Source organism: Fringilla coelebs, assembly GCF_963513975.1.
Source record: "Fringilla coelebs genome assembly, chromosome: 1".
NCBI lineage: Eukaryota > Metazoa > Chordata > Aves > Passeriformes > Fringillidae > Fringilla > Fringilla coelebs.
This window is the reverse complement of record NC_140028.1, coordinates 76,214,504-76,286,592: the sequence shown is the minus strand read 5'-3', so window position 1 is coordinate 76,286,592 and position 72,089 is coordinate 76,214,504. Positions and strand designations below refer to the sequence as shown.

Sequence of the window (72,089 nt, the reverse complement as noted above, 5' to 3'; positions counted from 1 at the left end):
TCACACTGCAGGACTGTCATTCCAGAAAATGACAATGGATCTGATGGAAGCATCCCCCAAGGGTGGCTAGTGATTCATCTTGAGCGCTGTGATAAAATTGCATAAATATTTTTGTTACTGGAAGAGCAGGATGCTAATGTGGTGACTACACTTACAGAGCCCTCTAATGTGGTATCAAGAAAACCTAGCATATATTTGTGATCATGTTTTCACTATGTATTCAACATGTCTGCATCAGAACGGTAAAACAGGTCCACAGAACCAAATCACTGTAAAACGGTTAAACTAAAACCACAAAAACAATATACTGACTTTAGAGTCCCAATTTATTGAGGGACATGAAAACTAACAAAAAATATCCCTTCAGAATATCAGTTTTACCACTGAATTCAAATCCTATCTTACTCAAGTGCTGTGTCATCTGACTTCAGACTTTGGCCAATATCATGAGGTTTGAATTCTGAAGCCTGCCTAGATCCAGATCTGGGAATTCAATTCTAATCCATCTCGACTTATCACCAACTTCATACCTACTTTTCTCCCCACAGAGCCCAAGACTATATTTTCTCTAATGTCAGAAAGGAAATGTTCTCTTTGAAAAATTCAATCTTATTTCAATAGCTTCTAGCTGCTGAAATCCACAAGGCTGCATTTTTAGCCTAATTTTAATTTCTATAGGCATTTAAGCAGTTCTCCTACTCCTATTTTTAAAATAAAAACTATAATCCATTTCTCACTTGCAAATAGGTCTACTATGGGTGAAGGAGACTTTGGCATGGAAGTGACTGAAATCCAGAGGCCAAAATTTTTATTAAATGCTGTTTCTCATTTTTCCCCCTTCTGGAGCAGATACACTATGAATCAAACCTTTAATCTGAGTGATTGATATGCCAATTTATACCTTCTTTGCTTTGATCTTTCAGTCCTACCACAGAGCAAATTTGGCCTCATATTTAAAAACTTGGAAAATCCCATGGTTATAACATCTGCTTTTTCTCACTTCCCATTCTGAAATAGTTGACTTTTTTGTGGTTCCTTTGAGAAGTGTAGCCCAGCATCTCCCTTGAACTTTGTTTTCTCTGTGTATTTAGACAACTAAAGAACACCGCTTCAAGATTTCTCTTACTATTATTTTGCAGCAAATCACATTGTAGAGATTTTAATAAATTCAAAAAATTTAGCCTGCATTCAAAAAAATTGCAAGTGTGCATGACTTTTAAGTACCTGCTAAAGTCTCATTAAGCTCATGCCTGAAGTAAAATCCACCTAAGTATTTTGCTGAACAGAGCCTTTTTGGATCAGATCCAAAGCACATTGCAGCCAGTCAAAAATTCCCATTGACTTCAGTGGGCTCCCAGCCGATTCCTGGGAGGTATTGTGTGTGTGAAGTTCAGCACTTCTGCCAAACTGCAGTGCTTGCTCTGACATGTGTTCTTTAGCTTTTTTACACTGACTCCTCTCAGCAGAAAAATGTAAAAATGTTAAGGCCCCCCTGAAAGGTCAGAGGAGTTTTTTCACCACTTCTTTAAATGCACTCTGGTCAAAACTGAGGCATTTAAACCATTCCTTTCATCCTATGGGAAAAATAAAAGTAAATTATTTCAGGTCTAATATATAATTTTAGGCCTGATAAATGTCATTGCAGCTTTATAATTTTGAGGTTATATAAGTATCTTTATACAAATATTCAGGATATTCATTACAAATACCATATACATATGTACTCATAGAATGCAAACTCACATTATTGTACATAATCACAGTCTTCTAATGGTTTAAATAGTTAACAAAATATTTTTGTTTTTCCAAGTTACAACTTTCATAAGTTTATATTCTGCTGGAAATTTTAAAATAAAAACATTTTCAGTTCAGATAAAAACCAAATTTCTAACTGTCCAGTTTTCCATAGAAGAAAATTTTGTTCTTTTCTGTTGACACCCTTCTAAGGCTATTTCACATGATATAGCCTTCTACACTTATTTCTCCCTGCAACCTTTTGCTAGTAAAATGGAAATTCACTTTTCAACACAATCCTTTATTGAAAATACTTCTTTGTTATGTATACAGTACCAGAATACAAAACTCAGCTTTCAGAAATGAAAGTACAAATATATCAGGCATTAATCTTAAATGGGGGCTCACCGTTAATCATGGTGTAGCTCAGACTTGGAGATTTGCACCATGACTGTTCTGTTAATTAGTGAGTGTGAGTACATATGGCACTTTCACTTGGCTTGCCTGTATGAAGCAACTTAGAAACACTAATAAATTCCTTCTAAAATAGCCTTGCAGTTAAACAAATGTACTTTGTATACAATGTGACAAGCTAAGCTAAATTCAGCAGAGGAGAGCTCTGGTTTCTGGGAACTGTGCTAATTTGTTGCAGCTTCATTAAGTATAAAAATTGAGGCTCAAATCTTAAGGCCAATGAATTTCTGAAGTCTAATAAGCTGTACTGGTCCAATGCAGCTGGAGAATCAGTCAGCTGAATATGAAATTGAATATTAAGAATCAAAGAGAGAAAGGAAGAAAGAAAGGAAGAAAGAAAGGAAGAAAGAAAGGAAGAAAGAAAGGAAGAAAGAAAGGAAGAAAGAAAGGAAGAAAGGAAGAAAGAAAGGAAGAAAGAAAGGAAGAAAGGAAGAAAGGAAGAAAGGAAGAAAGGAAGAAAGGAAGAAAGAAAGGAAGAAAGGAAGAAAGAAAGGAAGAAAGGAAGGAAGAAAGGAAGAAAGAAAGGAAGAAAGGAAGAAAGAAAGGAAGAAAGAAAGGAAGGAAGAAAGGAAGGAAGAAAGAAAGGAAGGAAGGAAGGAAGGAAGGAAGGAAGGAAGGAAGGAAGGAAGGAAGGAAGGAAGGAAGAAAGAAAGAAAGAAAGAAAGAAAGAAAGAAAGAAAGAAAGAAAGAAAGAAAGAAAGAAAGAAAGAAAGAAAGAAAGAAAGAAAGAAAGAAAGAAAGAAAGAAAGAAAGAAAGAAAGAAAGAAAGAAAGAAAGAAAGAAAGAAAGAAAGAAAGAAAGAAAGAAAGAAAGAAAGAAAGAAAGGAAGGAAGGAAGAAAGGAAGGAAGAAAGAAAGAAAGAAAGGAAGGAAGAAAAAGAAAAAGAAAAAGAAAAAGAAAAAGAAAAAGAAAAAGAAAAAGAAAAAGAAAAAGAAAAAGAAAAAGAAAGAAAGTCTGTATTTACACTATTTACACAATAAACTGTATGTGAAGGATGAAAGGACTGAACTTTCTCCAAGGGAATTTAAGACTCTCTTTCTGTGCCTGAGTAGTCACTGTACTGGCTTTGGATTGGCCTTTCACTACAGCAAGGATTCAAAGTGTGTTTGTCCTGTAAAGAGAAAAATTTAAATCATTGTCAGTCATCTCCTTCAAGCATTTTTCCTCCTCCACTTTCTCTGCTTGCCTGTTATTTATAGCAGTGACTCTTCCAAGTTGAAGAGAAAATCAGAGAAAATGGTAACTCGAAAAATCAGCTGTTCATGCAACTTTGAACTTGTCCTCTGCCACACTAAAATCAGAGGTGGTGTAATTAATTCTTGCAGTGTTTTACACAAGCCAGTGCCTTGTTCTGGAAGGACCTTGTTCTTCAGTCATTACTAGTCAAAGCATTCAGAACAAGATTAGGAAATAAATTCTCTTTTCTTTCTACGTTTTTTTAATATGTGAAGCAGTACTTAGTAGAATAAACACAGATAAAGTAGAGAGGTTATTGGAACAAGCAAGTGCAGTGACTGCTTTTACTCAATAACAAAAACAACGGATTAATTGGGAACCTTGTTCCCCAAAGAGAAGGCAGTTAAATTCTTCCTGTCAAGATTTCAAAGTACTTAAAAAACAACCAATCAAACAAACAAAAAACCAAAACCATAGAGAAATAAGAAAGCCTTTAAAGGAAATAAATCAGATCACCACTGTAGACCCTGCAGCAGGGGGAAAGTGGAATGCTGGCATGCAAGAGGAAAAGCATAGATAATTTTTGAGATCATACTTGGTGGGTTCTTTAAAAGAAACAATGGTCAGGAGAGCTACAGAATAAAGCAAAAGTCCACAACAGAGACTCTATACTTACAATATGTCAGCACTGTCCACCTGCAGAAGATCATAGAACTATTGCAGGGAGAGAAATGCCAAAAACTGCTGAATCTATAAATAAAGAGAGAAAATGAATAGGAGAAAGCAGAGGAAGCCTCCACCCTTCATGCTTTCCTGACCTCTTAAGTTTAGGTGGTGCTTTTAAAGCCTCTCACTGACTGTTTCCCTTGTGCTTCCCTGGTGACTTACTCCTCTCACAGACTAGTTAAACCAACAGACAGTAATTTATACTTCTGTAATTCACATAATGACTCTTCATTGTCCCAGGATAATCTGAAACATTTTCTGTCTTAGTGGACCATTAGTTTATGTTGTACAGACATCTACATAAAGGCAGCCTACCAAAATATCCAGTTGAAATAGCATTGTACACAGAGGTTTAATAAATCTCTATACTTTCAGATAATTTAATAGAGTTGGTATTATTACAAATACATGAAAACATAAGCCCTTAAGCTTTGCATCTCACCAGTATTATTTCTCCCTGTTTTATCAGCAGCTATAGCAGTGGTACAGCAGAGCAGCCCCATCACCTTTTTTCCCCCTCAGATGGCACTGCCTAGTCAGAGTAGAATACTGGGCTGCAGGTCACCTGGACTCTGAGAGGCAAGGGAGGAGAGAGGAAAAGTGGGCTACATGAATAACTAGAGCATGCCTGATTCCAGAACAGCAGTTAATAATGAGAAGCATAGATACCTTCTCCAGGACGAGGCTGTGTTTGTTTCAGCTTGATTTTGCAAAATAGAAGTGAATAAGACTGTCATTCTGTAATGCACACTACTTCTTTACCTGCTGGATTACTGCTAGGCAGCTGAAGCACAAACTAGATGGGACTGCTTTAGACTGACTTCAAGGTTTGTTTTAGATTGAGACCATTTTTTTAACCTTCTGTGTTATTTTTCTCTTCATTAAGAGTAAAGAATAGATTTGGGAACATCTACAGAATGCTTCACGCTCTAAAATCTCAAAAATAGAGCTGATCACCTAAAAATGATATGTATTAGTAAAGCAGCTGCTAAGTGCTGCACCATAAGAAATCAATATTAGTGAAAATATTTTCTCTCTCTAACTTTCCACTTCCTGATTCAAGCCTCCAGCACCTCTTGGGAGCTGTTCTGATTATACTCTTAGGCAGTTGTTTTAAAACTAAGCAAATCAAGGGGAGAAAGTTTTGAAAAATTGTTTTGTCTTTGTCCCAAGGTAGAAAAATATCTCATTAAACATAAACTCATGATAGAGTGGGGATATCTGTGATTGCCTGGGTTACCAGCCATAGCACATGGCTATACTTCACTTTACAAAATGACTGGGCCCACTGCAACAGCTATAAGTAATGGGTACACACACATTGCCATTTTTCTTCCACAGAGAAATGAACACATGAAACATGCCCCTTAGTCCATGAGTGGAAAATGCCAAAGTACGTGTTCTATAATTCCCTTCATTTAATGAATAGAAATAGCATCACTTCTGAACAGTTAGTGCAGATAATGAGCATTATGAGCCATTGCAATCATTGTGATACCAAATCCTTTACACGTAGGAGAAGTTTGGAATACTTCCCTAAAAGAAAATTATGAGAACTAGAAATATTGAAATTTTCCAGAGGGGGGGAAAAATAATTAAACCACAGTGTTATTTCATCTCTCTTAGATCTTTGTTAACCACATCAGGAAGAGAAAAGGGAGCTGTCTTCTCTTCATTAACCATGTTTAGCTTTGATACAATGGCTCAAGGAACACGGTTCTCCCCTTAGTTATTCAGTAACTTCTCACAACTATTCCAATTGTACACTCTGTAAAAAACTCATGTTTCTTATTTGTAAAAGATAAAGCTGTTCAATAAAGATTAGGGACTTCGTGGGAGCATTATAAATAGGAACACACAAGTATGAAAGCACTTCACACCCACTTGTGTCTGCACAGTGATAAAACAGTGGAGAAAACCTACACGGTAACAGCGTAAGCCATCCACTGGTTCAGATACCAGGTGAGAGGAATCTTTGGGAACCACCCATGAATAAACAGTCCAAACTCTGGGGAAGGGCATGGCTGATTGTTCAACAATTCCAGTGTTTCTTATGGAAAGGATGCATCGTGTCTACATGCAGGTGCGCCTGTTGAATAAATTTTTCCTTTTTTTAAAATTCCCTTCTAATAACTTTAATGATTATTTTAACAGCATAATTTTCCTGACAGCATAACTTTCCTGACTAATGTAATGAGAAGTTGGATGCGTAGTCTGGTCAGTAAGTTCACTGAAATTTGAAAGAATTTTGACAAACTAAGATGGGAAGCATGAGAGACACTTGAAATCTGTGGTGGTTATCAAAAATCTTGGTATAAAATCCAGAATTTTCTGCAGATATTTTACTCTGAAGCTTTGGTGTTGATAGATGCCAGAAGTCAAGGCAAAGTTCAGACGGAGAAGAACCCATAAAGTTTTCAACTAGAAAGAGTTTGAGAGAATCCTCAAAATCGTTAGTTCCTGGGTTTTTAATGTCCCAATTACTCTGACGCGTATGGCTGAGTCACTTATGAGCAGCTTCTTGTGCCCAGAGGTGGCTGTGTGGAGATGCACGAGGACTCAAGAGAGTCTGACGTAGCTTCAGTTTCTAATCTTGCTGCTGCCTCCCCACAACAAAAATGAAAGGCTTAGAAAATAATTTTCTCTTCAGGATAAAAGAGGGAATTTAAAATTTTGTGGTTTCCACTATGCCTATCCCAGCTCTGAATTAACTTAGTACTAGTTTATCTATGCACAGGCCAGCACAAAGGAAAAAGCACAGAACAGCAATGATTGCTCAGCAGTCAGCACTGTACATGAGGCAGGGATTTTCCAGGTCATTTTTATCCAGTTCATCACTGCAATTTGCTGGTCCTATTCTGCCAAATCAACAGAAGTACTTCTTAAAAGAAAGCCTCACCCAGTTCTGCACAGGCAGCAGTCTAAGAGTTTGCAGGGTTACTGGCACTTTTCATCAGAGATCCATTGTGAATTGTACTTTTAAATAAAGCACACAGAGATTAGAAAATTCTCACTTCTGCTGGACATATTCACATCCCCATGGGGATTTATAACAACTGATGATTTTGCCCAGTTGAAATAGCAACACTGTCCTTGCCTATAGCAGGCTGAGACATGAAGGGAAGAATGTGTGAGGAGGCTTGTGACCAAAACACATGCTGCTGTTTCTCATTTGAGGAGTGATTGATGTACACAGAAAAAAAGTAAACAGTTTTGCCTATTGATGGCCTGGTGAAGAAAAGAATGGCTGGAATGAAACCATGTAATAAGAGGGGGGGAGGGGGGCGGGGAAGTGAAGTAAAATTGAGAAATATTTCATTGCAGGCACTCAAACAACACTTCAAAACTGCATGTAAGAATACCTTGTACCGCCCTTAGTCCTGCTGAAGGCAATGTAGAATGAATTATTATTCCATGAAAGCTGATACAGTCCAACTCTTATTCAGATGAAGGAAAACAGTACTTACTGGGACAAGATTTGGTAATCACAGAACCATAGAAAACTTGAAAGACTTTGACTTTCAAAGCCTTTTAGGGCTTTCCATTCCCCTGCCCTAAGGGAGAAGCGACCATATCCATGTAAATCCTGTCAAAGAGTTCTTCTTGCCATCCTTAAGCTCCCTCAAGGTGGTTCCACAGCCTTCCCAGATAATTTACTGTCCTCCAAGCCAAGTCTCTTCAGCAGAAGACTGGTGCAGCTACATCCCAGGAGGAAGGAAGAGCAGCAGAAGGCAGACAGTCAGGAAGCCCTGGTGAGCTAAAGGTGGGCAGGTCTTCTCAGCCTCATGGTCAGTCCAGGCCAGGCAGCACACAGCACTGCCAGAGAAGCTGCTCATAAAATGTCCTCACTGTGTTAATAGGACCACTGCTTTTTAAGAAAAATCCTAAAACGCTACACATCTGCCTCTTTCTTCATAGTGATAAAACAGGGGAGAAAATCTGTGTGCTACCAGGGTAAAGCATGTGATGGTTTCAGGTACCAGCTGAGCTGGGACATTTTTGTTTTGGACATGGTTTGAAGGGCAAGGTTGTATATGAAACCTTTCCAGAAGCACAGGAGCTCTCTGGAAGGCATGTGATATGTATCATGTTCCTTTTAAATGAGTGCTTTGGCCACTTTAGGAAAATCTGGCCTATTATCTAAAGTGTGTACTGGGGAAAAGAAAGAGATCTTTGATGGAAAGGTTAGCCTGAAAGAGGAAGTAAATATCAATGTGAGAACTGTAGTGAAAGGAAAATTAAGAGTAGTGTGTGACTTTCTCTGTGCCTTCTCCTGCAAGAAAACCCCTCTGCTTTCTTCTTGCATGGTGTGGCTAACCTGCAACCCATGCTATCCAGAGCAGACTGCCAGCTCGTGTATTGCCTCCACATTCATTTAAAGAGTTGATCTGAAAAATCATTATCCTTGCCTTTCACACTGATTCAAAACTTCTGCTGACGTCGCCTGGTGACTGACTCCTTCCCAAATGATTATCTGACCTTGTAATGTCTTTTCAGTCAGCTTCTCTAGCTACTCATACCCTGTCCCTGACCAGCCACAGATAGATTGATTCTTGCTTTCAATGTCATCAAACTAATTCTGGGATTTTGAGACTGGACAGCAAGGTATAAAATCAATGAAAACAGCCATTCACATAAAAGTTGCTCCCTTCAAAAATCCATATCTATGGTGAAGCATTATGACTAGAATTGACTGCAATTGGATCTGATTAATAGTACCATTGGATCTGACAGTATCTCACGGCACCATCAATAAACAGGAAATTCACTGAATATTGGCTCAGGTCACTGTGCAGAATTGCTGCCACAGCTTCCATCCCATCTTCTCATCTTTACTGGAAACACCTCACATATTCAGGCTGCTAGAGATGAACCCGAACTTCACTGTCATCACAGTCCATTTCTTTTTACACTCCTATATTCCTCTGTAGAAAGGTTTTGCTGATGATGCTGAAAAATTTTATGGACAACACCAAAACATATTTTATTGCAGTTGCCATCTAAAATCAGTTCAGGAATCAATTCAGGAATATAAACATCACCAAAAAAAATCTCCTTAAACAAATTTCAAATGTGATCTCTTCTCTAAAAATGATAGTAACAGTGGAAATGCTTTTCTGCCAAACTAGATGCTCCTCCCATCATTACCAGTTTTGTTTTTGCCTAAAAGTGATATTTGTTCTTGCGGTAGGTTCATTTTTGTACTCAGCTTCCTCCTCTACAATACTGTATGAGACCCCATTCCTAAGGTGCTGCTCTGCTCAGGACACAGCTTGTGTCTTTGTCAACTTAGTTTTACCATGAAGTGAAATATCACCATAATGTTTATACCAGCTCTCAGGCTTTCAAACTCTTCCATTTTCTGCTCATCTTGACCAAGGAACTGAATAACTTTTTTCCGAGTTTTCAAACTTCCAGCTAAGAGAAACACCCTTGAGCTCAGGATGCTAGAATATATCAGCCACCTTTACTTTTGGAGCTCTTGGAAGAGAGGGAAACACACATTAAAACCCTCTGAAATCTTTCCCCAGTGCATGCCATTGGTACAGGCACATCAAAGCCAGAGGTGACAAGCACAGATGGAATCCAGTACCACTGAGGTGGTCTGAATGTTAAAGGTTCATCTGATAGTTTGGGTTACCACCTGTTTACATCTCCATGAATGCAGGCATCTTGGTCCTGGCAGATTAAACAAGAAAAATGGATATAAAATTGGGTCAGGTATAGCTAGAAAATGTGGCAGTGCAGTGAAAAGTCTGGTCCAACATGTGTGTGATACAGCTAAGCTAGGACTCCAAGATACAGTGAAAGGCAAAATTCAAGCCCAGGATAAGTGCAGCATGACACACCAGTTTAAATTTAACACTTACCAGGAAGTATAAACCTCTTCTCCCTGTAAGCAATAATTTTTATCTTCATTTAATTTTCACGTGCATATGCAGAAATATGCTAATCCTTATGTTGTCCCCCATGACTACCGGAAACACTCTGAATCATTCATAAAAACTGACTACATAAAGTCTTAAATAAATCCTTTAAATGTGTCATTTCAGAACTTGTTTTATTTTCCTAATTATTATTCATATACTTCTTCAATTCAAATCCAAATCTGTCAGTTATAAGCTTACCACTAAGGTTAAGTTTAATTCATTCATATCTGACCAATCAGTTCTACATAATATAATGTGACATTCTATTGCTAATGCTTTGTTTTTTAGTCTATATGGAATAACTGAAATAAAAGTATTTTTATACAGTTTAATGGATCTTAATCACTCATTTTGTCAGCTGATGATCTGCCCTCCCATGTTTCAGGTTTTCTTTACTTACACATTGCAGGCAATGTGTGGCCAGACACCTTTAGACTGTCCATTTACCATCCAGCTGTCAACAGTTATATTATAAAAGTATGATTTTATTAATACATCCTCGAAAACCTGGCTATCAGAAAACTAATCAAAATTTATTCTAGATAAAATGGTGGGAAATATTTCTATGTAGTTTTAGAGCTTCTTTTACTGGGAAATGTTACTCAAGTTTTAATGGGATTGAAATTTTCTTTAGCAATGCAGTCACTATGAGATACTGTTGTTTGCCTTTTGAAAAAAAATGCTAGCTTAGGAATGCTGTCTTTTATTTAAAAATAAAATAAAATGAAGTGCAGCTGACAATGTTCAGATAATTGGACAGAGCAGCAGAGCTTAAACCAACAATGTATTCAGCATACTGACATGTGATATCTTTTGAAATCTCCATAGGGTCTTTTAGCTTACAGTGAGCCATTGCAGAGTCCTGGACTGTTGTAGAATAAAAGCTTTGCTCTTTCAGGCATGCACCAATTTCCAATAACATAATTATTTTTTCAGCTTCTCCTTTCCACCAGATCAATTAATATTCTATTTGGTAAACAAAGAAGTTTTTGCCACTTCAGTCCAGAATCCTGCAAGTAATGCCAGACCCCATGCAAAAATTCAAATCCAGAATAACGTGATCTGTGGAGCATCAGTAGGGTCTGTCATTACTGCACATTACTGTTCTCATTAAGATATAATAAACCAATCACTGGTAGAAAGCCAATACAACAAGAATGGGGAAAATGGGTGCTAGATGAGAGCCACTGGAATAGATAGATAGATGGATAGATAGATAGATAGATAGATAGATAGATAGATAGATAGATAGATATAGAACAAAAGACCAGCAGCTGTCCTCCTGCCACCTGTAGTAGCCCTGCTTCTCAGGGATGTGTGTAGCCTGTGATTAAAACATCTGCTATTCAGGTTTAAGACTTAAAGTACTAACTGTAAAGTTCTAGAGACAATTTTGTGGCTAGGAAACTTACAGTCTTGATGCTGTGAGATTTGCCTCATTCACGAAGTGAAAAGACCAGCTAGGGGCAGACCTTGTTTCTGAACAGTATGGAGCTGAATAAAGCTTAAAAAATATATGCTCTATTACTTTTTTTATCTCCTAATGCAAACAGCTCTGTTTCTTGAATTGTTCTTGAATTGAGCTCAGTATATTTGATTCTCAAGAGAGACTGAATGCCAAACTTTACCAAGTGTTGATCTTAAATTACTGTCCAGCTAAACTAGCAGTGATGTTTAGCAAGTTATGCATTTTGCAGCAACCTGATGACATTACAAAAAACAGACTGGTAGGACTTCTAGGAAGATTTCACTCTAACTTCAGCAGGAATATCCTGTAAAGCCTTTGATTTTTTGCTTAGTAACTGAAACAAGCTTGTAACTACACCAAATCTGTATCTCACCTGACTGAACAGTCTCAAAAAAATCATCTTGATCAAGCCAAAACGCCAAGAAATTCAGTTAGCCTCCTAATGCAATAGGGGGCTCAAAGAGATGGCAGACCTAAATTGTGTAAGGAAGACAAGCTAAAGATAGAGACAATACATTTAAACAGCCATGAGAGTAAGTGCTGTAATTAATATTTATTGTGTAGACAAGGAAATATGCTAAAAGAGACACAAAAGTCCTGCCAAGTTGAAAAGACTTGGTAGCCCTGTGGTGGCCAGCTAGCACACAAAGTCTCCAGGAAACAAAAGGATTGTGTCATGTGTTCTGTGTCCCAACTCCTGTGGCCATGTTTCAAAACATCCACTCCTTTCCTCTCTTTGCCAACAAACAACAACAAAAAAGCAAAAACCTCCTTCTGCTTACCAAACTCTATAGCCAGATCTTGACCCCACTGTGATAAATGCAGCAAGCAAAGCTCTGCCAGTCCTAGAGAGAAGACATTTTTTCACAGCAGTGAAGGAAACCACCAGTACAGGGCTGTTCCTTTTGCTGGCTATGTTTTTCTGGTGGCTGCAGTGTCATGGTTTCTAAATCTGACCACTTAATAGCTGATATGCATTCGTGTTGCATGAAATATGGTGGGGAGGTTAAATATAAAACAGGATGTAAAAATTTAATATATATAAATAATGAAATGAAAGGCAGAAAGCCAACAAAATCACAGTCAAGATAAATGTCCAGAGTTTAATGCAGAAAGAAAACGTGTATTGTTGAATAAAAAGAGCAAACCACAGGGTTATCATCTCAAAAATCTTTAAAAAGAACTTTAAATACTATGAATTATGTGCAATGGGCTAACAATGAAAGCATAGCAGAAGATGTACTAAAGAAATGTATTTTAAGAAAATGCTTTCTTGCAGCAGTGGCAAAAAATCTGACATTTCTTTGAGACATTCCCCTATTTGGTTAAATAAGGATAAATTCACAGAAATGTGATGTAGTGATAAGAAGCTCCTGAAGGAAGACTAAGGACTTGATGCACCCGTCAAGTCCTGATACTAATTCAGTACACTTACATGGAGCTGGAGTTTGTGGTGATCTGGAAAAGGCAATGGTCAGGTGAGACAGAGCCCAGACAGACCTCTCAGTTCAGAGCTGGGACAAAGGAAGTGCCAGCAGAAATTCAGAAGTCACTGTCAGTTCAGATACTGGCAGCCACACTGACACGTGCCTGGAAATGCTGTCACATAGGACACTAACACATCCTGCAAGGTTCTGTTGTACTGCTTCTTCTTATCCTGTACAGGCACAGAAGTGCACAGAACCAACTGCAGGGCAAGTGGCAGGCATTGCTTCTAGGAAGCCATTTCACTATGAATAATTTAACATTACTTGAGGGTTTTTTCCATTCCCAAAATTCACCATTAAAATAGTAGCAGGAAAAAAAGAGAAGAGAAGAGAAGAGAAGAGAAGAGAAGAGAAGAGAAGAGAAGAGAAGAGAAGAGAAGAGAAGAGAAGAGAAGAGAAGAGAAGAGAAGAGAAGAGAAGAGAAGAGAAGAGAAGAGAAGAGAAGAGAAGAGAAGAGAAGAGAAGAGAAGAGGAAAAAAGAAGAGAAAAAGAAAAGAAGAAAAGAAAAGAAAAAAGAAAAGAAGAGAAAAGAAGAGAAGAGAAGAGAAAGAAAAGAAAAGAAAAGAAAAGAAAAGAAAAGAAAAGAAAAGAAAAGAAAAGAAAAGAAAAGAAAAGAAAAGAAAAGAAAAGAAAAGAAAAGAAAAGAAAAGAAAAGAAAAGAAAAGAAAAGAAAAGAAAAGAAAAAAGAAAAGAAAAGGAGGCAAAGTTGCTGTACATTTAAAGGCCTCTGAGCTTCTCTTTGCAGTGCAAGTGCAAGCAAAGCATGAGCAAAGTCAATGGTACTGACCTTCCTATTGTTGAAAGGAAAGCAAGAGATTCTTGACAGTTTCCAGGGCAAAACAAGGGAGATCTTGCAAACATGTCTCTGTGGGGGCTCTAAACAATAGCAAAGGTTCTTTCCCAGGGTTGGATTTCTCTATTCCTTTGGCACACTTTCACAAAAGGGTTGGGTCCTTTGAGGTTATCTGCAATGTGCTTACGCTCAGAGCATTAACATGCCTGTTAGCTCTGTACCTTCAGCATACTTTCACTGTCATTAAAGAGTTATTATATTGCAGAAAAAAATATATCTTGGAGATGAGACACTGGACTGAGGAAAAGCAAGCCTCCAGGCTCTCACCTCTTCTCATGGCTCTTCAGGCAAGCAATATGCAACACATTTCTATATATGTTTAGTTCATAAGCTGTTTGAACAGAGATTCTTTCTTTCCTTGCGTATGTAGGTATAGAATAACAGCATTTTGGAGCAGTGGCCTGGGCCAGAATGCCTTTTAACCATCAGCTGTACACTAAGAAATTTAGCAACTATGAAAAAAAACCAATTTTGCTGGCCTCTCTATTAATAAAACTATTTAAAACATCCTACAGCAATTTTCCTTTTTTATTTTTTGAGAGTACTGAAGAGTTTGAAGTGCACTGATGTTTGGCTGTGCTGACTCTCAGTTTCCCAAACACAGTTGCATATTTCTTTGACCATATGTTATTGATTTCCAGCCATGTGAGGCACAACATTTCTTAGCAGTATTGACCCTGTTGGGACAAAACTGCCATCAGCAAGCAGGTTGTGAGAACAAGAGCACGTGTGGTGAGACTTTGCTGTCCACAGCTGCAGGGGCTGCTGGGTTTGGATACAGCTGTGGAGCACAGGGGTATTATAATTACCTCGAAGAATTAAAGCAGAGACTGCATTCAGCATCACATTAAGGATGCAAAAGCTTCATGGTGCTGCAAGAATTCATGGAGGTGAATGACCTGATCTAAACCAAACTGAACTATTCCTGCCTGTTCCAGTAAGCTTCTCCCAGGTGCACAGCTGCATAGCAATATTGCCAGCGTGGTATGGGAAGTTTGCATTTCTGAAAAAAAAATAAGATTAGCATAATGCAAGTCTGTAGAGTGAATCATCCTCGCTGCATGGAGAGAAAGTATTTGAAATAATTTATACCATTTTAAACACCATTTTCCTTATTTACTAAATACAAGCCTGCTCATCCCTATGGTATGTGTACCAGCTGTGTTTCTGTTTACCACTGCCCACTTCTTTCAGAACTTCTGCCCTACCTAAAACTTTACTAATAGGCAGGCCAAATATGCTGCTTTGACTGGTTTTGTGAATCCCGGGCTCTGCCCTGAAATTGTTGTCCGTATCCACCAATTACACCAGTCAGCAGAAAGTGCAATTACTCAGCTGTTCTGTTGAATAATAATGAAGCAAGTAGGCAAAAGTAATCAAAAATGTTTATGCTGGGCTAAACTCTACTCAGCTACACAAGCTCACCCATATTTGAAATACACAGGACTGGCCTTTTGTGGCAGCAGTGGTTTATCTCCTAAGCAATAGTAATGGGGAAAAGAACTAAGTGTATCAGCACTAGAAATACTTTAATAGGACTAGGATTAAAATTAATTGCCTCATTTTAAAAGATCAGTTTATCAAATCCACTGTCTTAGTCCCAGTTAAAACTCAGTCAGGTGCCTGTGGCTCTTCAAAATAGCAAGAGAGCATTTTTCACATGTTAAGGCAGGCAAAAGCCATTTCTGCTTTGCCTGGGATAAGACATATATGAGATGAGTTGCTCATTGGCCACTTCTTCCAGCCTCACCTAAGAACACTTGTGGCTGTGGGAGAGTGACTATTTACAGGAAAGTAAACTGCCCCAGACACAATACTTCTTCTCTAAGGGTAAGAACCTCCTTTGCCTAGTTCTCAAGGGGTGAAAGTGAAGATTTAATCAGTCTTTACACTTTTATATTTTTTAAATTATTTAACTTTTATTACTGTTGCACCATTTATACAATTACATATAATTTCAATGCATCCATTGTACATTTTGTTTTTTTCATTTGTTTTCCAATGAGTGTGTGTTGGTGTCTGTGACACAGAATGGAAGAGAAACTGGAACTGCAATGAACGCAGACTTTTTCATTTCCACTGACCAATAAACAGAACTACAGGTGCACCCAACCACGGACATGCATTAACTCGTCATGAGAAATCTAGGTAGGCTAAGTAGGATGAGAATGCTTTTTACTCCCAAAAAATATTTGGAGAGGAAGAATTGGAGGATTGGCATTGAGAAATATGTGGACAGCTAAGTGGGTTTTGTCTGAAAGTTGGCATTCATCCACTGCATAAAAAAAATATCAAAATAAGAAAGGCTGTAAATAAAAAAAAAAAAACCACAGAAAATACTGCTTTCATAAAGATCTGATTGCCTTGGCACAAACCTAGTGGGCAGAATCAAACGCATCACTCCCAAACCCCATTACAGAACAAAAAGAAGATTTCGATACACTGGTGGAGTGCATTTACAGCAGTTCAGATACAAAAGATGTGCTGTACTTTCAGACATCCATTTATTTATTTATTTATTTTAATCCAGGACTTGTGTCAAGTTGGCAGAAAGTATATTAGATATTTCCCCACAAAAATACTATTTGGATTCTCCCCCCTCCCTCCCTCCCAACTTGATGGGACATCCTTTTCACTTTTTCTCTTTTTTTTTTTTTCTCCTTCTTTTCTGGGCAATACATATTTGCTATTTCAGATCTGAAACGAGTTAGTATAGCTGAAAAAATAAAAAAAAGACACAGGTTGTTTTAAGTGGTTGTTTCAACAGGCTGTCCAATTTAATCTTGCACTGCTATGGTTTGATCCGAATTAGTGGCTGGAACTTCAGAAGGTTTCGCTTCCTCTGGAGGGGCTGCAGGGTCCGAGGCCTTAGCAGTGGAACTAGGTGCTGCTGCTGTTGCCGCGGGCTCCTTGGAAGAGGGCGCAGCCTCGTTGCTGCTAGGTTTTGAGTCTGAAGCTGGGGCCACTTCACTTTTAGTTTCTTGGGCTGCAGGCATTGCGGGAGCCTCAGTCTTTTTGGCTTCCCCTTCCTCTTTGCTCTTGTCATCTGCTTTACTGGGAGCTGTGGCTTCTGAAGGCTGGGAAGCTTTTGCATCGGTGCTAGGCTCAGAGGGTTTGGGTGCTTCGCTACTGGCAGCAGGAGCAGAGGCAGCAGTCGGCTCCTCTTGCTTGGGTGCCTGTTCGGTGTTCTTCTGTGGCTCTACTTTCGCATCGACAACAGCCTCTGACTTCTCAGGTTCTGTTTTCTGGGCTTCTTCCTGGGTCACTGTTTTCTCCTTCTCCCCTTCTTTTTCTTCCGTCTTATTGGCAGTGACCTGAGTATCCTTTTCTCCCTTCTCCTCCTTGTTGTTCTCCTTCACTTCTGTGGTCTCTGTGGTTTTCTGGGCATCCTCAGCCTCCTTTGGAGTCTCCTCTTCCTCAGTTGCTGCTCCTTCAGCCTTCTTGTCTTTGTCTTTAGCTTTTTCATCATTGACACTGTATCCCTTCTTCTTCTTGCTCAGTTTTCCTCCCATGTTGGAGCTCTGTAACAGAAAAGAGAAAGGGGTTGATTACACAAAGCCCAGTATTCACCACTGAGAGAATCAACAGAGTGCAAAGGAAAAACTGATTCTGGTTCCTGAAGAGGAGACCACATGAGGTCTGGGAAGATGCTGCCAGCTGAATGTACCGATGCTGCAGAGCACCACTGCCACTGAGCTTATGTCCTGCTAGCCCTGCAGAATTTCAGTAGCAAACACCCCTCTGCCACACCCCCTTACAAACAGTCCTGCAAACACCTCCAACCCTGGCTACACTTCAGCGGGGAGGAAAGGGACGGAGTAGCAAGAAGTAGCAGGACAATGGAGGACTAACATACAACCACAATCTTCTGTGGCCTGAGAAAGAGTGGAAGTAGACAAAAGACATATTTATATTCAGGCTGGGAATGAACAGTGACATTTGGTTGTCAGTCATGGCATCCACCCCTGGTTAACACAAAGTCCACCATCACTTTAGCAAAGGCTCTGAACCACCTTTTCATAAAAGCTGAAGAAATCAAAGGAAGCCTAGAGTCAGTGAGAAGGCTAACGCAGGAGACTGCATCTCCTCCCTATGCCTCTCAGCCTGTTACCCTCACGGCCAGCTTCCCTTGGATATTGGCCTTTGCAGGGAGCTGATGGTACCAGGGGCCAGGAGCGTGTGCTTCCCTCACCCACAGGGATGTGGGCGCTCACATCTGGCTGCCCCAGAAGCAGGAACAGCTCCCACACACAGAGTCCCACCCAGCTTTGCAGCTGCCACAGGGATTGCCTGCCCAAAGCCCTGCATCCCCACACTCAGCAGGATGGGAGACACAGAGCCTGAAGTACATCAAGACCACTCCATAAGACAAAAGAAACAAATACAGGGACTTCTGACCACAAGCTTACACGTGGCACGTGACATAATGCAATAAAAAATGGGAAAAGAGAGGGGCGTATTTGTAGCCTCTGGTGCCAGTTTTCAAGCATGACAAGAATAACTGCTCAGTTATTTAAAAGAAGTTGACCACGTGTATAACCATATCAGTATTTATATAGCCTTTATGTGGGAGTCTTAACTAAGAATACACAAAATCTTTCACTGTACTTCAAAGCAAACTTTGTCTGTGAAAACAGGAGACACAGATATTATTATTAGGTCATTATTGAAAACAAAAACCTCCATGAATGGAGAAAAAATTACACTTTTAGTATTAAAGGAAATATTTAATTCATGATTAATGAAAGGTTAAGAAAATATTTCTGTGTTTTCTACTATTTGAAAATAGGAGACGGTGACTTTTTTCAAAGAACTGTCAAACAAATGTTTAATGTAAGAACTTCTCCAAGGGAGATGAATCATTCTAATTTTCCATTTTGCACAGGTAGATATAATTATAGGCTGTATTTTTTTCCACACACTTGCTCAAACTGTGAATACAAATCAGTAAAAATCCATATGATTGCTCATAGCAGGCTGAATATAAAGTAATATTACATACAACTCAGAAGTAGCTGGCTTTCAATAGATTATCTGCTACCACAGATGCAAGGCCCAGGCAGAGCCCAACAGCCAAATATCCACACATCTTGGGCAAAACTGAGATATTATGGTCAGCAGAGATCTTTCTGGCTTCAGCTTTCAAAAAGAGTAGCAATTTGCAAATACTGCTGAAAGGTTATCACACAACCCTGCAAAACGGCAATGTGATGTTACTGAAAGACTGCTTTATTGTCTGAAATTTTACGGGAACAGCAATAAAAGGATTAACTTCCACAGAGTCACAGCTGAGCAATCTAATCTCTGCCTTCATGACAGGTTTTTAGGCATTTACTTATCAGGTTTTTAGGTATTTAGGGCAGGCTGTGGACATTAGTTCATTATCTGACTAACATATAGCCTTCTAGATTACTCCATAGATATTGCCCTGATTATCGTTTAAGTGCAGTTACAACCATATACTTGGAAAGGGCTTTTGCAAGTCAGTCAGACTGGAGATTTATATTGAAAACGTGTGTATCCCAATTTGTAATCCCTAATTAAGCCTTTCTTTGTTTTCCAGCAAAGCCCAGGTACAATGACTCTAATTTCATTTGTTGTGTCTTCTGTTTTTTCAAGATTTTGCTATTTCATGGATAGTAGTAACACACCACAATTTCTATTTCTTTCCACAACAATCTTTTGACCTCAGATATAGCTGGATACAGAATGTCTATGCCAAAGGACCTTTAAAAAGTAGAGAAGCATGCATATGAGAAATGTGCTCCCAAACTAAGAAAATAAACATGCACTGTCATTGCTTGGAGGTACACTGTGAAATCTCTGTGTCCCAATTGGCATCAGAGCCAGCTATCCCAAGGGAGAGGAGCAGGAGATGGGGAAGAGGCTCAGAGACTACCATTAGGGTGTATTAGTAAATATTTACACTCACAAATGGACTGTCATCTTCCAGCAGAGCTTCAACTACTTTAACAGAATAAATTCACTCTTTGGGATGCTGACTTTCATAGTTCCCTGTTAAAAGCTGCCTAGATCATTGTGATAACAGCCGTGCCAGGCTATGATGCAAAAGCAGAGCAATCATTGGGGTCATCACCCAGGAAGCAATGCTACAAAGTCCCTTTTTCCCCAGATCTGATTTACAAACATTCCTCCTGTCCCCAGACTTCTGATAACACATCTGGGCTTCCCTGTAACCTTTTTTTAGAAACAGCCCCACATGCTCCACTTCTTCAAGCAGATGCTGGTCTTGTCCCTGTCCCAGCCTGAAGCACGGCTCTGAACCATCCAGTCTAGACTCTAAAGGTGTGGCAGACACAAAGTAGGCCTTAAAAAGTATTTTAAAATTACAACCATCTGTACCTGCAAGAAGACCAGCACGTGAACCACAACACCTAAGTGTCTCCGTGATTGTGCGGATATTGTTGCAGGGATAATCCCGCCTGGTGCTAAATCAAAGTGCATGTCAGTGAAATGTCTCCCAAGTGAAGCAAAGTGCAAAAAGTCATCGAGATGCAAATTCATACAGTGTTAAATCCACTCTGTGCTACTACCTACATGGTAACACTTAAAAAGAGTACAGACATCTTTCCCACCCCCCACCAGGGACTAAATTATGAAAAAAAAAATAAAGGGGATGCACCCTCTGTCCCAGTGAGACTGGGGTCCTGGCTTCACTGCTCAGTCTCTTCCTTTACCCCTGCCCCTCCCTAACCCCATAATCACTTCATTCCCCTCGTGAATGAGGGACCCAGGACCAAAGTTTGCCTACAACTATTGACCACTATTTAGAGGCTGAACCCCATTAGGTCTTCAGTTATTTGCCCTTCCACTGACACGTACAGGTTTTGAGCTAACTTGAGCAGCTGCCAGCTGAACATAATGCTCTTTGTAGCAAGCATGTCCCAAATGAAGATCCTTGAAAATTTTGGTGCTGAGCACCATTGCACAGCATTTGATGGCTGTGCCTTCTTACTGCTGCAAAGAAAAGGGTCTAGAGAGAGAGAGTCCAGAAGCTGATTTTATATAAGAAGTTGCAATTTAGCACTAATTTTCAGGGAACTTTGGTGAACAACTCTGCAAAGCAGTACTTCAGAATAGTGAGGGAAAATACAGCACTTGGAAGCTATAATAGACTTTGTCTGCTTCCCAGGCTGGTCAACATACTTTGTATTGCTCTTCTTATGGACAGAGAAACCAATCCAGAGATCACTGTGTATGACCGCAGAAGAGCTACTCCTTGCAACGGGAGCAAGGATTTCTTCAGTTTCTAGAAGCTGTTATACATTTTGCACACACTGAAGTTTCCATTCTCCTGCAGGAAGCAGGAACAGAATCAGAGAACTTGCATAGTTACCTTTCTTATTGTACAGTAGAAATAATCTCTGGGGTGGATTTTTTAGATAAAAACATTTCGGGTGTCACACGTCACCTGGAGAATGTTCAGCACTTTGAAATTTCCATTTTGGGATAATCAGGACTCAAAGATTCAATGTCCATAAGAACATAATGCAAGAGGAGGAAGAACATTTCAAATTCTCCATCTGAAGACTCATAGACATGAGTCCCTGGAACATGGGCAGCACACATTTGTACAGTTTGTAAAAAGAAATATTATTATTATTTGGAAGTTTTATACTTCAAATTGTTCATCTATATTGAAAAAGCCCCTAGAGTCAGATTCTTACTATCTCTTTAGTCAGTCAAGGCTTGTCTGCCCAATTAGTTTTATGTGTTTATCAACTTCTAAACATTTCTTTTAGCACAGCCTTTCACACAGCATTAAAGAGTCTGACTATTACAAGAGCGGGTTTGCTGTCACCCTCCCTAACAGTACTGCGAGCAGGGCAACAGGAAAGGACAAACTCACAGATTGCACCTGATGTTACCTCAGCCTGATTGCCAAAGCTAAACTTCCAAAGCTCCTGTTGGACTGCGTGCAAAGCGTGGGGAGCTCAGCCCATTGCCAGAAAAACCAGTTCAGGAAGACAATGGGTGCCTGCTGAAATTCCACTGCCTCCAGCACAGGGCAGGCACGTGCGGTGGCTCAGGCCAAAGTAGCCCTTGCACAAGCCTGTTCCCAGGCATGAGTTATCTCACACTGCCTGCAGACAAAAATGCACATCCCTCACAAGGCAGAGTTTCAACACTCCAAACCAAATGAAATACCGATCCCAGAAACTGCCCCATCCCCCAGGTGCTGAAAAGAAATGGAAAGATCTTGAAGAAACCATTACATCTCTGTAGCCCATTGATTCACCCTACACCTCCATTTACAAAAAAAGATAGGGCAAAAAGTTTTAATTAAGGGGTACATATGGGAACTGAAAGAAACAAGGGGCATGCAAATGCTGTTTTTGAAAGATTTTCTGAAATTACTATGAAAGAAAAACACCCAAAACTTACTGCTTCTCAAAATACACAATAGAATTTTATGCTCCCCATTATACTTATACACACTCAAGAGAAGTTCCTATCTTTGCCAGGTCAATCAGTTTTCCAGGTTAATGTTAGAAAATGTCTGCTAGCATAACCTTAGACAGAACTAGACTTGCTAGCTTTGCCTTTTAGCAACAAAGCCATGTTCTTCTGTTCTTTCTCCATTATCTTCACTCATCTTTCATTTTGTCTGTTTTTACTTGGAATTAACAGAACAGTAATGCTGGGTCTCATTCAGGTTCAAGCCTCTTCAAACCTCAGAACCAGAGACCTTTTCTTTTCTTTTCTTTTCTTTTCTTTTCTTTTCTTTTCTTTTCTTTTCTTTTCTTTTCTTTTCTTTTCTTTTCTTTTCTTTTCTTTTCTTTTCTTTTCTTTTCTTTTCTTTTCTTTTCTTTTCTTTTCTTTTCTTTTCTTTTCTTTTCTTTTCTTTTCTTTTCTTTTCTTTTTTTCTTTTCTTTTCTTTTCTTTTCTTTTCTTTTCTTTTCTTTTCTTTTCTTTTCTTTTCTTTTCTTTTCTTTTCTTTCCTTTTCTTTCCTTTTCTTTCCTTTTCTTTTTTCTTCAGGCTGCTGTGAGGGAAGCAGAAGGAAGCACACCCTTGCCTATCTCTCTCTTGTGAGGAGATGCTGGGCTGGCCCAAAGCTGTGCCAGGGGAGGCAGAGCACATTGTGGAAACCTGCACCTATGGGGCTGTGAGCATCACCTGCACACCTGCATGGACCCCAGGGCAGGAAGGTGCTGGAACACGAGGTGCTCACAAAAAAGTATGACCTGGTTGCTCCTTATCACCATGCAATTTTGTGTGGTTTGTACTGGGAGACACAATAACAAACTGGGAACATCTCAGCCTGCCACTTGTGCTGTTTTCTTCACGGACCACGGATAATTTTTAATCCCTCCCTCAACATGTGCACAGACCTGTAACTACTGCATCTCCTTTTCTTCATCCAAAGCCTTGTGAATCTCAAGACTTAGAAAAGGGGTATAGAGTAAAAGAACAGTGAATGCTTAAAACACAGAAATTATGTTCACCTCATATCTTAACTGTAATCTTAAAAGAAGCAAATTCCAATTTTGGGACCTATCTGTTTTCATTTAAAACTCAGACAATAAAGGAATCCTAGGAAGTAATACTGCCAAGTTTAAGGGCTCAATTCTCAGCCAGATTTCAGTTTTAGTTTTCTCTGGTGAACAGCAGAATAGATTTAATGAAATTTTTTGTTTTAAAGGAGGAACTACAATTTTTATATTACTTTAAGTTTCTCAGAGACATGTACACCACACCAAAATGGGAAGCATGATTTTTAATATGAGCCATTTATTATTAATATATCTAAATTATTATTGTTGATATTAGACTTCAATTATGAGAGTTACCATAATTTAAGCACACTCAGGCTGATATAAAATTATCTCTGTCTATTTAAGAACTTGTACATGAACAACTGCTTCATTTGAGAAGCATATCTGCTACTAATACAGCAAGTTATCAGAAAAGTTAAAAATCACATGACAATTTTTTTTGAGAGCAAATTAAAAAACTGTACCTGAGGTACCGCTAAGATTTATGTGATTGTGGTCAGAAGTGTGTATTAATGAATCAATTAGGAACCAAATTTTCCAAGAACAGATGAAGGGTGATGGTCAGCAGTATCATAAAAGGTAAAGGTATTGCTGGAATTATCAATTCATAGAGCATCAACCTGTAACGACAAGCACTTCGCACGTGTAATCCATCATTGCACCCTGTGTGTAAAAAAGGTAGCTAGCTAGGCAGAATTCCTGAATAAAAGCAAAATTTGTCCATTATTTGATCAGACAGTGATGAAGATTTTATGGGCTACTTTAAAAGCCACAGTTAGAGACTCTGGACTTGCATCCTCCTGACTTGGAGGGCCCTACAGATGGAGAACCTGGGTGCACAGCGGTGACTGAAGATCCACCACTCAGCCTGGCTGTGGTCAGACAGCAGCACCCCCTTTGCTGTAGGTGGGAACAAGTACGTGGCAGCCCTGCCTTATGCAGTCTGTGTGTGTCACTCCCTGAGAGCCTCTTGAGTGAAGAACTGACCTGTGTGCTGCAGTCACTCTGCGGGAGCAGGTTCCCAAATATAATGCACCTCATTTCCACAAAGCACAAGCAGCCTCTCCAGCTACAGAGCCATCTTGCAGAACACATAAGCTGAAAACACAGGCCATTTTTGCCTTCCTGAGTCAATGAGCAGCATGGAAGAAATGCTCTGCTGTGCACAAATTCCCTCCTCACTCCAGGCAAGGCTGTGCTTTGAAGGCAGAGATAACGCCTTTTGTTAGACCACCTAACAGGGAGAGAGATAACAGCACCCCTATTCTCCTTAGACAATTGTCTACAACTGAAACATTTTTGTGTTAGCTTCCTTCGTTATTTTCTCATTGCTGCTTTCAAAGCAGAATTGCAGATTTGCCACGTGTGGGCATTTCTCACTGATCCAACACAGTACTACTTTGCCCAGCAGTGCAGATACAACTTCCAGCACGTTCAGTTTCATCCCTGGCAGCAGATCCAAGGCTGTTTTGCATTGTGTATAACAAAAACAAGTCATATTAAAAACGGAGCAAAAAAGAAGCAGCATAAAATATATCATTTTTACACTGCAGTGGATGTATTGCTCAGCTTTGCATTCAGTTCATCTGATGCTCTGATTGCTTAAATTAAAAATGCTGCCATCAATTTCTATTTATTTGCCTCATCTGCTCCATTCTGCCTACCAGTCTTCTTACAGATTCAAGACCCATTCAAAGCATTTCTCCTATATTCAGATTAACTGCATATGTTCTCTTTGTTGAATAATAAAAGCAGCTTGCAGACATGCTTGTGCAGGCACACACATGCAGCCAAAAGTCAGCTTGCCCCAGAGTGAGATCTTAATCACACTATTGTTAGGCACATGGTTGGAAGAGGAAACTCTGCTGTAAACACCTGCTTTGCAAAGATTGAAATTAACCTTACAAGAACACCTCTTGTAGAGACAGCTTGCAGGATTCGAATAACCTGAAAGACTAAGCCAAGACGTCTTATAAGCACATGTCGTCTCCTTCTTTCTCAATTGCCACATCATGTCTCCTCAACAGCCAGTTTAATAAATATTTTGTACTAGCCAGTTTTCTAACCTGCATCCTAGAATCAAGTTTCTAAGTAGGCAATGAGACAAATTTCAGAGGTGGTTATTACCCACATCTTTGAAGCTGTTTAGGTCCCGCGACATGCAACGCTGAGGGAGAGGTGAGATTCCACACATATTATTCCAATTATGGCCAGCCACTTTTTGCCTCCCTCAAATGCCTAAGACACCACCATCATGTATAATTACAAAAACACACAAGGTGATAAAAGCCTAGATAATGGGATGATTTCCTTTTAAATCGTGTTTTGCTTGAATTCTGTCCCTCCAGTGCAATCCCTACCACGGATCTCAACACCACAAATATGCTTGGCTTGAACACCCAGGAACAGTTCCTCCTTTGGGTGCCTCCAAAGACTGCATTAAATATGCAACAGTCAAATACTAGCAAGCAATGAAAACATTATCCTCCTCCACACTACAGTCCTACTGAGGAGCAGTGGTGGGAAGACCTCATTCCTGGAGAGACTTCACACTGGAAAAGGGAAGCAAGCTTAGCACCTATAGCTTATATTTTTCTAGCCTCTTCCTCAACAAAGAACAAACAGTCCGGGGAACACAAAGAGAGTTGAAACTCATGCTTTCTATACCCTAAAGAAAAATTATCATGTGATCCTAATTTACATGTTTTCTTCAATAGCAAAAGTTCTTGGTTACTGTTTGTATGAATAGTAAACTTACCTGTCCTTCCTTAAAATAGTCATGGAGAGCCACAGCCGCATTCTGAATAAGGCATTTGCGTGTTTAACTAGGGAACTCTCACTAGAGAAAGTTATTTATGGGGATCTATAATTACATTTTATTTGTCTAACATGCCACACTCAAAAACACCTCTATTACTTTAATGCCTATTTAAATGGTCAAACTAGTTTTAATCAAACTTGAAAGAGTCCTTAGAATATTAATTATGGTATGCTATAAGAAATAGCTTTGAAATCTAGGATCTACCAGTTTTGCTTTGAAAATGGATTCTCCAAGTCATTGCTAAATTCTTCCTCATTTTTGTCTTCCATCTCATGGTGCTGCTTGATGGAAAAAGCAATGACTGTAAAAAAACATTCTTAAACCCTGGCTGTAAGAAAGCATCATATACCTGGGAACAGAACTTTTAACAGGCCTAGGATAGGTCATGGCAATCCTTAGACTGTGTCATTTCCTTCTTCTGTTCGCATGGCACCCTCACCACAAGGAATGGAACCCCATTAACAAATAAACCAAATCCAGTTCTCAGCTTTGTTTTTCATCTTTAAATCTGAGGCACATGGAGTGCAAGACACCATTTCTGACTGCAGCACAAGGCTCCACAATTGTGCCACTGAAAGGAGGAAAACAGGGAGCCAAGACCAGCCGCCACTGAATTAATGCAGCACCTGCTGCTGCTGTGCATATCGTGGTGTTCATGAGAGCACTGCAAGCTCTTCCATCCAAAATACACAGCATTTAGTTCATCCAGCAAAACAAAACAAAAAAAATAGCAATTTGAATGAAGTATTTATTGTTGACACCTTTATTCCATAAGATAACTCTTTAAGTATTTTAAGATTTAGTATCTAGTTAACATATTCTCTGTCTGATTCTCTCTGTTTTAGCTCTATATTGAGCTGCAGGAATAGCTTTTCTCTCTTTTTCCTCAAAAGGAAATAAGGAAATGATTGCACATCCTCTTGATGCTCCTGGTTGTATCACATTTTTGGGTTTAGACATCAGAAGAGGTTGGCTGATTTTAAAAGAACACTGACAGCTCTTTTCTCCCAAAGAACATCCATCTACTTCAGTCACTGATGATGTGCCCACCTTCCCAATAACCTCAGTCCTGAAAACAGCAACAGCATTCCTCAAAAATTAAGACATATGCAAGAATCAGAGGATAAAACCAATTTCATCCTTCAGTTAAAACAAAATTGCCAATGACAGTTAAATTAGTAACTGAAACATTATTCCAAAAATACCTGTACATCTAACATGGCATTAGAAAGCTGAGCATGCTTACGTCTTTAGGATAGTGTTACACATCATGCTTCTGCTGGAATTTAACCTCCTGCAAGCAGCCAGCACAAAGCCTACTCACCACCTCAGCAGCACTTACAGGCTATTTTACACCAACTCCCTGAAGAGCTGCTGCATTTCTTCTTGGAATAAAAACTTCTGACTTTCAGTCCTGCGTACAAAGTTTCATTTTAAACAAAAAATTTTGTACAGAAGTCAAAGTATTCAAGTCAAGTCATGCCTTGTGTAACATCAAAACTACCTATAATTAAACCTGTGAGACTTTGGGCTGAATTACAAGTATTTCTCATGTTGCTAAGAAAAATTCTTTCTCGTGATCACAGTATCAGTGTCAGCAGCTTATCAGCTCTCAGCTTCTCACAGCTCTGTTGTAATAACAGCTTCTAGTAAAGACGTGCTCAAAAGAAATCAGGAAAATGGAAGATGGAACGCTCAACACCTTGGAAAGCTTTCTATATTTCTGTTCCTGAGCAGTCATTTGTGTCATATACATTTTCTACCAGACTGCAGCTTTGTCTATTATATTAAGTTTTTCACTTCAGTCTCTTTCACTTCCTGGTTCTCACACTAGCACAGTATGCAGGGTTTTTTTAAACCAGCATACATTAAGAAAAAAGAAATCTCATATTCCAGACTTTCTTTTTGATCTTATTTAGAATGCATGTTTAATACTGCATTTTGACTTTTTTCATACCCCAGCCCCTCTCTTTTTTTAAACAAAATATTACATTCAAGCTGATTTACCAGTTTCACTTTAGTCACTGGGGGAAGTTTATCAAAATGACATGTAAAGGGGACTCAAAAGCCACTGAAAGAAAAGAGCATTAACCAGCTAATTTTTACTTGTGTCTCATCTCTCTCCATCTTTTCCACCACTACTCATTTGCACTCCTTTAATGACTGTTAAAAATACCAAGATATCTTAGGCAATCTTTAATTAAGACTTGCAATATTCTCCAAAACCTGAGAGATGAGAGCTGTATTTCCTGACACAGATGGAGAACCATAGGTCTGCATCCATGAGCACCATCAGTGGAGCCTTTCACACTCCTTCAGTGCCACATGATGCTAATAAATAAGGCAAAGCAGATTCTGTGTGCCAGAGGCTTGAGAGGAAACAACCACTGTTTGCTTTGTGATTTCAGTGGTGCAAGACGACAGTGGGAACTGCAGAACAAAGCCAACATCTGTTAGAGAGCTTCATCTCCTGATCCAACAGGATAAAGGTCAGCTTTGAAAAAATCACTTTAAGAACATAAAGTGTTTCTAATCGTCCCAAAGTAAGAGCCGTGGTAGGCAGTAAGCTGTACCATGGCACGTTTTAAGCTATTAGACATCAGCTTGGATTCAAGACTCCCAGGTTGGACTGATTGCCTAAATTTCTTTCTGAAATCTTCTCCGACTGTTCTTTCTCTTTTCTTTTTGCTTGTTTTGTTTCGGGTTATATTGGGATGTCTGAACAGCTCTGCTAGAGGGAAGGTTACGTAAGAGCAGAGGCAAACAAGTCCATTTGGCAAGATATGAAGTGAGCAGCTAGTGCAATCCATGAATTGCACTAAGAGATTTATGTTCAAACCAGGAAAGGCAGAAATCCAACCTAATAATTACTCAGCCAGAACCATTCCAAGCTAGCAACTACCCAAAAAGAAGAACATCACTGCAGTAGCAACAAAAACTAAAAATCAGGAAAGATGATCAGATGCATATCTCCTCTGGTTAAAACAGCTTAGTTTACATTTCCATTTAAGTATCAGTAGAAAATCTGTCCATAAGAACTGTCAAATTTAAACTCACTAAATGAAAGAAAAAAATAACTTTTCAAGGAGGGCTGTGGAGTTGGATGCCCTTTTCCACCCCCCCCCACCTGAGCATTAACTTGCATTTTATGTAAATGAATTTAGTTATACCTAATATGGCCACAATTCACTTTTAGCAGTTCAGAATCCATGCCAATTGTCTTTGATGACATAGCTCTTAGATGCACCTCCATCAAGGCTGTACGTAACCCACTTTGCAGTTTGGGTCACCTCATACCATATACCAGAAAAAAACTCACTTTTCAATGCCCATATGCTATTTATAGAGAATTCTAACAGTCATTCCTTCAGTTTAAGATTTCAGCCCATGGCTATGGGAAAAATTATTTATTCTAACCAAAGAAGGTAAGCAGACATCAGGATAAAGTATAACCGAGCTATTTCAGGATTTAAATGAGAGAAGTCTATCAAAGCAATGGAGACTGCAGAAATATGGAAAATTGGTTTTCATTTTTCGAGACAGAGCAAAAAGCAAAATACCACTAGAAAGGTTCTGCTAGCTGTTTCAGCACTATTATGTTTTAGGAATAGCCCATGTCTCAAACCAGCACTGCAGCTCCATTTCTGTGTCCCCCATACTAGCAGATGCACGGAACCCATCTGTGCCCCAGGAAGCCCATGGTGTAGGAGTAAGAGGATATAAATTCATTTTAATTCCATTAACAGAACACAGCTGCTACAACTCCCAACAGTAACTGGCTTTTCCAGAGGCTTTTTATAATCAGTTCTGGCTGGTGAGGTAGCAGTGGTCAGACTGGCCAACACTTCAGTTTGGGGATTTTTCCCTTTCTGCTCTAGCAGGTCAGCTGGTGGGACAGGGCCTCTGCATTCCCTGGTGAGATGTCATCAAGAAATGTGAACTGAGTTAATGCCTCTGCCCTGCTGCCTCAGCTCTGGCTCCCAGAGTTTGGCAATTCATTTTCTTGGGCACTGGGGAGAGGGAGCTGCACTTCATAAACTTCAAGATGTTGGCTGTTAGGAGCCAGGAGGCATAGAGCTCTGCAGAAATCATGTTCACAGTTCTGCTCACTGCAGTTTGCTGGGTAATCCCCCCCATATGCACAAGCTGAGCACTAAATTCACACATCCCAAACAAGGGGGCTGGCTTGAAATATGATTCAAGCACATTAAAGTCTCTTATCCATATTTGGAAATTTTACTTTCAAAGGTCTCATGCTATCCCAAAAAATGCCAAGTGAGCCAGTTTTAAGAAATACATCACAAGAAACACCTAGCTATTTTAAGAATATTTACAACCCCAAATGTATTCCTTTCAGTATCTCACCTACCTCTATCTCTTACTTCCGGTATTTCTTTTAATTTTATTCACAGGTAACTGGTAAGCAATACCACAAGTAAAGTTATTCTGTGATTTACAAATAAACCAAAAAAAAAATCCTTTTTTTTACAGAAATGCCCAATTTCCCTGTCCACTTTCAGCTCAGCAATTCTTCACTATAAGTGGAAAAATCTATTTAAGTATTTACTAGCTTTTGCAATGTGGTGATTAAAAAGAAGTTTCCTTTTTAAATTCTACTCTATGTGAATATATGAGTCTAAAATGTTTAGATGCTTTTATGTTGCTTGCCAATGACTTCAAACTCTGCCCATCACAAACTTCTCCTCACAGAATCTGACATGAGCCACTTCATTCCAAAACAGAAATCAGATACAGGAGGAATTATTCTCCTTACTCAGGACAAGTCAGATAAATAATGCAAAACTACACCCACCCCATCACATTTTCCCTGAAATCACAATATGCTCATTTACAGTAGGAGGCACCTGACTCTCAGAAGGTGAATTAGCCATCGTAGAGCATGGGACAATATTCTTTGGTTTAAGCCTCTGGGACCTGTCATAGTACACAAGTGTACCATGGTAAAAATGACAGATGAGATCTTCCCTTTAAAGCAGACATACATCACTGCACTAAAACTGTAACACATCACAAAGCTATAAGATTACCTCTTTCCCTCTTTCTATTTGCAGGGATCCAGAGCAGCCTGGGGTCGGAGGAGGCAAGAACCCAAAATCTCCTCAGTCCTTCCCAGTTGCTCTTGCATGGAAGGCCATCTAATTTGCAGCCCAACTTTCCCATTTGCAAAATGGTATATTATCAGTTTTCATCCTCAGAAAAGCACTGCCTGATGCCAATAGGTGCTGTAAGGGCTTGGAAATACTCCTCCTTGCTGTAAAAAGCAAGGCCATCCCATATGACTCCTTCACCCCAATTCTCTGTTAGAGCACGCTGTTTTTCTGCATATTGGCACTGTACTGAATTGCTCTCTTTGAAGCTTCCCACTGTACATCACATATGAGAACAGCATAACAAGCAAGTCACTCACGGTGATTTTACAGTTCTATGTCAATTCTGCAGCTGTAAAGCATCTCTGACCAATTGCAGGTATTGCTGAAAAATCCTTCTGGAACCAAGCCCCTTCACATTTATGCCTCTAGGCTGAGAACATCTGTACATGGACATTTTGATTTATAGTTCCAAATATGCACATTTCGCTCAGTTACGGTTGACTTGCTGAGAAGGATTTCTTCTCCAGCTAAGAAAGCTCAGGTGTATCCAGCTGGATGAAGATGTAGCTGCTGCTTGGCAGCCATCTTAGTGCTTTATTGAAGACAGATGTAAGAAAGCAAAGCCATTTTTTCTTAAACAGAAAATTTTGAATCTTTGAAAAACAACCATAAGCCCTTTTTAATCTGCTTTCATTATGTTTCTGGGCATTGGACACGTTCTGGTCACTGCTATATTTATTTTATGTTTTATCAAGTACATGCATGTCTCTGTTAAAATGACATCCCTTTTCTGAGTGATTATTCAAATTTGAGCAGATACAAGAGGAAGTTCTAAATTGGTTCACTAACTTTCCAAGACCTTTTTTAAGATTACACAAGTTTGAAAATTCTGAGTTATATTTGTCACATTCTGCAGAAGCTTCCTTTCCTACCCACAGATCTGAGCTGCAGCAATTACATTATTGTAGTCATAGAAAGTAATGAAAATCGGAAGTGTCTTCCTTTTAAGTGTGATTAAGCATCAAGTAGACACAGCAACATGGCACTGCTGGAGATGATATGAAAGGATATGAAAGGATCATCTGAAAGAAATGGCAAAAATTAGGGATTTGAAGGGAGGCAAATATAGGTACATTCCCCTCTATCACAGCACTCATATTAGTTTCTATTCTGGAATTTCAGAAGTCTTGGTAAGTAAATCAAGATCAGCAGTACAAATTTGACCAGGTCAGTATCGAGGGAATGAAGAACAGCCCCACAGCTCTCAGTTCTTAGCACCTGCTAAGAGAAAGGACAGAGAGATACAAAGGACTGCAGGCAGGGCTCAGAGTCACAGACTGAATTCGTGAACCGCTAACTTTGTACATTTTGATTTGTTTTTTTTCATTATGAGTAGATCATGTGGCACTGAGGGACATAGTTTAGTGCTGAACATTGCAGTGCTGGGTTAAGGGTTGGACTCAATGACCTTAGAGGTCTTTTCCAGCCTAAATGTTTCTATGTTTCTACAGGTTATGTCAGAACATTTACATTACATAACCACAAGTCTTTTGAAAACACACTTTCCATGTAAAAAGTTCAAAAGTTACAAAGGAAGAAAGAAAAAATTAGGAGGTTTTTTTCCTTTAAAACTAAAACTACTTTCATTATATATTTGTCAGAGACCAGTCAGGAAAATATTCACGTATGCCAAAAAACATTAGAGATTCTAGCCTGAGAAAGAAGAGAGCTTAAAGTAAATAAATAATATGAGATCCTAACCAAATGACACTCAGCTTCAAATTTACTCAGTTTCTATGAACTCTTGTATTTTAAGTTGACAGCTTGTAATTTTATCATAAACTCAAAGCATTTGGATTTTTTTGAAAGCATCAAACTCTAGTATTGATTACAAAAATAATCTAGATTTCACTTGTAATCTTGGATTAAGCAAGAAAAGTCTTGAAAGAGTCCTAAACCATAAGACAATTTTTTTCTCATTATTTCCTACAACATCATTCATTTTAAATGTTTATGCCTGGGAATACTGCATGCTTGCAAGAAAGGTATGTGAAACATTCATTTTAAGTATGGATGTTAATTTATTTCAATCATTCATACTTGTTAAGCTGGTATTCAGATAAGTTCAAGAAACATAAGAGTCCTTAAAATTTATTTTTAAATTTGTGTGAGTGTTCTTAGCATGCTTTGTTCTGGCAAGTTTACTGTACATACTCAGAAGCCAAGATATGCAGCACCATTTGAAATAAACCTAGTAACCAGTATAACAAGACTACTGGGAAGACAGAAGAATTGTAAATGGAAAGTAGAGAACTGAGTCCCTGGTAACTAGACTACAGAGATGGGAGTCCGTCAAAGTCAGCACAGGTAGAAAATAAAAAATATCTCTGGCATTTTTCCATTTCAAACCTACACACAAAATACAAAAATTGCCCTAAAAATACTAAATTTATCTTATAAAATTGAGAACAATTTTGTCATCTACAAGCTAGACATAGTGAATCACTGTAAGACAATCTATGCCATTAACTCTCCAGCTACTGGACATTCTGAGATAAATTTCTTTGCGCACTTGCACATTACTGATATTTTTATTTTTGGTGCTCTTGAGAGGTTTCCCAGCTGGAATGCTATAACAATAACTGGATTTTATTTATTTTATTTATAGACTTCTACAAGCGAGAACATGGGAATTTTACCTGGCTGCCTATCAGGCCATTTCAACTGTTTTTCCTGGATATTTTTGAACATCTCTTTTTGTATCTCATTCTTATTTTCAGAAACTGGCAAATAATTATTTGCTATTAGAAAAGATTAAAAAAGCAGTTCTAAACTTGTTCAGAGTAATGTGGTAATTCAGATATAAATCAGTGTGCAATTTCACTGGTGCTGAAGAGTTGGGGGCTTCCTCACATTTTTTTAAGATACAGATTTTATTTGTATGAGTTACGTTTTCAAAATTCAGTTGAGGGGTCTTGAGAGTTTCTCCTTATGATCTTTTCCTCAAAGATAGCTATAGACAGTGCAAAGCAAGAACTCAGTCTTTACAGAATGCCATCACAATTAAGAATAATTTTACAGTTTGACTCAACCACAAAAATAATGCTTAGAAATGCTAAACAAAAGTAATCTGCAATGAATGTCTGTAATTCAATACTCAAATAAGTTTTATAGTTAGGGAGGTGGAATTTAACTGGGATATTTGATCAAATCTACAGCATGTACTAGTACAATTCTTTCAGTAAAAACACAATAAGAGATAGAAAGACTCCAGCACTGTCTACTTGTTCTATGAATGCAGTTAGAAACTGGAGCAAAGAATACTTAACCAGAGGCTCTGAAGCCAGTTGGCTTTGTTGAACCTAAAAATTCAACGATTTTTTAAAAAAACAAGCGTTCCTTATGCAGCCCAACTGTGTGACATCTACAGTTACTCAAACGCAGGGCTCAGTTGCCAGAAACATGCTCATACTAGCAAGGAGCAGCTGGAAAACATTAGTCCCAATGGCAAACCTGGGTGAATATCAGTATCTGCAAGCTAATAGCCAGAGAAAAGAAATATTGCAGCTATACATGACCACCTGCCTATACAGATTGAAAGCAATTAAGTCTCTTCTCAACTGGGCATCACTCTCCTCAGATCACTGTAATGACTTTTTAACAGTGTTTAGAAAGGTAGTGGAAGCAAATTTTTTAAATTTGCAAGATACACCACCATGTCTGCACTGTAAATTGCTGAGATTTCCAGCCTCCCCTTGACTAGCACCTCAGCACGATGCTGAGAAGCAGAATGCACCACAGAGCCTATGAAAGCTCAGCACATGGAATTAAGCACGTAGAACAAAAGACTCAATGCTCAGCTGCAAAAACATTCAACAATTAATTAAATATTTAACTACAGAAGGATGAAATTAAAAGCCTGAGTTTCCATTAGCCCTCTGTAACTCTACCTTGGACTTATGTCTAAGGAAATATAAAGGTCTGTCATCCCTCATGTGACATGAGCAACCACTTTACAACTCTGTTAATAAGTAGATAGGAGAGCAACAGGAGAACGACTCTGTGTATGTACCCATATTTTGTATTAAAAAAGAGAGACATTAAAGTTGCCAGGAAACAAAGTCTGGAGTTTTTAAAGAGGTAATAATATCTGAGAAAAGAGTGGCTTTTTCCCCTTCCCTTGGCACTAGAAAGGAAGTAGAGGAAAAAAAAACCCAAAAACAAAAGAGTAAATGTTAAACATTACCAGTCTCCATTCCCATTCAGATGTGGGGACATCACTGAGCTGGTCTGTCTGCTTATTTTGAATCACACTTATTTTGAATCAATGGTTACCCACAGAATATAGGAATGCATCACTGAAACATTTATTTTCCCTTTAACACCTCATATGGAAATCTTGCAGCTCTGAACGGGTACATGCTCCACTGCTGATCTTCCTAAGGTTTGAGAGACCACCAGCACTCCAGGGCTCTGTGCAGATTTCTAAGCACTATGGGATGAATAAACAATCACAGCCTGAAACCATGATGTCTACATAAAGACACTTCCATATAATTACTGTATGAACACCTCCAAGCCATACTTTTTGTTCTTGGATCATGATATTGCTGGGAGGTTTCTGTAGCACTAAGAAGACACATCTCTTTCAGATATTAGCATAAATTTGGTAGGATAGGTTCATGGAAGTTAATTTTCCTGTTCACCTAAATCCTCCTAAATTTTCAACTCTACTTTAAATGCAAAAACAAAATAAAATAGAGACACAGGACTTTGCATCTCATCTGGATTTAGTACCATGAAGTCACACCTGCATAGGAGACCTAGAAGCCTGAACAACCTCTACTTAGCTAATGCACTCCATGGAAATGGGATATAACATTTGTTAAGTAGTTCTTTCATTCCAGGCTATGTTTTAACTCCTTTCTACAGCAGTGTTTTAGATCTCAAAATCATTAAGGCATTAGGGCAGTAATCTGGACATTACAAGCATAGTTACCAAGGAAAGCTCTTATGTAGAATCTGAAAATTAGAGGTACAGAGGAAAGTTAAACCACAGATTTAAACTAAGACTACTAGCCAGAAACACAAGGTACTGAAGCATGAGTTATGATTGTAATTCAGAAAACTAAGTTAGTCAATGATATTGTCCATACTGAGCATGGTCTCATAGGAAATGTTAAGCAAACAATGCCAGGAGAAGGTTACTAAACTGGTCCTTATGCTTCTCTGGTAATTCAAATGTCGTATAAGTATTTGACAAATGGCAGACATCTCTGCTGCCCCCAGGATTAACAGTCATTTTAGGATGCCACTGATTATTTTTGAGGTCAATCTGTAAATGTTAAGGAGTGAAACTGCTTTTACATCCAACAGTTTGCAAAAGAAGGAGAAAGGACAAAAGGGTGACCTTTTCCCTCAGAACATTTCTGAAGGATGTGTTTTAGCTTTTAAGTGGATATTGGAAAATGGCAGGTAACCTCCCTCTCACTGCCTTTCCTCTGTTTTTCTACCATGTTCCTCACTGCAGAAATATCCAGCAAATTATTCTAGCATGCAAGGTAGTGTGGACCGCCACACAGAGAAGGCAAGATGTCTTCTTTCCTAACCAAAAACCCAAACCAGCTTGTATACAGGGTCAGTATGGTTCATATCATACTCTATTGCCATGACAGAGCATCTCAGCCTCAAGCTCTCCTGTGCATGTTCAGCACAGGATGCGCCCCATTTTCCTTTTCTTGATGCCATTTATCATCTTCCTGCTTCCTCTGCATTGGTATGTAGCAAAAGATCCCATGAAAACCTGGAATCACCAGAGGTAAAGGCACACTTTTACTCTGGAAGGGAGGGGAGGAGAGGGACAAAAGAGAGACTAAAATGCTGGACAAAAGGATATATAAGAAATCTATCCTCCACATGTTCAAAAAAAGAGCAAGAATATGCTAACACAAGATGAGCTTTCATCCATTTTTCCATGGGATCTTTGCAAATAAAACGTTCTCCCCACCCATAAGTGGAAGTTAGATACACTAGCTGTTGTACACAGGTGTAAGATGATGCCCTGGACTAGATGAGAAAGGTACAGCCTTAGCTAAACACCAAAACAAACCAGCAAACCAGTAAAGAACAAAAGCTCTCTCAGACCAGTTGCAGCAATTCTGGCAATGGAGCTCGGCACGTGTTTGGGCACAAGGCTGGCTCGCCCAAGTGCCTGGTGTCACCAGGGAAGTGGCACAGTTCAAATGCACAAGGCTAAGCCCAGCAAGGCATCGAGTGAAATCTACACAAAGTGTACAGAGAAAAGTGCTCAGCATAACCCATTCTTGGTAAAGGGCTGTTCAGTGCACGGGGGTTGGGATGTAGGGCTGACCCAGGAACCTGAGCAACCTACTGTTGCCATAACGTTCAGCGGAAAAGGGGCATGCCATTGTTAAGTGGTTTGATAAAATCCTCACTTCCAGTTTAATCTAGAGCAGATAGAAAATAGTACAGTTACTTAGCAACGTATTTTTAAATTTTTTTAAGAGATAGATGAAATTAGAGGCAATAATCTACATCTCTAAAACTACTTTTATAATTGTTCATATTGCTATAGTTGCATGAACTTCATTTATATGCTAGAAATTATTTCTGTGCATGTTTTCAGTGACAAGCAGGGATAATAAGCAACAGTCTTCTCTTCTTCACTATCACCTTATGCTGTATGTCACATTTTGGTCTGTACAGTACCTTCCATAATTTACCCTCCCCTTTTACTTAAGTGCCCCTTCACTTTTATAAAACACAGCTGTCAAGATCTTCAGTAACAAAGAAATTCCCAAACTCTCTCACTCTCAAGCATCTTCCCGTCTACTACACTGCTTACAACGTCAGAGTGGCATTCTGTGGAACATGGCTGCCTTAAGAGTATAGCTGCCACCATCTATTGACACAGGACACTTTAAAATGGGAACGTAGTAAGAGACAGAGTTCAAGAATTGTGCACCCAGTCCAGCTGGAGAACGTACAAACATCTTACAACTGTCTCATTAAATGAGTTCAGGGAAAGGGCATTGCTAAAAATGAAGAACAAATGTCTTGATTTACAGATCTGCAGAGCATTTGCTGCAGTACATTAAACAGCAACAGAAGTTGTTTTTAATTCAGCCTCTTTCTCTGAGAAGCACATAATGACACCACATCACTGCTGCTAAGGAAGAGCCCAGAAACCACATGTAGAGTGTAAGTCATCTGTGCTACCTTTTGTTTAAAGCCCATACCAGTAGAAGGTGATGATGGCAGAATGGTGGCAGAATGGTTATGTACAAAATATTGCTGCAGTTACTAAAATCAGGACCTCGATCCTTGCCCTCCCTTCCAGATCACTGCCTGTCCAGCAGCCAGGAGATGCTCTCAATGACCACCAAGTTGCTCAATGCACTGTATGTCACCAAGTTTAAGAGACTCAAATCGATGCATATAAGCAGTAGGATAGAAGATCAGAGATTGCACATCCATATTTTCACCTAGGGATATACAAATCAGAATACTGATTTACCATTTACCAGCAATAACCAGCTGGTCCACAGCAATCATACTGGTTGTTGAATAAAGGCACTTTGTTGTCTGCAGTGTGTACATACCTCTATGAAAGAGCTCTGTGTCAGGGCAATTGCTTCTGAACTGCTTCTCCACTCCTCCCAAAGATGCCTAAGCAACTTCCCACACATGTTTTATTTCTCTGTTACTGCAAAAGGCCATGCAGCACAGGGCACATAGCCCAGATCCCACTTGGATGGATGTGAAGCATTGTCAAATGCATCTGCCATGGTGAAACCGAGTCAATATGTTCGTGGCTAATTTAAAAGTGAGCTGCTTGGTTTTGGGATTTTGGGAGAGGGGTAGCAGCCCATTTCTTTTAGGCACAGCATTAGTTAAATTTCTGCAGCTAAGCAGACAATCAGAAAAAGACTCACAGGATTATAAGGATCATGTATCCATGGTGATTTTAATAAGAAATCTTACTTGCTGTAGAATAGATAGAAGCAAGAAACAGAATCAGGCTTCACGGATGATTTATTTTAGTTCATCTCCTAGGAAGTAGAATGTTACTGGTTTGATTTGAAGCCAAAAATTGTAAGCCTGGATCAAGTTCCTGAGGTTCAAACTCAACTATATTCCGCTCTCAAAAACCAGGACACTGTGGCTGTCTTCATCTTGAATATACCAGTTCTCTTTGATAAATTGCTTATAATGTACTAAGCCAAGTTTTGACAGAGTCATGCTGTGAACATTAATTTCATCAACATAAGTAAGTATCTTACTTTAACTGCCCTGTTTCTTTTCCTGTAGCTTTCTGACAGAGCAATATTTATAGTTCCTTCTGTTCCTTCCCAAGGCCACCAACATTTAAGAGCGCTCAGGTAAAGTAGCCTAATATAGATATACCTAATATTGTTCATTCTTCAGCCAGGAAAGAGCAAGAGTTTTGCTGGATATGTCAGGATACTGTGTAGGGGGAAAAAAAAGAGCTAAACAGTTACAACTTCCATTTGTATTTATATTTAAATTACAGTATTGTAACTCCTTGCAGCTGATTGCAACATTTTCTGAAACAAGTTCATTGTTACTGGGTTATTTGGACAAGCTTGTCTATCAAGCATTTTTAAAATGCTCACGACCACCATATTCCCCAAGATCCAGCCGTACCAGAACATTTGGACTTGCAATACCCATGGGATTCTGTGACTGAACTGTCCAACTGCAGGTGTGTCCTGAGCAGTGAAGCTATTTGTGATGCTATTCTACGCCCATTTGGTTTCCCCTGTTGTCTACAGCTATATGAGACTGGCTCTGGAGGGGGGAGATGCCAGGGTTAGAATTTTAGGCTTGAATGAGCTAAGATTGGAATAGAAATTATGTTAAGACTTCTGAGAAAAGGGACTCTGACAAATGGCAAACCAGCAATGAAATGTTTGCATTCCTTTTACAAGGTGCAATAGCTCTGTTCCCATAGCTACTGTATGTTGAGATGGATGATGTAGCTACAGCAACAGAGCCAACATCCATGTTCAGTGTAAAATTCCTAAGTCATTACTTAATCCTTCTTTTACCTCCCTGCAAACTTCTAAAAGAGGAAAAAATAGGATTATCTTGTTGTTTGAATGAATTTAAACTTTGCTAAAAAAATTAGAATTAAAAGATGCACTGCAGACAGCTGGTGCTAGAACGTGCCTCCCCAACACAAATTGCCTCTCCCCTGATTCCCCTCTCCACACTGACTGAAGTCCATTGCTTTTTTGCCAAAGGAGAGCTGTCTCTGCCTTCCTCAATGGGTGATGTTTGGCAGTCTGCAGCTCCTCCAGGTCCCACAATATTCAAGTGCAGCGCACAGTCACTTATAAGCCAATTCTTCCACTGGGTATATTTGGTTGTTTCTTATCTCCCACCACCCACGATGATTTTGAAGGTAAACTTCCACTCTGAAGAAATTCTGCACTTTTTCACAGCAATGATTTGCTTCCACTTACCAGTGCTAGTTCCTGACACAAAAAGGGAAATACTACATCAAGTACAGAAGGTGTTGTTTAAAGCACAGACTTTTATTTTCAGCATGTTGTTTGCCATGTGATTGCCAACTGGATAACGTTTGGCAAGCCAAGGGCATATTTTGTTACATGTATGTACCACTAAACAGAAAATAGTTTAAATTTTAACCCAGTATAATGATTTCTGCTTTAATACTCCAATTCAAGCCTCACCAAAAATAAGGACTCTCTTCTCGGGGGATTTACATTGGGTCCTTAAGAGGAATAGACAGCCCGAGCCTTGATTTCCTAAGGATCCTGTACAAAAATATTTCTTATCATTGCAAAATGCCAATGTGAAAATACCAACAAAAGCCAGCACCCTGAGCTCTACTAATTTTGCTTCAATGTTCTATTTAAAACTGGGATTTTTTCTAAGCTACATAATCTTAGTCAAGTGGTCAGTCTTTGCTAGAACTCTAAAAGGATTAAGCAACACTTAAACCCTGATTTAGCATAAATTAATCTATAACTGTTGATTAGAAGAGCACTAAAGCAGTTTTATGTTAGTCAACCTTTAGAATATTCTCAATTAGAAAAAAAAAAATCCTCACTGTTTAGAAATAATCTCACAAGAGTCCATAAGGCAGCAGATTCTCAGTGTAAATATTTAAACTTTTAATAACAAGATGTTTACGCAAGCTCATAAATCCATGTGTGGCATAACTACCCAACATCGACACTGACGTGGCTAATTTTGGTTCGTGTGGACAGAAGGAAGGCTCAAGTAAATACTGCAGTGCATTTTTTTCCATATCCTGTCTTTCTGTCAGGTCAGAATTGCTAAGCCTTTCAGAGACAGAGTTAATGTCAAAAAATGCTTTTTCTTTATGAAAAGGTACAGCACAGGTAGCATGTATGCAAAGTTATTCCTTCAGCAAGTGTTTTTAGTCAACAGTTTTCCATAAAAACCGTAAGTGAAAAAATGATACAAACACAGCCCAAGTTTCAGCATTTTCAGGGGAGAAGATGACCACACAGGTTCTGAGAAATGACCATTTTGTAGATGAGGCTGGTGTGCTTTTTCCCTCCTCCCCAGCATTACAACACATCTTTCCCACAGCCCGGGGCACAGCTTCTGAAAGAGGAAAGTTTCACAACAGGCGCCGGCATACCGCACACTGGCCTGGGATGGCAGAAATGCTGCAGGAAGTGAAACTACCCTCAGCTCACAAGTTTTCTAATATACAGCTAAATATAGATACCATCTAGCTGGAAGGAAAGAAAGAAAGAAAAAGTAGAGTTGATTGGGTTCATGCAATGCAGTGAGAGACAGAAAAACTCAGAGCAAAGAGTTTATGGGGTTTTCAATCACTTCACAGGTAGCCAAACTGGTTGATACTCCACGTGTTTTATGTTTTGTAAAGAGAATTTACAAATGATATCTCCCTTTTTTTTTCTTTTGGTGACAAACTGTATGAGCTTTGGGCAATCTAACAAGATGAAAACCTTGCAGTGACCAGGTCATCACTAACCCTGGTGCTGTAATACCTCTGAAGTACTGCAGCAAAACTCATTTAAACATCTAAGGCCAGCTATCAGGTTTCACTGGCAGAGTTCTCAATATCTACAAATTTAGGATGACTGTAGGCTCTGAACTAATTAACAGCAGAACTGGAGATAGACTGCTCCACACAAGACCTGCATACAAGCAGGGACTCAGGCATGACTGGAATTTCAATCAGAACCAGGAAAGGCTTCCTAAAGCACAGAAGTATTTGCCACCCCCCTGAAAGTAACAGTTCTGAGGCCAAAAGGAAGGAGTAGGAGATCATCAACATTTTCTTTCAACACTTAAGATTCTACCTGCATACCACAGTAATGTGAAACATGTCTGGTACAAGCTTAAACAAGGAGAAAAGAGGATTCAGAGGGCATTCTATTGATTTCAGACCTAAATACAAACAGGTTTTCACCTCAATTTTAACATCAGATGCTCAAAGAATCAATTATCTGGATGACCAGGACTTCTTCAAGCTGTGTCTATTCTATGAAACCAACCACTACACATTATAAGGAACAGGGTCTACCACATCTGGATTTGGTTTGCTTTATTGCCTCAAAAAGAATTTGATGCAAAGAATGCCCATATGACAGAAAGCAAGCCACAGTTCCAGAGAAAGCTAAGGTTCCTTCCTGCACACCAGCCACTGCAAGAGAATAGAGAGGAACTCCAAATGAACATAAATTTTTCAATATAGTGACAAACCTTGTAAAAGTGAAGTGCAAAGCAACAAAATAATGTGCTGTGGGATTGCCCTGGACATGATAAAAGAAAGGACTATCGCTTCTTTTTGAAGGAGAGATGGAAATAACTGCAATAAATTGGATTTCAGTGGCAGAATATCAGTATGGAGACTAACAATAAGGAATAAATTTTAAACTGTAAGTATCCTCAAAACTCAACACTACCAAGATACTAGTTTTGTGCAATATTAAATAAATTTAGAAAAATTAATCCTCCAAATTCAAGAGAACTTAAAGTGGCACTGTCTCAGAGAGGCAGCAGTCCTATTATTAAAAGCAGTTGTGGTATTTATTCCACTGTATGCAAGAAAAATGCCAGATCCAGGACAACATTTCTTCTGTTATTCCTATGAAATTTATTCCTTAAATTTTACACACTGATTCTTGGCATGGTTTGAAGGTGTCCTGCCCTATCTGAATTACACATCCTGGTGTGTCCAGCATTAAGCAGGACTTTCTCACAGGAGTGCACTGAACTTTTATTGCAGCAACAGAGACTCAGCACAATGATCTGAATGAAAAAGAAAGTAACACCTCACAGACACAGTCAACCCCATGACTTCCATCCTGAATTTATTTTAAGAAATGCAGTGACTTACTCTAATCCACTTCTGGTAGGAGAAAGGTGCATTGCACACAAGAACATCAGAGCCAGAGCATTATTTGATAAATATTTTCCCAAGCAAGCATTCTTTGATAAGTGTGTCAAAAATGAAGCTTACATAAATGGAAATGAAAATTCAAGTATAAACAGCAGGTGGTCTAGACCCATCCAGGAAAGCTAGCAAGAGAATTAATCAGTATTCTGGTAAAAAATCTGCAAGTGAGAGAAGTAGTATGGAGGATCATCCCAGAGGCCATCCCCGTAGCTGTGACACAGTTCTAAAAAAATTTGATTTGCAATTTTAAGTGATTCAGCCTTCTTGTGTCTTCAATAAAGAAAAGTAAAATTTTAAAAGTACAACAGTGATGTGGGGAATATTTAATCAGTATTATTTTAAAGGAAACAACCATGTTGTCAGTACAAAAAAAGAACTTTCTTCAGACATCTCCATATATTCTTGTTTTTGTGTGCACCAACAGATTTGAACAGAAAGTCTTTAAAGAGTCAAATGGATGTAAATGGAAGCTGTTTACAGTGAGTGGTCTTAGGTGACTGCAGGAAAACTCATTATTACTCAGTCCTGACAGTAGTAGCCACGAGGTGTTCTAGTAATGGAAAGGAAAAAAGAATTAGGAGTTGCTGATATGGATGAAGACATTCATGTATAAGGATATATTCCAAAAGGCAAGATGCAAAAATGATAGCTGAAATTGTTCATTAAACATCCTAAGAAATGACATTGGAAAAAGATCATAACTGATCTAGAAGCTATCAAGAGATGGCTGGGCTGATTCACTTTCTATGTTTAATCTGTATTTGCAAGGTGAAAACTAGAGAGCTTCATGCAGCAGAGCAGGGCTGAGCAAATTCAGGTCTCCCCACAGGTCGGTGAAACTGTATTATGTAAGTTCTTTCCATTCTACATACCTCAATTATTCACTACTTCCAACATACCAAGCACACAGGATATTTTCTCTGTATCCAAATGAACGTAGTTGCCAGCTAAAAGTAATTATTTTCTCCAGCAAAGGAAGTAATCCAGATATAGAGACTTCTGCTTTGAGGTACTCATTTGCACCTCCCACTTGTTGGGGGAGGTTGTGGGGGTGTAAAGTATCACAGAGAATTTCTTAACCCATGAGAGGATTTCAGCTCCGTGCAGCTGAAGACGTGGCTGATGGTCAAGGAACAGAAGGAGCTCCTTGCTCATGGATGTGCTGCACTTGTGCACTCAGTGTGTGACTCCTGGGCTCCACCCATCCCTATAGCCCACAATGGAAAAGCTGATCCCATCAAATTTAAGCCATGTAAGAGAGGATTTAAAATAAACCAAAAGTAAGGAAGGACCAGTATTTTTTGAGATGCTGCAAATACACAAAAGAATCTCTGCCAGCTGGCAGCCTGGTGACCGTACAGCCTGCCAGAATAAACTATCCTGTGCCCTGGCCCAAGGTTTTGGCAAGCTTTGCAATGTCTATTGGAAGTATATTTCCCGTGAGCCTTGGCAGCACCAGGCAGTCTCTCACCTAATCTGCATCCAGACAGGAGTGAACACAGGGAGAGGAGGTGAAGGAGAACAGATGAGCACAAAGGGAAGCCCCATGGTCAGTCAGGGGTCTGGGACTACCTTGCAGCATGTGGGAGGAAAAGAAGTAAAACTTAGATGGGAACTGACTGCAAGAAAAGCCCAAAGATGCAAAGACATGCAGATTTTGGAAGAAAGTTGAGGAAATGGCACAAGAGGGATTATTAATGGAGGAGATGCCTGTGCCAGTAGTTCACTACAGAGGGTTCAGCACAATAAAGCAATGTATTTGAAAGAAGCTGTTGCTGTCACAAGGAATAGGACAATTGTGACAAATTGTAAGGGCAATGTCCACAGAGCAGAAACACAGAAGCCCCAGACAGGGGAAAAATCACCCTGTTAAGGGACGAGAAGAGACAAAACTCTATCCTGAGAGCCTGTGGATCAGTAGAGTTTTACCTGCATCTTTTTGGTTTGGTGAGAGACTGCCTGGGAGGTGTAGGGTCCCAAGGGGGAAGAAGATAAAACAGGAAGCAAACTGTTCAAGGTATCAAGGCAATCCTTGATTCATACGAACAAATTTTGGTCCATGTTCCAAACTCCACAGAGAACAAGAATAAGTGCTTTGCCTGTTTGCTGCCTTGCAAATATTCAGAAGGCCCTGGAAAAAGCTAGATTGGGTCTGGTACTAAACAGGAGTTAAAACCCTGGAGTTTTGTACCATCAAACTTCTCTCTACCAAGCCTTTCTCATCTGTATTCTTTTTCTTTTCCATTATCTGAGCTAGTGAAAAATTGTCCATTGTGCTGCTCCAGCCCCAAAGCAGTCGCCCAAGAGAAACAGAAGTGAAAAGATCTCCAGCACTGCAAAAAACCACACATACTGGCAGACAGCAATGGATTAAATACAAGCACTGGGTTCATCTGTTTTTCCATTCACTCTAGTATTTAATGCTATTAAGGTTATTTTAAATAAAGAGCTCTCACGCACTACTGTAGGGGGATATTTTTTGAAGTAATTCCAGGATATTCTCACTGTGCTGCTTTTTTTATTTTTTTCACTCTGATGGGAAATCCTCACACACACATGAATACACACACACGTGCATGCCTCAATTTTAAGAAAACATGTCAATACTTTTATGTCCTCAAGGACCTGGCAAACAGGAAGATTTTTCAAGCAAAGGAATGGCCAGGCAGCAGCTTTTAGGTTTATGGACACAAAGGCCAGTGACATAAGGCACATACACAACTGCCTGCTACTGAATTTTCACAGTAGTTCAGTGACTTGATTACATAAATAGTGGAACTAGAGAGCAAACAGTTCCCAACACAGCCAATCTATTAATAAAATGAAGCCTTGTGTATGAAAAATCAGGAATTGGCAAAGGATACTCTAGGAATGTTTTAGGCTTAAAAGACAGCACAACCCCAAATTTAAAGTTACTGGCTCCAGTAAAGTTGGCTTAAATCAATTTTCATTATCCACAACTTTTTGAAATATGCTCAGCTTCACTGAACACCTGGTATTTAGGATTCTGGCTATACAAAGAGGAAAAACGGTAACTTAGAGAACTTGTTTCTAACTTACACTTCTCATCTTTACTTCAAAGAAATCCTCAGATCATTTTCATTGCTGTCATATCTGAGTTATGATAAACATGCCCAAAAATGGTCAGCTAATTTTCTTCAGTGGGTAATTAGGAATACTGATGAACGTGACTTTCCCCACCAATGGTAGATGTCAAGGCTTCTCATTTAGGGGTTTAAGTTTAGGGGTTTAAGTTTGCTTCTTAAGATACTTGGCAAGAACTTCAACACTGTGATTTTTATAAAACCTACAGAACAGAGCAAATCTTTTTTGTAATAATGGCATGTTTCAGACCACTAGGCCTTTGGTGCAAGGACCTTCCCAGATGATGAATCAAGGCTTCAAAATACCATCAAACCCAGGCATGTCACTGCAACTGAATTCAAATGCCTGCTAACCATAGCTAAGTTACAATCCCCAGTTCACAATGCAGGGATAAAAAGAAGCAACAAAAAGGTAGGAGTTAAAGCATCTTCTTTAACAATTACTTGAATATCTTTACCAGATGGTAACCTTGCTTAGCCAAGGCAATTCAACAAAAAAAGTCAGGGTTTCATTTGTGATCTAGGAAATGAAATTTCAGGTGTCAATATGTAGCAATCTTCAGATAGAATAACATGATACACTTCTCCTAGAAGCATGGTAAGGGAATTGTAAATTGCCACCACATTTTGTCAGAGTGAATCCTTAAATAGCATCTGCAAGATACCCTGTGCAGTCTTGAAGTGCTCCACAATTGTTGAGGTAGCAGCTGGTTGCAAAACAAAACATGCTCTCATCTTTGCTTTATTCTTGATGTGCATGATATCCTTCTTTAGGCTACTTTATGTGTTGTTCTGTGCAAAAAATTGGGCTATTTATCTGAAATAGAAATTCTTTGTAGAGTGAAAAAAGGTTTTAATTTTAAACTTTCTTTTAAGATGATGTAAGAATCTTCTGAAGCAGTACAAGTTACATGTACAGTAGAAATGGAAAACAGAAACATTGTTCCAAGAGAAAGAGGAAACGGCCTCAGAATACTTAATGAATTTTCCATGCATTGCTTCATCTGACCAGTTGCATTACTCACACCACACAACATGCACTGCACCTTCTCACCTCCCAAAACTGCACCTATTTTAGACAAAAACTAAACTCATGTGAAGTTAAGAAATTACAAGCCCCTGAAAACAGGTGATTAACGAGTTGTCAATCACACTCACAGCAGTGCTTAATTTGGAGAAGATCTTGCTCTTAGCTTACACAGATATTAGTGTGGAATTTGTCTCTGACCTTCAGCATTATTTTTTTTTTTATCTCTCTGCTAGAGTACTTCATAGGAGAAATATCTATACAAAAAATGTACTTGTTAGCTAGGACAAGGCACACAAGCCAGTTGTTGAGGCCAACAATGCCCCTGAAGCAATGCTTCAGCGCTAGACTGCGGAAATAGCAGAGCAACCCAAATGAACCCAGAGTTTCAAGGGAGAGCTCTTTATATCCCTCTAATTGGGTGGACACATCAATCCTTGTTAGAGCACCTCAGTGATTCATTTGTTGTTTACTGAAGCATGTGCTGGAAGAGTCCACTGGCATGCCTTTAAGGGTCACAGAGAAGCCTCTTCCATTGAAATTAAAAATCTAGTTGTCTTTAGCAACTTTTTAATAAACAGGATTTCCATTTGACCCACATTAAAAGCTTGCTTTGTTGAGATTTAGAAAGAAAGGTTTGTCCTTGCAAAAGAGCAGAGGGAGCTGGTAATATCCAGATTAGATTTCTGCAGTGATTATGTATTACTAGCACTTGAGTTTCAGATCAAAATTCATATAGCGTCTTCTTTGTCTCAAGAAGTTCTACTCAAAAAGTCACCTTTCCTCCTCTCAGAGGCAGAGGCTTTTATACCTGCTGGAGTCTCTTTAACAAACAGCTTTCCAATCAGACATGCTAATGCAGGTGAGGAGCTGGAGTGCACAGGCTTGAACAAGACCGCCTGCAGCGCCCAGGGAGGCAGGCACGCTGCCCGGCTTCAACACCGGCTACACCAGGTGCTGCTGGCCATGTGGCTCCCCAAAGCACAGCCTGGGCTAACTTCTTGTGCTTTTGCAGGGCTGCTTGCATGGTTTCTGCAGATTGCTGAGCCCTGTGCTGCCACGCAGCTCTAGCATGTACCTCGAGAGAACTCAAAACCACTGGTGCATCACAGAGCCATCCCAGCAGCACCAGCAGCGTAGATGGGCAAAAACATTCACAGGCAGAAGGAGAAGGAAGCAGGTTTGATGCAGCAGCACAGTTGTGCAGTTTCCCCAGCAGGACCATTGGGTAAGCTCTCAGGCACCAGTCCTCCCACCCCCGTGCTGGGAAGCTTCCCCACCAAGAAGCCACGTGGCACTGCTCAGGGGTGGTCAGGTCAGGAAGCTTTGTGAAAACACAACTTCAAGTCAAAAACTGCTTTTTTTCAGTCTCTTCCCCTTGACTGCTTTTAGGATTAATATCAGGGATGATATGCTAGCCATACACTTGTTATCTGAGTGTACATCAGTTTATAGAAGCTTCATTCTTCCACTCAGTGTGAGTTTCCTTTACAGAAGCAAATCCACTAGATAACAGGGGTCAGTGTCCTGCTCCCTTTAACAGAGGGAACACTGGTGTGCTTTAACCTGCATTTATGCTGACTATCTGTGCTGAAGGAATGATACTGGACCCATTAACAGTTGTAGGATGGATTCAGTCTCTGTAGTGCCCAACATATGTTGAAGTGTGCAATTGTAAGGCAGCAGAATCTCCATCATTACTGTCATCTCTCATGTTGCCATTTGGTGATTACTCAGTTTTTTAAGACTGAAGAGAGTCCATCAGGTTTTACAAGCATTTCTGAAAAGCTGTGTGTGCAAAAAAAAGTTTTATAATGCAAGATAAAGCTGGTATGAGTACCGCTGATTTTTTTATATGTTGCTTTTATTCAATTCAATTTTATTCAATTCAGTTTAGCTCAATTGCAAAGAATGGAACAAGAACACTTACTCCAGGCAAAGCAATACTGAAACTGGTACTGAGGCATGCAGTTGGAAGGCAGAACTACAGGGCACAGGGAAGTATAACATACTGGTGTCCATGCAGTAGGGCAAAATGCATGTGAAATTCTATAGGAGGTGGTTAAAATTCTCAGAAGGATTAAATTTGCTCCCCAATAGCTTCCTCATGAACGTGGCTTATGGTGCTGTTGTGAGCAGAGCCAACTCCTGCACTTCTAAAGCTACCAAATGCATGATGGACAGACTCCCACTTTTATGGCTGCAATATAAACAAGCAGAAAGCTGTAGAACTGATGGATGAGGCTGGTCCAACTATTCTCCACTTCCAGATAAAATCAGAAAATGCATTTACTTGCAGTTTGTTTCTCAAAAATCCCATCAACAGGCCTTTCTTTTTACTGCATTGCCTCAGGACATGGTAGAAAAGACTTCTCCCGGAGTTTTGGTAGGCAGGAAGTGTCCAATGAGTTACTGCATGAAAAGACAATATGATTGCTGGGCTCACCTCATAAAACACAGCTTTACACAAGAATAGCACACTTACCTTGCTGTCCTGACAAACTCTCTCATTTTTTGCTAACAGGGCTAACTTCCCCTCCCTTGAGCAAGTGGCACCGTTTTCCTGCAGCCAAATGGCTGACACAGTAGACATAAATACAAAACCCCTGTACAAAATGAAGTGCAGATTTACAGCTGTTTCATAAATATGCTAAGTGAGAAATCATAAATTATGCTGAGCAGCTTTCCACAGGATAAGACGTTTCAGAAAAACTGCTAAGTTCCTGTTTACGATAAAAAGGATTTCTTAAACCAGCACTGATGTAGCAATTTGTTATGTGCAACATGTTTTGATTGCTGCTTTACTGAACTAGTTCTATCAAGGAGTACAGCCTGTAGTGAATGACCTGTTTTGTAGTGGGAATCAAGAATTACAGATGAAACCTTCAAGCTAAAATATCCTTCATCTTTTGAAGCAAACGATAAGTGACTCTTATATTAAACAAAAAACTGAAACAAAACCCCCACAACTCCTTTGAAGATATCATAAATATGTATTAGTAATTAAAATATAGGCCCCTTGATTAAAACTGATGGAAATCCCCCCAAACTCCCTCCAACCAGCATTAAACAAACACTAAAAACTTGAAAGTCTGAACCTAAGTTTCCAGTTCAACATAACAGTTTTATAACAACCCACTCGCTATTTTAAATATTCAAATCAAAAGACAACATAAAATAAGAATTTAGTGAGCCTTCTGCAACTCTTTTGCAATGCCAAGATCACAGTATCCCTTGAACAATCTGGCTCCTGGCCAAGACACCAAAGTGTGGGATGGTCAGAGGCATCCCTTTACTCACCATACCAGTTTACTCACACCTGAGATTTACACATCAATCCTCACTCAGATGTAAACAAAAGGATTGCATGATAAACCATAAGGGTTATGGCTTGCTTTAGCAGGAAACTACTTTAAAAGACCAAAAAGAAAAAAAAAAAGGGAAAAAAAAAGCAAGCTTAATTTTTGAATCAGTCTTCATTTACACAAAATAATAGATGTAAGAGATGGAGATGGTCATTAAAGGTCACAGTCTGAGTTAATTCTTATTTCCCAAACTGGAACTCTGTTGCAAGACATTCAGCGGTCTTTGGGCACATTTAGCCCTTTGTGACTGAAGTAATTCACTTACTATATTTTAAAACAAATGCATTTTATTGGAGGACTTCTCAATTGGGTTTAAAGTACAATTTTTAAATTTCATAATGTGATATTTCCATATTCTAGTCATAAGATGAATCATCTTACAAATGTGTGTTTAGGTGAGAAGCCTGCTTAGATGAATAACATTAAAAGTCTTTACAGTATTGGAATGAAGGTGTATTGAGGTGATAGAGCTAAGCCAAATGAAATAGTCTAATGTCAAGTGGGACAGCCACTGCCAGCTCCTCTTCCCTTGTAACTGGTCTGGCTCTTAGCTGAGTCTTGTGTGAGGTGATTCAGTTCAGTGAGCTGTGAGGAAAGGAGCCCAGCCAGAAGAAAAAGAAAACAAACACAGAGGAGCATGAAGCCAGCCCACCCCATGGAGCTGCTGGTTCAGGTCAGCTGTCATACCTGCACCCTTGGGGTGGAAGTATCTACCACACATTGGTATCTATCTAATATCTAGATGAGATTAGTTCTCAAACAAGAAAAGAATCACATTATAATGCAAATTTTAAATGTTCACATTATGTTTTTGTCTTTAGTGTAAAGTAATGGGACCAGCTCTGTGGGTAAGATTCATAGCAGGCACTTAATTGGCAGTTGGGGACTTGAACATCTTCCCAGTAACTCCTACAAATAAAATACTGCAAAACAGCATAAGGAGTACATATTTAATTATGAATTCCAACAAAGACATTTTCTTTATACTAGAACTACACGGTAAAAACCCGTTACAGTCTCCAAAAGACTGGAATTTGTGGCATTGTTATATAAACTTTCACCATTGAACAGGCAAAAATTTAGCTGCCCCTTGCTTAAAGAGGGTCACTTTTTGTATAAAAGAACATGATTCAATTCTACCCTGCTGATTTTAGGCTTGAATCTGAGCTTTCAACACTTTGGTGTTGAAAGGTTCAGACCAGAGACATTCTCTGGCCAGTTGGTACTTTGTATAGCACAGAGCAGACAGCCCTATCAGTAGAGACAGAGCCTGACCCAAGCAAAACAAGAAAATATTCTGCTGAATATGTTTTATAGGAGAAAAAACTAATACCCCAGGCAGAAGTCAGCAAGAGCAAGGGTTTGCATCCTGACTGTCCATGTTATATATGTCCTTCCTTAATTAACACTAATTAGTCCATAGGCTTTCTGTCATATTGCATGGTTTAGGTCTTAAATCTAGAAACTCTTATGAATGTTACTTTTTATTAAATGACTAGTAACCTACAGTAGAAAACAGAAATGTTATTACAATCACAGAATGGTTTGAGTCGGAAGAGACCTTAAAGATGATCTGCTTCCAAATCCCCTGCTGTGGGCAAGGATACCTTCTACTAGACCAAGGGCTGGGACATGCACAGCTTCTCTGGGCAACCTGTTCCAGTGCCTCACCTTCCTCACAACAAAGAATTTCTTCCTAATATCTAATCTAAATCGACCCTTTTAGTTTAAAGCCATTTCCCCTTGTCTTATCCCTACATTTCCTTGTAAAAAGCCCCTCTCCTGCTCTCTTATAGGCCACTTCAGGTACAGAAAGGCTGCTCTAAGGTCTCCCTGTAGCTTTCTCTTCTCCAGCCTGAAAAACCCCAACTTTCTCAGCTTATTCTCATAGCAGAGGATGTTGCAGGTAGTAGTCTCAAAAACATACTCTAGTCCTGAAATACAAATCTGACTGCTGATTTTAAAATTCATGGGTTTTTTTCCCCTTGGCCTGTCTGTTCAGTAGAAAAGGTTTCTGTAAAAGTGACTAATTTTGCCAACCATATCTGACTGATATTTGTGAGATATTTCTCTATGACAAATCAGAGCAGCTCTGAATTTAAGCATCAGCATGCACATAATACTTAAATACAAAAACTGCTTTCTAGGATTTATCAGGCTGTAAATGAAGTTCCAACATGTCATTTTTAGCCCTTTATCTTGCTTACCTGTTGCTTGCCTGGCAGAGCTCCATAAGGCAGCTGATGAAACAGGCTAGGTTGGATTACTTGTGAACAGTTTTAACAAAACCAGATTAACCATCAAAACACAGCTGAAGGCAGCTCTGAATCAGGGTGCTGACTCAAACCCAGCAGTGAAATCCCCACAACCACTGTAACCCACAACCCTCATTCAATAGCTCCCACACGGAGATGTCCCGTGAGAAGAGAGCGCTGCCTGCGTCTGCACTGCTACACACTCCCTACCTACTGCAGGACATGCTACTGCAGAGTAGCACACACCTGCAGAACCCAGTTTATCTAGGGCACACTGCTGTTCCTCACTGCCATAATTACTAGGTGTGCTCTTTCTCATCTACAGGCCCATGAACTGGAAAAAAAACCCCATTCCATTTTGCAGTACTTTGTGTCAGTTTATATGAGCTTATTAATACTAATAAGACCTAATGCTAGGGATTTTGTTTCCAACCAAAAGGATTCTAACCTAAGGCATATTGTTCTCTGACCTATCTTCTCAACATGAAAACTTCACTGCTGCACACACTTACCTTGCACAGATTGAAAAGATAATGCTTCTTCCTCTTCAGGCAGTAGAAAACTCGCCTTCAACATCGATACTATTCAAATTAACCTACTCCTGGTTTCTCAGAGGAAGCGAGGAGAAAGACAGGCAGAGAAGCAGACAGATGACAGAACACTGGGATTTAATGTTCTAGTAAATGCTTTTGTATTATGACTGCAAACACAAGCATTTAATATTTTACATATAAACATCAATCCCAATCAGTGCTGCCCACTCAACCATCCAAATCACAATGAAATTTTAGTGGCTCACAGTTCTGACTTTATTAGTGCAACTCAATTAGATTCAAATCAGATACTCACTGATCAACATGAATAAAACCAGAATCAAGCCCACCACTCTAGTTCTGCTCCTAAACATGCCTCCCTCCCTCTTGGAAAGGTTCACTTTAAAAAGTGCCAACACACTGCTGTGCACTACTTGACATCCATACGTAGCTGAATAATCTAGCAGCTAAACAAAGGTGAGCGTTACCTTATCTCTAATAATGCCAAGACATGGGCAGCTAGACAAGAATCTGCTACATTAAACAGAAAAACACAGGCAAAATCTGCAAGTGCTTCTTGAGAGCACACGATTTCCAGTAAGCACATGTGGAAACTAAATACCTCTTAGGTTGCCCTCAGGTAGGAAAAGATTGATTGACTGATTGATTGATTGATTGATTGATTGATTGATTGATTTCATACACATAGTGCAAAGAAGCATGGATATAGCCCCTGGTATTGAGCCAGGAACTTCAATGGCAGCTGCCCACCTGCATGCAAAAGATGAATGGCACAAAGATATTTGTTCAGCTAAATATTATGTTTATTCAAATAGCATTTATGAATACACCAAGGATTTCTTTAGAAAATACATCACTTTCCAGGCTATAGTTATTATACCATTAAGTTTCAGTCACCATGTGTTGAAAACATGTGAATAGCCTTCTCCACTCATTTCTGGAACAACCCAGCAAAGGTTTCTGCAGCCTATAGATTAAGTAACAAAAGACGTCCTAGTGTCATAGCAACTGTCCTCAGATGCAATCACAAAATTTCATTTTTGGCTTGAAGAGTAAAATTTTCAAACACAGACATATGATTACTTATCACTGTTTTTAAATAAAACTTATGATCTGAAAAGCCTCAATCATTTTTGTAAGCTTTACTTCCCTTCTTGCACATCAGACCCATTTTGAAGAACAGCCTCAAACTCACAGTCCATTTAAAAAATTCTGTCAAAAGAAATATGAGAAATCTACATTTAACAACCTATGCTGTTCATCATCTATAAACTAAACAGCCTCTTGCCAGCTCTAGAAAAGCCTTATTTGTGTATTTATTTACAGCATACCCCATGTCCATAAAGCATCTTAGCAGAGGGTTCATCTTTGGATCTCAATATTAACAGAGCTCAGACAGACTGCCCATAAATCAGTACACTTGGGAAGGATTTTGTTTCAACTGAACTAATTTCTCTGCACTCAAGAACTAGCTCATTCCAAAGGTTCCCCATGTCCCTGATCACACCAACCACAAGACTGAAAGATACCTCAAGAGAAGTCAAGATATTTCCTCTCCTTGCCCCAAGGCAGAATGAGTCATATTTAAGTAATCTCTCAATGGTTATTTCTTACCTAGTCTTAAAATAATCATTTGCTTCTTTACACTGCACAAGACCAAAGTGTTCATTTCTCCCTTTCATAGGTCCTGTTTGATCACACTGTTTACATGTTCATCCACTTGAACAGTAGCTCTCTTTTATGTGGCATATGACCCATGCAAGTAATATCTTTAAATGTTCAAAGCACAATATAAAAAAGGGAATTCTTCAATGTCCATTTTAGGATAGTTAAAAGGCCATTTATTCTATTCTGGTTCTAAACACTTAACACAACTAAGGAATGGACCTCTGTTATCCTTGTTTTCCCTTTCTCGTCAACAAAATCTCCTTCATGGCAATTCTGACCATATATTCTCAACAACTACCACATACGGTCTTTATTAGAAATTATTCCACAGACAAGGAATTTTTACTATGATTTATTCATTAAAAATTATTTAAATAATTTTAACTCAGCTTACTGATGATCTGTCATTTGTAACAGAGCAAAGAGCGACTATTTTCCTCATGCAGTCCAAAGTTATCTAATGAACAGTGGAAATCCCATTTCTTGTGTACCACTCAGCTACTTGCTAGTCCTTAGTGACAGAAGGCAGAAAGATGACTCCTTGTTTCCATGAAAGGCTTTAATGTGATTGTAAGCTGTGAGGTGTATTGCTAAGATAAAAAAAAATATTCCACTGTGTTAGTTAAGACAAACTTTCTGTATTTTTTATTTCATATGAAGGTATTCCTGGCTGTGGCTCTGTAACTCTGAAATACAGTCTCTTAGGAACCGTGAGCAGATTTAACCACAAATAGCTAAATGAGCCTAGATACATGAAGTTATATTTAACTATCTCCCTAACTAATTAGATCAGGGGACCAGAATCATATGACTAGATAAAAGATAAGGATAAAACAGGCATTTGTAATAATTTAGTCACCTCTTTGGTCTTCTTTCCAGAGCAGGGAGTCAATGAACATCACTAGTGAGCAGCCAATGATGGGCACTTCCAACCACTGATGCAGTCTCACCAACCCTCTGTTTTCACAAGACAGCCCAGAGGGCTCCCTTGGACAGTCTGAGTTTATTTGTTTGCTTTAAGAACACCAGAGGAGCTTCTTCCCAGGAGGAATCCCTAAGGCTGCTCAGACGTGAGGTTTCCAGAGACAGCAGGGTGAGACAGCAAGAGATTCAAGGCAGGAACTTGAAGCTTAGCAAAAAAACCCTTCAAATGCTGAGGACCAGGTAGCAGACCCACAGTCAATTCCGAGGGCGATAAAAAGGAAGTTTGGGACTAGGGAGAATCCAGATTTTCATTCCAATGCACAAAACTTCTGTGTACTTGAAACAAGTATAAGTATTCAAAACTTGGAAGGGCTTGTGGGCAGAGATCAGGCTGTGGATAAACCTTGTATTTATCTATTAGTTTGGCTCTATCAACACTGTAAGTTTTTTCTCTGTGTACGGAGTCAATTAACTGAGATGACTAGCTGTAATTCCAATGCAAAGAATGTCCTTTGAGAGGGTTTTTTGGGAGAACAATGTACAGCAGATGATCTAAATCAATACCCTTCAATTCCCTGGCCCCCTACTTGGGGACCCTCCAGAGAGACCAAAGGCTATTTTGTGTCTTCACCCTGTATCTACAAACTTGTCCTTCAGAATAAAAGACATATATATCTGTCATCATGAACTCACTTGGCCTTAACATGGTCTTCACCTTGATGGCATCATACTCAATGTCCACAGCAATCACGTTGCAAACTCCATCATTTATAGATGTTATGTTTTATTTAGACACAATTAAAATCTAGAGCAATTAGAAGTGGATCCAAATAATGGTTCTCTATAAAAGAAGCCCAGGCCAGTATGACTGTGACAGCTACTGGCCTTTATGCAATATGCAACCCAGCACAGCCACAGCTTGACAAATAAGCTTTGTCTTTTATAATAGCAAATCTTTCCCCTAAAACTGTGTTCTGGATGGTTTTTCAGCTCACTAATGCAGTCTAATTATGAGCTTGCAGCAATTTAATTGTCTACAGGATCAAACATATCTAGTTCTTCTTGAAAATAAGACACAATTCAAGCTATCACAGAAGGGTTGGGTTTGCTGGTGGAATTTTTTTTTCATTTAGTCAAGACCTACTTTTGTTTAAAACTAAAACAATTTGTAAAAAGGAAAAATTCTCTCCCCTTTCACTCAGCAGAGGAAATCACATTAATATTTCTTCAGCTTGTAAGAAGTTTAAAACTGTTGAATGCTTTCAGCTGGCAGAGCTCCAAGTTTTCCATATTGTTACAGGATTTGCATGAAACTTTGTTTAAGACCAAGTTCTCATGTTGATATGATCTCACTTTAGTGAACATCTAGATTTGGGAGCCATATGCATGCAAACTGTTGGGGTCTAAGTAGCATGAGTTATAGAGTTTAAAATTAAAGTTTTACAAGAAGTGGTTCTGGACTCTCATTACCTATGAATGCCAGCACACAATTAAGCTGATGGCATAGATCTTCCTGTGCTCTGCATGTCTGCTAATGCACACACTGCCTCTCGCTGCGTGATTATCAAGGTGTTCCCTGAAATAGGCTGAGTTAGTTCATGGCTGAAAATATGGACTTCTAGAAAGGATAAGCAAGGGAAATGGCTACATAGCCACCATGATAATTTAATTTAAATACAGATAAATGAGCTACAGTAACATGGCAAGGAAGGGTACAGAGCCAAAGCTACATGAAAAATTAGTGTGAAGATGACAAAACTTTTTTTAATGGGATACATTTACAAATATGGACAGAGAAAATATGGTATACCCCAACAGGTTAGAATGCAATTTCTAACAAGAAGTATTTAAAACAGCTTCTTCAGTCAGGAGAAAATGTACCAAAGAACTTGTTTTTTAAGTAGAAAAGAAATAAAAGCTGCTGGGATAAATATTTCTATCCTCAGTCTGTAAATTTACTGTCATTGTTCCACGGAAAACTCCTGGACAGACATTTTTCTTCTGAACCACAAATCTGTCGGTGCAGAATTTCCCTCACTCTCTATCACCTCTGTTTCAGATGGTGAGGCACTCGGATGTTCCTCACAGGGTCAATGGCTGTGGGAGAGCATGCAATGCCAGCTCATTTCCCTCAACACCATACTCCATACATCAACTCCGACTCAGAACACACATGGCAAGTATTTAAAGACAATATTTATCCTGCTTCAAGCATTTGTCATCTGTTAGCTGATATGTTTGCTCTTCTCCATAATGTCTTGGTAACAGTGAGGTGTTTGTAAAGACACCTGTAGGTGATTTGCAGTCCAGTTTGAACCCTTGGTAACGGAAGGTAGCTCAGCACTGAAGGCCACTTTCATGCACTGTGGCCCAGTGGATTGTCAGTGCAGTGTGCTGTTCAGTCGGGAATGAGACACCATAAGGAGTGCCACATTCCTATTGCTAGCAGCACCAATAATTTCTTCATGAATCCATCAGTCACTGAGTCATCCACAGAAGAGGATGACAGCTGAACTTCCAGTGACCTAATAATCATTCTAGCGCTTACAAAAATATACTGTAATATTAGTTTTCTTGAGCTCTGTTGAGGTTTCTACTCACTGTTACACGAAGAGGAAAAGAGTGCACCCCAGTGAGCTATCATATTTCAGTGCACATGGCAGCTCTTACTTAGCTTGGCTCTTAAAGTATTATTCATTAAGGTAATGTCATCCGTTCAAGGCGACTGGATGGAAAGGATAGGCCACTATGCAGAAAGCTGAATGTTCCTCTAGATATCACTAGGGAAACTAGCACTGCATAAATCATTAAAATGCACAATACTGGTGGAACATCAGATGGCTACAAGCAGCTAAAAAGGTTTCTGCTGGTACCTCTTCACTGGAGGATGTTTTTTTTCCAGATGAAGATCTCCAAGGATAGGAAATGAGAAAAGGGAACAGCATACAGAAGCAGAGAATGGATAAATTCCTCTTACTAAAATTCTCTCCTGTGAGTAATACCAGATCCTTCAGAAAAAAGATATCTTCGAGGAACACTTGTCACTCTCCTTGAACTCTCACATCCTACATGCAGCATTCTAGGGCTATTAGAAAGCTCTTAGCAATGATTGCTGGAGTTACACAGAGCACGTGCAGACTGCAAACAAGGAAAGGGTTTCCACATTTCCACATTAGCTTTGTTCTGCTTATTTAAGCATTTGAATTCCAGGCTCAGGGGCTATCCTGAGCACTCAGTTACCCCACAGAAGCCTCACAAGCCCCTAGTGAAAGCTCCAAGTGAAATAAAGTTGTAAACCGACAGCACTCTCCTACATCTCAAGCAAAGTATGGAATGGAAGAGCCTGAAAAATCTGGCCTGATTTTGAATTTTATCCTCTGGAGAACTTCTGTCTCCCTTGCTTTGCAAGGCCTGTAGATCTGAAAAAAAAAAAAGTAAGGGCCAGGACAGATCTTTCACCCTCTCTTCAGTGACACCAGCTATTTGCGGTGCAGAATATACATTCACTGGTGCAGGGTTTACATGCAGGGCTGAGTGATGCTGCTGGAGGAAAATGAGCCCCACTCTCTCGGCACATCTAGTTAGGACACGTTGGTTAGAGCAGCTAGCACATCTTCCCCTTTTGCTGAAGTTTTTCTGGTGACAGCAAGAAACCCATAAGGACTGTTTTCACAACCTCAGATCTCACTGACTTTGCCTCCTCCCACCAGATCTGCACAGTTAGCAGCAAAAGTCAATCATGCACTTACCAGCACTGGCCAAAATACAGCAACTTTGCGTTACTGGAAACTTTGTATATGAAAGGAAAATGTAGAAATAATCTGAATGCTTCATCCAGTGGTGACAGGTTTCACCCTGTCCTTTTCCAGACTCTTAATTTTATACCACCTCTACCCTGTTTTTGTTTTTGTTTTTGTTCTCCGCTAATGACGCGCTTCACTGCCTTGAGGAAGGATGATTACAGGAAGCTGATGTAGCAATTCTCTGGCTCCAGACTATCTCTGACAAGCACATACCAAAGCATTTCTCATGGTGTAACTCTTCCATGTTGACTATGTTCGTAATTGGGTGTTCACTGTTTTATACATCTTGATTTGTTCATGTTTGGCATGTGTTTTTCTAAGGTAGGAAGATGAGAGAAACTTGCATCAATTCTACCACTGTTGATTCATTCTCTGTTTTGTCTTTGATTCATTTCTTCTCCAAAGTTCAGCAATCATCTTAAATTTGTCTAGCAGATGCGCATCTACAGGATCCCACTATGTGACCATCTACTTCATCCTAAAATAGTTAATCACATCAAGATGTATTTTTGAATATGAGCCCCTCCATCACCAACCAATCACACAAGGAAAACAGTAATAGCAGAAAATAAGTTCAAAAACTATAACCAGGCTCTGTCCCTCTGTAGGAGTTATGTTCTGCATCCCATTGAGCATTTAAAGACTATTGAAACAGGAGATAGCCAGCAGCCCCCTGATTTCACTACTCATACAGAACTAGCTTCCATTTGTCACACAACGTCATGATGGCATAGATTTCTATCATTAAAATTAATTCTTGGGAAACTGTCATTACAGCTACTAGGCTTTTGCCTGAAGGAAAATATTATGCTTCAACAGAACATACATATCCTCTTCATGCCAAGGCATCAGTAGTATTACAATCACCATCATGACATCATCCATCAAGGTTGGTAGCTAAGGCCCAGTCTATTATACATTCAGTGTTGTATCCTTTGTAAGGACAGCAAGTCTCTATTCAAAATGAAGATCCTGCCATCAGTCCTATAGTTTACATGAAGTACCAGGTCATGCTGCTCTGAACAGCTGCTAATGCAGTGTACACAAAATAAAATCTTTTGAAAAGACGCTCAGATTCCTAAAGGGTAAAAAAAAATCCCTGGATCGGCAGATCATAATCATATGTGGCACCACTTACCAGGCTAAAATCTAAACTATGCAACATGTGACTAAAAAGCATGTGGCCTTCCCAACGCTATCACACTGGGGGGGTACTTGGCAGTACATACCCAACAAGTCAGGCAACTATACAGACTACTTCATTCCTATTCTGCAGAAGACAATACCAAACACATCAAAAGAGATCAGACTATTATTTATATCCTAAGACACAAGGTTTTTATTAATAAAACTGTTTCCTCAGAGTTAAATTCCATTAACTGTACTTAAGGCAGAATTACTACACATCTTGCTTCCAGGCAAAACCTGACCATTACACATGTGTTACAAATCAGTATCTCTTTACATTTATTGGTGTGCAGACGAAAGCCAAAGATTTCTTTTCAGATTCTGGCAAGTCAGGAATCTTTCATGTTTGAGGAATCACGTTGCTATCAATTTATTTCTATTTTAAACTTATGAATTTTCATACCAAGTCACCAGTAGATACATTTTTATATTAATCGCATTTCTCCATCTTGAAGTAGAAAAGCTTAGGTGGCATCACTTTTAGGGAAGAGAACTGCGAGATACAAGATATTGCAAGGAAGACTTTAAAGTCCTTTCCATTCTGCATAAGGTCTCCCCCCTTCTTCCCCCTGCATATTTTTTTAATCTCGAAAGCATTTCCTACTAATGCATGAAACCCCCATTATGCTGCATATGGTTTTTATTATCAAGTCTATAATGCTTTCAGGAATTTCTTTGATTTGTCTGGTTGTAACCTCATTCTTTTCATTCCTGATTGACACAGAAGCAGCAACCCAAGTCATTCCTAAGTATCTTTCTTTAGTTATAAATCAGTCTCCATACTTCTGTAGGGTACCTCAAAATGGCTTGCCCTTGTATGAATAAAGGAAAGGCCTTGAGAATTGGTTGATTATTATACTCTTCATTATGTATTTGAAGATCATCCAGTTTTCTTATTTGAAGAACTAGATTTTACCCATTAAATTTACATTGCACCCATGGACACTACGCTTACACCTACGCACCTAAATCCAGGGCTGGATTTGCACACAAATGTGTACAAAAAACTGCAGAATACTCTTTATAGAGATGGGACCAAAAACAAGGAAAAAAAAAAACAACCAAAAAAAAACCCCCAAAAAAACCCCAAAAAAAACCCCCCAAAAAAACCAAAAGCCCTCCAAAATTCTTGCTTTCAAAATTTCAAAATTAGTAAATTAGTGCAAGATCAGCTTTCCATGGCAGATTTCCAAATAATTACTAACTCAATGGTAGCTAAGTGTCTAAAAATGTAACCACACAGAACCCACCCAAGATTTCATGGGAAGGCCTGTTTTTACCCTGCAACCAGCTTTGTTTTCCCTACCCTGCTCAGTGCATGCCATTGGGCCATGGGTGGGTGCCGGCACAAGGGAAGAATTTACCATTGTTCAGATGGAAGCCGTCAGTACGCAGGAGGTTCTGCTGAAAGACTTCATGGTTCACTGCATGGGCCAAAGCTACCAGTGGAACACAGCACAAACAGAAGCAGCATCACTTGGAAAGTACAATTTATTCCACAGACTTGATTTTGAAAAGACCAAAACACAAATACTTGAGGACCGGAGACAGCTCTAGACATGGCTCAGAAATTATGGAGGTTGCACACTCTGTAGTCTCAGGGTAAGGGTATGCACCAAAGGTATTCCACTTTCTGAAATAAATCAACCTCGTGTCACCATGTTGCTTCAGAGGATGTTGCATCTCAAATACAATGATGTATGGAAGAGGGTAGGGGGGAAAGGAAAAAAATTCACCTGATCATTGCTTCAGGCAATAACTTGAACAGTGACTTTACCATTTTCACCCTTTTAATGTTGATTTTAACTGGATATGATACACTCAGAAGTTAAAATTAACAGGAAAAGCTGCTGCATGATTGCATTTTGGCAGCTACGTACAATTTCCCTGTATTACACAATCAGCTATTCCATACATGAAGCATACAAGAATAGACAGAGCCACCATGAATTTCCCAACATTTTGTGTTTATTCTGTCCACAGATCAGAGCTGGTGCTCCCTGGCTAAAGGGAAACAGCGGGACAAAAAGCAAATATCCACTGCATACAATCCACTAGCAAGGGAGATCACAAAACAAAGCCTCTCCCTCAAATGAAGTTGTGGGAGACAATGAGTAGACAGCAAGTGCAAAAACCTTCGGCCATGTCCTTACTTCTTATTCCCTCCCCCCTAAAGGTTGCCCAGAATTCTCAGAAACACCCCGAATACAAAAGGATTGTGTGGGACAAGGTATCTCCCCTGGAGAGAGCAGTAGAAGTAGATGCTGCATCTTCCTTCAGTATGGCACTCCCACTCCAGACTCCGGCTGGCTTAATGGGGAACATCTACACAGGAAAAAAATCCCTCAGTGTTTGAAGCCTGGCCACCAGTTAAGGTGGTGCCTGGCAAGCATCTGGCAAGCAGAGAGGGGACATTTAGACATATTTTAGGGCTCTGATGGCTTCTTCAGAAGAGATCTTAATTGGAAACACTGGAAATATCAAGTAATTGCTATGCAAGGGGCCTTGGGGTGTATGTTTTCTAGTGAATGTTCATCACCCTCGAGGGGAAGCAATAAAATCCACTGCCATCGCCTGTTTAGCAGCCCACTGGCAATATTCTTTTGTCAGCTTTAACTCCAGCCTGACCAACACACCAGTTGTCTTCTGTTCAGAAACTGTCATTAGCTTAGAAAATCATACATTTCAAAGAGACTTAAGCATGCTCCCTCTAAAAAGAGATATATATATCCGAATTTTAGACAAGAATTGGGAAAGAAGAATGGCAAAGAAGGAACAGGCACCAATGCCAGCATCGAGACGCAACAATTCGAACAAAAGAGATCTCAAGATGTCGCACTAGCACGCACGCACACTATCTTCCTCTTGATAGATCGCTTTCCCTCGGCAGAGGGAGATGCTCCAGGAGAGCGCCCGCCCGGGCACGCAGAGCACGCGTGTGTCTCCAGACGGAGCCCGGCAGGGAGCACGTCCCTGCGGCGTGGCCGCTCCGCGGGGCTGCCTACTGCGGCACGTACGCGCCGCCCGCCTCGCCCCCTCTGCTCAGAGCGACCCCCGAACGCCCCCGGGCTGCTGCAGAGGGACCCCTGCGCCCGTCTGCTGCCCCCAAGGCCGCCGAGGGGAGCGGGGGCGGTGTTGGGGCCCGGGGCGGGGCGGCTCTGGGGGCACCCGCGGGCGCTCGCCTGCCGCCCACCGAATCCCGCTGCGGGCGGGGAGGGGGCGGGCAGCACGGCCGGCCTTTTTCCCTTCCTAAATGCCAAATTTTGTGTGGGTGAGGTGAGGGGAAGCACGGGTCCGCTCCGCCATCGCGCACAGCAACAGACGCCGAGGCTTAGCCTAGCGCAGCGCGGGGAAGGAAGGGTGCGGGCTACCGCTGGGTCACCCCGATGAGCCACGCCGGGGCTGGCGGGGGGCGGCCGGGGGGAGCGCCCGGGGGTCGCGGCGCAGCGCGGAGCCTTTGTTCCGCCGCCGGCCCCGTCCGCGCCGCCGCCTCCGCGCATGCGCCGGGCACAGACAAAGGCGCGGGCAGGGCGGCGGGGGCTTCCCGCATCCCTCCTCCACCCGCATCCCTCCTCCACCCGCATCCCTCCTCCACCCCGCATCCTCCCGCCGCCCTGCATCCCCCCTCCACTCCGCCCCGCATCCCCGCTCCATTCCGCACCCCCCCCCCCACCGCCCCGCATCCCCCCGCGCGGCGCCCACCCGGCGTGGCAGGAGGGCGGGGGTGTCCCGGGGGTGTGCGTGCGTCCTCCTCCCTTTCCCCCGCGTGTGCCGCCACGCCCAGCTGAGGTGCGGGGAAGGCGCCCTGCGGGAGCCGCGCTTGAAAGACACGCGTGTGCGTGGGGAAGAGGCGACACAGCGGGTCGGGAGGGGAAGGGAAAAAAAAAAGGTCGAGGGGAGTTGTAGCTTTCTTTGGTGGGGGGAAAGCCAGACGGTTAATGGGGACCTGTGGGGAGCGGGGGGCGGCAGTCGGTGAATATTCATAGAACAGGCGCATCGGGGCGTAGCGCGGCGGGCGGCAGCGGCGGCGGTCCCTGTCGTGTTTGACGGCGGGTCCGTGCCCCTGCTCGGCCAGCCGAGCCCCCGAGCCCCGGCGTGTGCAGCCCAGCCGGGAGCAGCGCTTCAAACCCGCCGGCGCGTCCACGCGCACGCGTGACCGCGGAGGCAGCGCCTCTTCCGCGCCACAATGGGCAAGCGACAATCGCGTTGTCGCCGGCCACAATGGGCAAGCGCAGCTTCCAGCTCCTCGCCCGCCCCGACGCCCCCGGCGCCCCGCGGAGCGCCCCACCAGCCGCCCGGACCCCGCAATCCCCCTGCAGCACCGCCGCCCCCCGCCCAGCCGCCCTGCCATCTTCCTGGCGCCGTGCGTGCTCTTCTCCCAGCGCTTCCTTTCATGGAGAGCTTGGGGCATCTTCCTTTTTTCCTTTCTTTTCTCTTTTCTTTTAAAATTCTTTTTATTTTAAATTATTGTTATTAATTAAGGAGACTCCCTTTGGAAACAGGCTAAAAGCACCGAAAAGAAATTGGGCATAAACCACTATTATTCCCACCACACCCACCGCTACCCCCACCCTTCCCCAGGAGAGCCTTCCCGGGCATTTAAATCTCACGGAATCGCCTTCGGTCCGTTGTGTGCCTCGATCCCGCTCCCAGGTGGTCCCCTCTCGAGGAATCGAGCTCCTCGCAGCGTTATTCCTAAAATGTGCCCCGGGCAGGCACCTCCCGGGCTGCTCCGCTCTTTCTGCTCTTACCAATTCACACGCCCATCTCCTCTCCCCACAATCGGGACACAACGGAAGGGGGGAAAATGATAGAAATGGCAAAGCTCTCGCGGACTGCTGTGTAAATGGCATAAGTGAGACACACCGCGTCTTACCTTTATGTGTTTTTCCTCTGTCCCTGTCGGTGTGTTTGTGTGCTGGGGTGTCACAAAGAGAGTCCCAGGTAGCCCAGAGCCCCCTCGCCTCGCTCGGAGCGCTGTGTCTCTCGCCCGCTCGCTCGCTGGGACTGGAGTGCCTAGTGCCTGCTGGAGCACTGCCGCCGCTACCGCGGCTGCTGCCTCTGCATTTCTCACTCTCTCCCCCTCCCTCTTTCCCTCCCTCCCCCCTTCCCTGTGACAGTCTGTGGGCAGTTCAAAAGCCACACGCTTTATTTATTTATTTCCCGTGCTGGCGGGCGGGGGATGCGCTGCGCGGCGCTCGCGCTTAGGGGGCGCACGGACCCCAGGTTTAAATATCAGCCGTGCGGGCTGCGGGGGGGGCTGGATCGCGGCTCCGCGAACGCACCTTGCAGCATTACACCCCCACACCCCTCAAAAAAAAAAAGTGAAGGGAGCGGCCAACCTCCCTGCCCCGAGGAGAGCGGGCGCGGCGCGGCGAGGTGCGGGGCGCTCCGCGACCCTCCGCACCCGAACCGCACCGGGGGCGACTGTGCACCACGGGGCGGACGGCCCGTCCCCGGCGGAGCTGGGATGCTGCGCGGCGGAGGGAGCGGGCAAGTCGGGCCGCCTGCCTACACCTGCAGCCCTCTCGGGGAGCGGGAAAGCCGCTTGCACGGCGGAGAGGGGCGGCACGGGCGGAGGAGACTAAAAATTCCCGGGCCTGGATGCTCTTGGCACGCTTAAGGAGAGGGTCTGCCGGTTAAACACAAAAGGCAGCAAAATAGAGGAATGCAACACATTTCTCAGGAGAATGGATCTCTCCCGGGCGCTCCTGCAGCTGAAGAGCTGGCCTGAACGTCGCTGGGGCTTCAGGACTGGTATCCCTCCAGATCTCCCCCCGTTCCAAAGCATCCCTGAGGCCGTCACAGCGCAACCGAGGGTGCTGCCCGCACTTTCCCACCGCCCTGTTTTTACAACCTGGCTGTGGCGGGGGCCGGGCGCGCCCTGCTCGTTGCTCCGCGCCCGCTCCGCGCTGCGGGAGCCCGGCGGCGGCGGGCGATGCGCGGGGCTGGGGCGCCCTCTGCTCCCCGAGTGGCGGCCGGGCCGGGCCGGGCTGGGCCGGGCTGGGCCGGGCTGGGCTGGGCTGGGCTGGGCCAGGCGCTAGCTCCGTCGGGTGACCGGCCCCGGGACCCGGAGCCCGGGAAGGAGCGGAGCCGCTGGGAACGGACCGCGGTGGCTGCACGTCTTGGGAAACCTCTGGCTCAAGGGGCGCGGTCCGGCTGCGCCGGGGCTTCAAAGTGAGCAGCACCATCTTTCAGCAAGAACAATGGAAGCTGTTTCCCATTTATCTGGGGACAAGGACCGAGTGAGAGACGCGTAGTAGGCTCGTGATATGGCTAAGTCCGGTTTGTATTTTCGATGGATATGGATCGAAAGGGAAGCAGGGCATGAGGAGAGGGAGGGCGCGGCCGCCAGGGTGTTCTTCTGAGGGCCGTGGTGTGCAGTGTGATGTGCGGTGTCAGGCTTCCCGGACATTCCCACGAAGGAAACCTCTCGGGTAATAAAATGCATTTGAGTTTGTGTTTCACACACCCACCCTGCAACCTGTAGCTGTGCCGAGCATCCACCCAGCCGCTGCCGGGGCGGGGAGCCGGTCCGAAACGCCAGAGGAGAGGCTCAGGGACGACCTGGCAGCGCGGCGGGAGCCTCCGTTATCCCCCCGCGGTCACACAAAAGCCCTGGGCTTGAAGGGAGGAAGGGAGGAAAGGAGAAGCACGGACACGGCGGCTTCACCGGGCAGGGACAATTCATTATATTTTCGTGAAAGCGTTCGCAAGCCAGTCTTTTCCTCATATTTTTATTTTATGAGGGTTTTTTCCCCCTAGTTCTGCTTCGTATCTCCGCCTTTTCCTGGTGGTTTAACCCTCGCTCTGCAGCCGCCGGGGCGCAGAGCTCTCCATGCCACACCTGCCCCGATGCAGCATCCCACCTTCCCGAGGCGCGGTGCGGACTGGCTGCACCCTGCCGCAGCTGGGGGAGGGAGGGAGGGAGAGAGGGAGAGAGGGAGGGCAGGCGGCACCCTTCCCCCCGCGCCCCCGGCCGCGATATCTCTGCGCGCACGATAACAGGCTCGGGGGGGCGGCTGCGCCGCACGGGTGAGGCATGCAGCAGCCAGCGTTAAATTGGGTAATCGAGGAAAGAGAAGAAAGGGAGAGGGACACGCCCTGACACGTCGGAGAAGGAGGTAGCTGCTCCCCACGGAGGCGAGACCCGTCCCGCCCCCGCGCTGCCTGTGCGTAGCCCGCGGGAGCCGGGATCCGCCCGCCCGCTTTCCCGGGAGCATCCCTGCAGAGACAGCGGTAACGCCGGCGCCTGCCCGGCGGTGGCGTGCTGCAAGGTCAAGGGAGAAAATCCCTCTCCTCAGTTTTATTTCTGAGTATTTGTGAGGCAGGGTTGGCGAGAAGTGAGGCAAGATGGGTCCAAAATCCAGCCATGGAGTAAAGCGGAGGCGTGCAGACCGCAGCTCAGTGAGGGGCTGAGGGCCTGGGCTGAAATCAGTCCTGGACCGTGGGTAGGGCTCAGAGGGAGCCCCAGGTTATGCTGGGCCGGGACGATCAAGGCCAACCGTGCCCATGAGGCCATGACATTCCGACTGTCGAGATTGTCTAAAATTGCCCAAGCACCACGCAATTAGTGTGAAGCAGTATTAGAGGGAAAGAAAGAGGCTGTTATTTAAGCTTGTGTTTAAACATGGGCTGAGGCAATGAATGCTCACCTGCATTGAAATTGAGCACTATCAGACTTTGTAGCTGAATTACAAGTTACGCAGGGTTCACAATATATCTCAGAAATAAAAGTGTGTTCTGAGTCATGTGCTTGGAAAAGCCTGTACAACTAAAAATGGCACAGAAATAGTCATTGCTACTATCAGCTTGTGAGGGGTTTTGATCATTTTGCTGTTTTCAGCAGCTAGAGGGTAACCACAGTTTACCAGCTAGTATTCTTTTAAATACACCTACATGCTAAATTGTGCATCTCAGGACAGCCAAACTCAAAATTCGTCAGATGCTCATTTCAGTTACTCAGCTGCATCAAAGTAAGATACCTATCTGAATGTCTTGTTTAATAAAAGTGGTACTTTTAGGCAAATGGGTATTCTAAACAGCCTTTGTCTTAACTAAGGGTGTGTAAGAGATCCTCTCCTTTTTCTTCTGAAATGAAAACCAGTATCTGGAGGAAGAAAAAGTGCAGAACAGAGACACCTGCAAAAAAGATGGATAGCCAGGTCTGTTGTGGAAAGGCAAGTCTAGGCCCTTTTGTGTAATTAACAGCTGCTTTTCTGAAATCCACACTGTTACTTGGCTTTCACAAGTACCCAAGCTACCTCTGTTCTCTCAGCCAGCTCTTCCGTCACCTCTTGCCACTTACTGTACCTGGGTGTTCTTCCCTCCAGCTTCAACATTTCAGGCCCAACCTTGTTCAGCCCTGTCTCTCCTATGGATGTCACCGGCTGTCATATTTCCATCTTTTCCAGAAGGAAACAAATTAAATCCTAAATACTCTTTCCTTGTCTTTAATTTTTATTGTTTGTTCTCCTGACTGATAATCAAGTCTTTGTTCTGTGATTATATTAGGTCTGACAAGAGCCACAAGCCATGTCTCTTAGCCCAGCATGTCCACAACACAAGTCCAAAATACTCACCAGCCCACCTCCCCTCTCCTTCCACCTCTCTGCCTGTATCCTTGTCACCCACAATTCCATTTTTGTGTTTGAGCACTCTGGACTTTTCCTCAGAAGAAGCTAGGATCAGTAAGGAGTACCTATGCTGGGGTAGCAGGGGAGCTTTCTATTTTATTCCATAGGAAGGGAGAGATGACCAGCAAGCAAGGGAAAAAAACACAACAAACAAATCAAGTAAAAAACATCACCTGTGCCCCTCTTTCGGCCTTTCAAACGAAACACTGCCTTCCTCGCACTTACAATCACAACAAAACAGAAGCAAATCCAGGCTTCTCGCAGCTCAGAGGGCTCCCCAAACCTGCCGGCTCCGGCGGCAGCTGCGGGAACAGCCGCCCCGCCGGCCTCCAGCTGCTGCCCTGCGCTCTCCCATTCCCGAGTTTACACCACAAGAGGGAGCATTTTGTTCAGTTTATTGGCAGATCCTGGTTTTCCCGCTATCCAGGCGAAGAGAACAACCGCAGTTTCCCGTATGTAGTGATTTTCCCAAGCCCGTTTACCCCATAAGCATTTTCGTAATAATGGGGGTTTTTTCTTTCACCGTGCTATGCAAATTTTAAGAGTTTCTTAAGATTATTAGTCATTTAAAGTAAATTTTATAATTAATATCTAAACTGTAATTACAGTTTAATTCCCTGTTGATTCTCTTGGTTATAGAGTCATTTATTCTGGGGCAAATGCAAGATGCTGGAAGACATATCTAAAATTTTCTATTTGCATCTCCTTTCCTATATAACTACTAGCTACATAAATTTCAAAAATTGACTGCAATAGCATAGGCAGACACAAGGTATTATTTCAGAAATTTGCAGGCAAAGCACATAAAATAAAGAGCTTTGATCAAAACTCAAAATAACAACTTTGATAAATCACTGGAACACCTAAATACAAATTTAAGTCCTGACACAAAGACAGATGCCAACTTCTGATACCAATTTTAATCTGGACAACCCAAAATCCTATGGTGGTAGGTGTATCTGAGTCTAGTTTTACTAGACTGTTTCTGTTTATACCATAAGTGGCACTTTGTGCCTATAGGAAGGTAGGGATATGTGGGTTGTGAACCCTGCTTTACCCCAGCATTTCTGGCTTCAGCTCAATCTATAACACAAAGCATATGTGCCTCCCAGGAGGTCCTGCACTAGCCATCGATTTTAAAAGGCTTCTCTGCTCCACTGAAGTCTGCGTGCAAGTTTTTCCAAAGATGGATATATTTGCTGTTCTGACAGTACAATTATCTGGGTTATTTCTGTCTCTTACCCCACTTACCCTAAAGAGTCAGAGTTTCTTATGTGCAAAAGGAGCAAATGTGTTCAACTACCATAAGCTTTCCTTATGATTTATTCATGCCAGGCTTCTCCATGACCATCTATAGGTTAGATCTCAGACTCTTTGCTCCATTTTCACTGGCAAGTTTCACCGAAGAAATAGCTGAATAAGGTATTCACTGTTTGGCTTCTATGGCCACAAAAATGTCTTTCAGTTAACAGCTGGAGTGACCATATCAATATCTTGATAGTGATCAGAACTGGCTTCTCTTGTATTATTTTATTCTGTTTTCTTTCAGCTACAAGAATGTCAGTAATGCAGGAGCAAATGCACACCTGACTGGATGATCAAACTGATGTGACAGCTACCTACGATGTACCTCCTAAAAGGCAGGAGAAGTGAGTGCAAAGACTGTCAAATACCCTCAGAGAAGAAAAACATAATACTTTGCTCCAGTACTTGGTGTTCTGAGCTGTACAATGAAGGATGCTTACACACCTTATATACTGAACTAAAACATTATTCAGTCTGAAACACAAATTT

General features: G+C 41.2%; 1 protein-coding gene across 1 annotated transcript; it reads right to left on the bottom strand.

The window, feature by feature from the left end:
• Positions 1–16,625: 16,625 nt before the first annotated feature.
• On the bottom strand, positions 16,626–66,628 carry BASP1 (brain abundant membrane attached signal protein 1; the record flags this gene model as incomplete). Its single annotated transcript, XM_084205456.1, has 2 exons — positions 66,536–66,628; positions 16,626–17,369 (listed from the first exon to the last, which is right to left on the bottom strand). Exon 2 carries the CDS (start codon positions 17,358–17,360, stop codon positions 16,626–16,628), a length of 735 nt encoding a protein of 244 aa, XP_084061582.1. The 5' UTR covers positions 17,361–17,369; positions 66,536–66,628.
• Positions 66,629–72,089: the final 5,461 nt, after the last annotated feature.